Source organism: Alligator mississippiensis, chromosome 8, assembly GCF_030867095.1.
Source record: "Alligator mississippiensis isolate rAllMis1 chromosome 8, rAllMis1, whole genome shotgun sequence".
In the NCBI taxonomy this organism is placed as follows: domain Eukaryota; kingdom Metazoa; phylum Chordata; order Crocodylia; family Alligatoridae; genus Alligator; species Alligator mississippiensis.
In genome coordinates, this window is record NC_081831.1 from 27,079,707 (window position 1) to 27,150,194 (window position 70,488).

At 53.2% G+C, this 70,488-nt stretch overlaps 2 protein-coding genes and 1 long non-coding RNA gene across 3 annotated transcripts; all 3 read right to left on the bottom strand.

Annotated features, from left to right (window-relative positions):
- Positions 1–4,417: 4,417 nt before the first annotated feature.
- On the bottom strand, positions 4,418–21,632 carry LOC132252124 (uncharacterized). Its single transcript, XR_009463901.1, has 3 exons — positions 20,320–21,632; positions 8,211–19,366; positions 4,418–6,844 (listed from the first exon to the last, which is right to left on the bottom strand). It is a non-coding gene; the product is annotated as an uncharacterized LOC132252124 (long non-coding RNA).
- Positions 21,633–28,673: 7,041 nt separating this feature from the next.
- Positions 28,674–32,390, bottom strand: RBM3 (RNA binding motif protein 3). The gene is made up of 7 exons (XM_006265102.4): positions 32,284–32,390; positions 30,793–30,905; positions 30,405–30,511; positions 30,169–30,274; positions 30,000–30,078; positions 29,414–29,475; positions 28,674–29,302 (listed from the first exon to the last, which is right to left on the bottom strand). The coding sequence occupies exons 2-6, from the start codon at positions 30,893–30,895 to the stop codon at positions 29,415–29,417; spliced, it is 456 nt and encodes a 151-aa protein (XP_006265164.1). The 5' UTR covers positions 30,896–30,905; positions 32,284–32,390; the 3' UTR covers positions 28,674–29,302; position 29,414.
- Positions 32,391–39,048: 6,658 nt separating this feature from the next.
- LOC102575531 (olfactory receptor 1K1) lies at positions 39,049–46,627 on the bottom strand. Its single transcript, XM_019481700.1, has 2 exons — positions 45,716–46,627; positions 39,049–39,072 (listed from the first exon to the last, which is right to left on the bottom strand). Exons 1-2 carry the CDS (start codon positions 46,625–46,627, stop codon positions 39,049–39,051), a joined length of 936 nt encoding a protein of 311 aa, XP_019337245.1.
- Between the last annotated feature and the right edge of the window lie 23,861 nt (positions 46,628–70,488).

Sequence of the window (70,488 nt, forward strand, 5' to 3'; positions counted from 1 at the left end):
CATTTCAGAGGGATTGGAGATCAGGAAGAAGTGGATTCTTGATGTGGGCTTCTCTGATCATTGGATGCTGTAGATGGAGTTGGGTATAGGGAAGGATGTAAGAATAGGGAAAGGGGTGTGGAAGATGAATGCATCCTTGCTGGAGGATGAGAAAGAGTGCCAAGTCTTCTGAAGGGCATACAAGCAGTGGGAAACCTTACAACAGTATTTTCCAATGAGGTGGCAGTGGTGGGAGGAAATCAAGGGCAGAGTGTGAGAATGGTTTGATGCAGTGGAGAAGAGGAGGGTGTGGGAGAAGAAGAGGAAATTGGAGCAACTGCAAGGGGAGGTCCAAATTTTGACAGCACAACTGGGACAGGGAGAAGAGGTGAAAAGGGAATGGGAAAAGGAGAAGGAGGGGGTGGAAAATAGGTTTCAGGAGCGGATGAAAGAAAGGATGTTTTTGACAAAGGAAGAGTGGGTTGAAGAGGTGGAAGAATGGGGGGGGGTATTTTTCTTTGTGGGTCTGAAGGACAAAGTGGGAGATGAGATGGGTACGGATGGAATGGGGAGAATGAGTGGAGAACTCGGGGGAAGTACAGCGAGAGGTGACAAGATATTACTAGGGCTTATTTGAAAGGAAAGAGATGGAGCAGGAAAAACTGGAAGGGTTGGAAGCGAGAGTGAGGGAGGAAGATAGGAAGGGAATAATAAGAGAGTTAATGAAAAGGGAAATGTGGGAGGTACTGAAGACGATGCCGAAGAAAAAACCACACGGGATCGATGGGATACTGGTGAAATTTTATTTGAAGTCTAGTGAAAGGGGATTTGTTGGCACTCTTTAGGGAAATTATGGACCAGGGATGGGAAGGGGAAGGGGTTGCACAGGGAGTGGTGGTTTTAATTTATAAGGAAGTTGGATAAGATCATACTAAAGACTGGAGACCAATCACATTATTAAATATGGATTGTAAGTTATTTGCCAAGATATTAGCAGCATGGTTGGGAGGGGTGTTAGCACAGGTGGTAGGAGGGGAGCAAATGTGTGTGGTGGTGGGGAGGAGGGCAGCGCAGACTCACTGGGTAATCAGAGACACGCTAACGTACATCTGGGAGCGCAAGTGGAACACTATAACAGCGAAGTTAGATCTGCAGAAAGCTTATTGAGTGCACCTTTTTGCTTACGGTATTGGAGGAAATGGGTTTGCTGGGGAAATTTGTAGGGTGGGTAAGGGCAATGTATGGGAGAGCGATGAGCAGGGTTATGGTGCGAGGTTTCTTAGGGGAGGCTTTCGGGGTAGATTCGGGGGTGGGACAGGGGTGTCTGCTGTCACCAGGACTCTTCGTGTGTGCCACTGAGCCGCTGGCCCAGCAGATTAGGGGGATGGGGTGATTAGTGGAGAGATGGTGCTGGGAGGCAGTGAAGTGAAAAGTTTATTTTACATGGATGATGTGATGGGGTGGTGGGGAATGGATGTGATGGGGTGGTGGAGAGGATTATGGACCACGTGCAGGAATTTGGTGAGGTATTGGGAGCAAGGATTAATGTTGAGAAAAGTGTGGTTTTGGCAGTGGGGAATTGGGGGAATTTGGGGAACTTTGGGTTGCGGGTGGAGAGGGAGAGACTAAAGATATTGGGGGTGTTAATGGACAGCCAGGGAAAAGGCAACAGGGCGTGGGAGGAATTGGGAGGGTAGGGTAAAATGGGTAGTTGGGTTGGGAATGCAGGGTTTATCCTATAGGGGGAAAGTGAGGGCCATTAGGCAGTGCTTTTTACCGATGATCTTGTTCATGGGCATTGTGTATCCGCTGTCCTGGCTGCAGGCATGGCAGATGCAGCCGATCTCGTGCCTGGTTAGTGGTTTTGGGTTGTTTTTTGGGTGGGGGGAGGGAGGGGGGAAGATAGAGTGGTGAGGCGGGAGTTGTACAAGGAGGAAGGATTGGGGTAATGGGGCTTACCTAACATTGGGGCTTTTGTTTATGTGCATTTTTTTTAAATGGTAGTGAGAGAGGAGCAGGGAGCAATGGGAATAATTGGGAAATTTTGTAGATTTTGGGCAGGCAAGTTCTTGAGGAGACTTGGGTTGTACAGGAGTGGATGGAAAGGAGTGTGGGCATGGAGGATGTCAATACAGTATGCATGCTATGGGAATTTTGTCAAAGGACTGGGATTAGAGGGACTGGGCCTCGATGGATTGGGGGATGCAAAAAAGGTTTTTAAGGTCTTGAGGGAGAGAATGACAGATGTGGGGGAGCTAGAAAGGGAACTGGTTAGCAGGGTATGGAAAGGGGTGATAGGGAGGGAGTGGAGGGGGGAACACGAGGAGTTACTGTGGAGGGCAGTAAGGAAAATTTTGCCAGTGAGACAGGTGCAAAACTGATATGGTTTGGTAAGGTCACCTAAGTGTCCATGGGAGCTCTGTGACCAAGATGAATCAGTCTTCCATGTTTTACAGGAGTGCTTTTATGCCCAAAGGGTGTGGGGGAAGCTGAAATTGTTTTTGAAAAGGACAGGAAGAGGTACAGGGTGTCCTTTGAGAATGTGTTATATAGTTTAACTGAGGGAACATGGGAACTCAGGCTTTGATACCATGTATTAAAGTCGTACTATGGAAAATCCGTTGCCTGTTAATCAGCAAGGAGCTCTGCTTTTCAACAACAGAGTGTTTACTATTGGGGTTACATGAATTAAAATATTATAGGGAGAAAGAGGAGAAAAAGGGGAAGAGAAGGGATAAGGGGAAAGGAGGCTTCTGGAAAGGAGTGTATTGGAGACATTTGTTTCAACCTAGAGTGGGTATAGGATAATTGGGGCAGAGTATAAGTAAGTGAAAGGACAGTGTATGTGCTGTCCCTTTATGGCTTGTGAAGAAGACCTTGTGGTTTTTATTAGTGCCTATGTGTTTAAGGAACATCATTTTGCTGGTATAAAACTTTTAAAGTGACATTTGTTATGTTCATTTGTGGACATACGTATAATGGTATGCTAGAGTGATTAGGTTGTAATTTCAAGTTCCTTTTGATGTATACATGTTTCCCTGTCAGTATGATATGTTTTTGCTGATGTTTTAAATGTGAAATTTGTGAAGTTTCTTTGTTGAGATGTACATTTTGGGTACTTTAATTTAAAAAAGGCATGTTTCCATTTGAGGGCAGTTTAAAAATGAAAAAACCATTAAAAATCCGTTTGTCCATGTCAAAGGGGATGAACCATCTTCATATGGGGCAAAGAAGGGGAGACCTAGGTCCTGCCAGGCCACTTAGCATGAAGGAGCCTCTGGTTCTTGCCTGCCCTCAGTGCAGGACACCCAGCCTGGTCTGCTGCCCACGACCTCACCACGATCCGCTGGCTGGGGAATTGGCTCCATGGTAGGACCCAGAGGGTGGTGGTTGATGGAAGTCAATCGTCCTGGTGCCCCCTGTAACCAGTGGGGTCCCTCAAGGCTCTGTCCTAGGGCCTTTACCTTTTAATATCTTCCTCAATGATGTTGACACTGGTGTCAGAAGCGGGCTGGCCAAGTTCACCAAAGACTTTGAGGTAAAACATCCACACCTGAGGACAGGAGGGTGATCCAGGCAGATCTTGACAGGCTCAGCAAATGGGCGGATGAGAACGTGATGGTGTTTGACACCAAAAAATGCAAGGTTCTCCACCCTGGGAGGAAAAACCTGCAGCATGCTTATAGGCTCGGCAGTGCTACACTGGCTAGCGCTACAGATGAAAGGGGCTTGGGGGTCATGATTGACCACAACATGAACATGAGCTTTCAATGTGATGCTGCGGCTGGTAAAGCAAGCAAAACGCTGGCTTGCATCCATAGATGCTTCTCAAGCAAATCCTGGGATGTCATTCTCCCCTTGTACTCGGCCTTAGTGAGGCTGCAGCTGGAGTACTGCGTCCAGTTTTGGGCTCCACAATTCAAAAAGGATGTGGAGAAGCTTGAGAGAGTGCAGAGGAGAGCCACGCACATGATCAGAGGTCAGGAAAACAGACCTTATGATGAGACGCTGAGAGCCATGGGACTCTTCAGCCTGGAAAAGCGCAGGCTCAGGGGTGATCTGGTGGCTGCCTATAAGTTTATTAGGGGTGTTCACCAGGACCTAAGGGAACATCTGTTCACCAGAGTGCCCCAAGGGATGGCAAGATCGAATGGTCACAAACTCCTCCATGACCGTTTCAGGCTGCACATAAGGAAGCACTTCTTTACTGTCCGAGCCCCCAAGGTTTGAAATAGACTGCTGCTGGAGGTGGTTCAAGCTCCTACTTTGAACGCCTTCAAGAGACATTTGGATGTTTATCTTGCTGGGATCCTATGATCCCTGCTGACTTCTTGCGCCTGGGCAGGGGGCTGGACTCAATGATCCTCCAAGGTCCCTTCCAGGCCTAATGTCTATGAAATCTATGAACCACCACCTCCCCTCAGGTCTAGCACCCCCCACAGCCCCTCTCCACAAGCACCATCTCTAACTCTTTCCCTTTCACCTCTGTGCTGGGAGGGTTGCCAAGGGCTGAGGAAAATCTAGGGGAGAGCCCCGAGGTCTGGCTCTGAGCATGGCCATGCAAGGATGGCAGTAGTGTCAGCCTCCTGACTCCAGCTCCAGGGCCTGAGCCTGGAGCTACAGCAGCCTCACAGGCAGAGGTGTAACCCTGGTCACACAAGTCAGACCAGGGTCACAGGGAGAGAAGGGAAGGACAGAGAACAAAACGTATGGGCATCACATCCACTGGCCCCCAGATGGGATCTCAGGGGCTGGAACTCAGGTGCAGGATGCAGCTCTTTCCCAGAGGGACCATGTAGTCACCCAGAGCCGAGCTAGACCTGGCAGGAGATGGCCATTCCCTTGAGGTTGGTGCGGCTGGGGCTGACCAGGGATACTGGGAGGCCCCGTTCCTCAGCACTGGATCCCATTTCTCTCCTAAATCCCTTGGCTTGAAAGAAAATGCCTGAGACTTTAGAAGCAGCTGTTTTATTATGAAAGGGGGGAGGGTGGGGGATGGGGAGGGGACATTTGGGGCTTTTCCCACCAGATTTTACATGGAATTCACAACGTTTTGCTTTTTCGCTGTGGTTTCACTGTTGGTTTATGTCTCCAGAGCTGCACCTACCAGCTTGGACACAGTCCACAATAAAAGGGGATCACAGAGGAGGAGGGCAGAGGGCCAATCTATTTATACCATGGGCGGGCAAAATACAGTCCAGGGGCCATATCTGGCCTGCCAGTTGATCCTGTCTGGTCTGTCAGCTACTGTGGACAGCCTGATAAGGAAGGCCTGTGCCCTGTGCAGCTCTGCTCTGCTGCAGCCAGGACAGCAGCTCTAGGAAGTGGGTCCATGCTGGCTGTGGAGGGGCCTTGGTTCACGGCAGCTGCTCCCAACTTTCCTGGTGCAGCACACTGGCAGCCACTAATCTTGGAGGGCAGGTGGGCAGGCAGGATGTCTGCCCAGTGTGCTGTATCGTGCCCTACTCCATCCTGAGTGGGCCCTGCTGCCCACAGCTGCAGTGCCAGGACTACGCAGCACCAACAGGAAGAAAGGTGGGGGGAGGGGATGGGTGCGGGGGGCGGAGGAGTCTGCACACTGCCCAACCCAGCCCTGGCTGCAGTAGAGCGAAGTGGTGCAGGCCACAGCCCTCCTTCCTCAGGCTCCCAGAGACTGCCAAATAGGATCATTCATCATTTCCCTGCCCGGCCCCCCCAGCCCTCAGCAGGTCACCAAAACTCATGAAGTGGCCCTCCAGCTCAAATAATTGCCCACCCCTGGTTTACACTGTTGGAGGCCAGCAGCGTTGGATGGACCCAGTCCAGCTGGAACCCACAGAAGGGGCAGAGTCAGGACACACTTAGCTTGGGTACAGGAGAGGGAAGGGAGTGGATTTCAGCCACTGCACCAAGCACATGGGCCTCAGAGTGGGATGAAGGAGGCTAGGACCAGTATAAATCTTTGACACATGGCACAGCAGGGCTGTTTGTCCCAACAGGACTGGCCCTGGTCCAGAAGACTGGACCACTGGGTCCTTGGTGCTGTCTGGGAACAGGGTCCTTGAACCTCGAGGTGATGGGAGCCCAGCCAGGAGACAGCTGCTTGTACAGGATGCTAGGGCCCTGGGGTAGGGAAACGAAGGCCCTATATCAGGGATAGATCCTTGCTGCTCCCACCTGTTCCTCCTCACCTCCACAGAGGTGTCTGCTTTAGGAATGGAAAGCACAGTCACATCTCAGTGGGGTCACCCCCCAGGACACCCCAAAAGGCTTGGGTCCTTCCCTCCCATCATCTCATTCTCCTGCCCTTCTCCCCATTCAAACATGCCCTCACAGCTTGAGATCTGACCCAACCCCTTCTCCTGTCTGTGTCCTCTGTGCCTCCTCCTGGGAGCCAGAGCATGGGGAGAGCTCTCATTAAGGGGAGGCCAGGCTGGGGGGAACCCTCCACCCCAGATCAGACACTAGGGGCTCCTTAGGGAGGGGGAGATAGGGTCAGGGAAGTTACTGAGGACACTGCAGTCAGTTCCCTTTCACTCAGCTGTCACATCTCAGGGCCTCAAGAGCTGGGAAGGAAACCCAGGATTCTTGGCCCCTCAACTCCTCCCTTGTCCTAACCTGCTGGATGCTTCCCTGGAGCAGGAAAAGAACCCAGGAGTCCTGGCTCCCCTCACTCTGATCCTTGTGCTCATAGCCTGACATCGCTGAATGCACTTCATGTTTCCCACTCTTGTTTTCTTCAGACCCTGGCACACCCTGGTCTTGGTACAGCTCTTCCCTGTGCTGTGACTGCCCTGGGGTCTGGGTTCCTCTTCCAGGCTTCTCAGGAGGTTTTCTTCCTCTGCTTCAGAGTATTTATCCAGAGGGAGAACTCTTCTGCTTTGGCCTGCACAAAAACCAGGCCCAGCCTGTCAGTTCCTGCCCACCACTGCACTGAGCATGTGGGGTTTCTAGCCCCAGCTGTGGTACCCCCACACCAGACATGTTAATGGCTCTCTACTCATGAACAGAGTGTAACAGGAAGCACGAGTACAGGTGTGGGGCACTGAATCATCCAGCTGACAACTGTGGGTACTGGCAGCCATCTTTACTGAGGGCAGCCCAGTACCCCACAAGTCATGATGGCCATCTTGTGGGCAGGGATGGGGATGGAAGACAGCTGCAATTTTGGTGAGGGGATGCAGCCAGCATGAGGCAGCCATCTTTCAATATGAGGGGAAAATAAACCTGTGAAAACACAAGAGCTGCCCATGCTGCTGCTCTTCTGTCTGCCCCTAAGTACTTGCTGGCACTGGTGTCTCATGGGACTGCTGCAATCCCACTTTGTGCACCTCAGACCCCTGCAATAGCAGTTGTGCCCCTGCATTAACCATCATAGCTGGGCCCTCACACGAACCCACAATGGGCAAACCCATGCACAGGGCAGCAGGTCCCAGCCCTGGTGCTACCAAGGTTCCCTCACAGCCCCAGCACCATATTCCCCAGCTCTATCTGTCCCAAACAGCAAAAGGCAGAGGGTCCCAGCACAGGCCTTGCTGTGATACTGGAAGCTGTTTTAGCCCCTGCATGTGGTGCCCACAGTGAGAGACGCCTGCAGAGAAGGGGGTGGGACCAGGTGTCCCCCCACACATCATCTCCACACCAGGAAGGTCTTGATCTCCCTGCACTCCCAGAGCTAGCATCCATCTGGGCCAAGCACCCCACACTGTAGCCTCCATATTTGCTGTGGCATCGAGCTGTGCCCCAGAAATTCAGGGCTTGAAATCTGGTGGAGAATCATTGGTTTAGGGGATGGGAGGGAAGGCAAAGGAAGCGGCAAGGGGCCATAATATAAAAACAAGGCTTTTCTGAGTAAATGTATGTGCGGCCAACCATCCTTTCCCAGGAACAACCAAAATTCAGTAGTAAAACAAAAGCTCAGGGGTCACATTCAAATAGCCAGTCCCTGAGTTGGGAACACAGGCCCTCCCCTGTTGGCGTTGAGGATTTCACAGGAGGTCTTGCAGCCTTCACAACTTCATGGGAGTGGGGCTCAGTGGAGGCCTGGGTCTGACCAGAATAGGGGTCTGTGAGCACCTTGGCCCACAGAACCTAGTTAGATGCCTAGATAAGGAGCATTTCAAGGTCAGAGTGAACCCTCCCCCCTTCTCCAAAGACAGATTTACAAATAAGCTAGGATGGGCCGTGGGGTCCTACCCTATCCCCTGTCCCACAAAGCAAGCCACCAGCTCTCTCCCTCACCCCACACATACCTGCATCTCCCGGTCCCACTCCACCAAAAGAGGCCAGAGCTCCTCCGTGTCAACCTGTCAGGAAATGAGGGGCAGGGCAAGTTAAGGAGGCCTTGTTCCCCTGTTTGGCTGTCTGTCTGCCTGCCCACTCAGCTACCTCTCACCCCCAGTTTGTCCATCTGTCTCTGCATTCACCCCTCTATCTCCCAGCCCAGCTCAGCCTAGGCTCATCCCTCTGCTCCATCTCGCCATGCAGCCATTAGGCCACGATGCCCTTGCAAAGTGCCCCACAGACTAGCAAGCCCATAGCAGCAAGGCTCCCACTGCCCCCATCAAGGGAAGAAAGAAACAGAAAGGGAAGCCTCCCTCCTTGGGCCTCCTGTAATGTCCATGTTTAAATTAGAGAGGGGGTTGTTGTAATCCAGTAGGGAGTTAGAGTGCCACAAATTAGCCCTGCACCCTCCCTGAGCACCACTGATCCCTTTCCCAACCTGCTCCTTGGCTTTCTGTGGCTTGTACTAGTGCAACCTTTTGGTGAGCTTCCATTGATGGCATGGGTGATTGGTGCCTCCTGAGTCTGCAGGGACACCCGCAGAAGCTGCCGGCAGCATTGGTGGCAGGGACAGGGCTGGTGAGCACCCGCAGAAACCGCCAGAGGTGGCGGCAGTGGAGATGGGGCTAGTAAGCACCCACAGAAGCTGCTGGCGGTGTCGGCAGTGGGGGACAGGCGTGTTGGGGGGGGCACCCCCCTGTACTCCCCCTACCAGTTGCCTACAGTTGATGGCTCAGCCCCGTGTTTCTTTCAGCTTTATGCCTAGAGACAACAAACAAGCTCAGAAACCAGCCATGATGAATTAGTTGTTCAGTTGCTGTAGCAGCTGAGCACGTTCAGCTTTGAACAGCAGTACATTGATAGCTGATCTGCTTCCTGCTTCCTTACCTATCTGCAGCTGTGCTGCCTCATCCTTGTGCTCCTGCCTCTCCACCACCTGATCCCTGCTCATACCGCTGCTCCTCATAGCCCATGGGCTTGTCGCTCTGCTCTTCTACCTCCATCAACTCATAACTTTGCTTCTCCAATTCCACTTCATAAGAGTCCAGTTTGCCAGACACCCAAAGGAAAATTCCTGCCACAGCAATGCTGCTCTTCTTAGTGTAAAGGAAAGCCCACAAAACCTAGTCAGATGCAGGGAGGGACCTGATTCTGCCAAGACTCAAGTAGCATTTCAAAGGTCAGAGCAAAAACCCCCTTCCCCCCAAGTCAGACTCACAAATAGGCAGGGACAGGCCCTGGGGTTGTGTCCTATCCTGTGCCCCACAAAGGGAACCACCAGCTCCCTCCCCCACCTTGTATGTACCTGCATCTCCTGGTCCCCGCTCCACTAGAGCCCTTCAGTCTCAACCTGCTAGGAAACAAGAGACAGGGTGGGTTAAGGAGGCCCCATTCCCTTGTCCATCAGCCTTTTGACTGGTGGCTTTCGCACTTCTGGAGTCAACAGACCCCCTCTTTGGCAACTTGAAGACTTTATTGAAGCCATGGTCAAGATTTTTGGACACCCATGGCAGCTCTGTACCATGAAGTGAGCTCTAAGGACCCTCAAGCAGGGGCACCACCCAGGATCGAGTTATGCCCCGAGTGTAGACAGCCAGTCACCGACATTGAATGGAATGAGGCTGTCAACACTTCCACTTCCACTAGGGCCACATTAAAGACAAGTTAGCCACAGGTGGAGCTCCTGGCTACTTTGGACGGACTGGTTGATCTGAGTATCTGCACTGACATCCATCTGAGCAACCACAGGAGTGTTAGGCCAGATCTCAGTCCCTGGGGCCAGCCAGGGCCCTGGAAAAGACAACACTGCCCTGGGTTGGCAGCAATGCAAGTAGATATGACCAGGAAAAGACTCCCCCTACTCCCCTCCCCCCACCAAAAGGCTCATCTTTGCCCCCAGGGTCTCTGCCTATGTTGTGACCAGCATTGCCTGCCCAAGGAAAGCAATGCCCACCTCCTCTTTGGGGAAACTCAGTGGCTCAGCCTCATTAGTGGGGCATTGTCCAGGTGGCTGATCATTCAGCCAGCCCCTCTGATTTGAATAAAAGGCTCAAGCACCACCAAACCCTAAGGCTCACCCTTGGCCTACAGCACCTGTCTGGGGCGTTCCAGCCCACTTAGACACAGGGGCCTCCTGTAACTTCTGGGGAGAAACAGGACTACTGGGGTGAGAGACATCAATCAGAGAATTGGAGTAGGGGCAGGGACCCATGTGCCCCTGGGGCCTGGCAGCACTCTGAACCCCAAGGATTCCAAAGGGTGGTGTTACCCCCTGTACCAGGTGTCCTCGCCTCACCCCAGTTCAAGGCCCCAAGTGTTCTTAGACATCCTGACTTGGGAAGAACTGTCTTTGCAGCCTCGGAGTGAACCCAAGAGTCCCCACCTGCCCACTGCTGCAGGATGATCCTAAAGAGCTGGGCTACTTCCCAGGAGGCATCAACTTCTGAGCCTGAAAGCTCCAGGGGCCAAGCTGAGCACATTGTTAGAACCTGAGTGTCAAAAACCCAGACTGTCACTAAGAGCCATTCTGGGACTGGTGCCTCAGCCCCTAGCAGTGATTGAGGTCAGGCACTGTCAGGTTTCGGAGATGGTCTGGATCTGGCACTTCAAGCCATGGTAGCAGTCTGGGCCTGGCACCTCAGGCCTTTGCAGTGGTCTGAGCCTTGTGCCTCGGTCCTTAGCAACCACTGGGGCCTGATACCTCAGGCCTTGGTAAAGGTTGGAGCCCGGAGTACTTGGTCCTTAGCAGTATTTGGGGCCTGACACCTCAGGCCTTAGCAGTGGTCTGTGCCTGGCTCCTTGGTCCTTAGTGACAGTCTGGGACTGGTGCCTTAGCAATGGTCTGGCCTGGCACCTCAAACCTTGGCACTGGTCTGGGCCTCAAGCACTCTGCCCTTAACAATGGTCAGGGCATGGCATCTTGGGCCTTAGAGATAGTCTGAGCCTGGTGCCTCAGGCCTCAGCTAGAACCTGGGCCTGGCACTTCGGGCCTCAGCAACAGTGGGGGCTTAGCACCTTGGGCCTTTGCAACACACTGAACCTGGAGCTCTTGGTGCTCAGCAGTAGTCATGAACTGGTGCTGCAGGCCATAGCTATGGTCAGGCCTTAGCAACAGTCGTGGCCTGGTCCTTCAGTTCTTGGTAAAGGTCTGGACTTGGCATCTGAGACCTACCAACAGTCTTGGCCTGGTGCTCTTGGTCCTTTGCAGTGGTCTGTGCCTGGTGTCTCGGTCCTCAGCACAGTCTGGGCCTAACACTTCAGGCCTTACCAGCAGTCTGGGGCTGATGATTAGTGAGTCTGGGATTGGCACCTCAGGCCTTAGTGACAATCTGGGCCTGGTGCCTCAGGTCTTAACGATAGTTGGGGCTTGGACCCTTAGTCCTTGATAAAGGTTGGGCCTGGCGCCTTAGGCCTTAGTGATGTTTTTACCCTAGCACTTTGGCCCTTAGTGACAGCCTGGGTCTAGAACTCTCAGGTAGGGTGACAACCTTTTCAAAATGGAAAGGCAAGACACATGCCTGCCTGTTCCCCCTGCCCCTGCCATTAGCATGGCCAAAGCAGACCAGGGCAGGGGTGGGGGTGGATGCGGGCTGCCTGCTGCAGGCTTGGGCCTCCCTGCCCAGCTGTCTTTCCCTTGGGAGCCCCGCTCGGGCTGCACGGTCCCTGCCCGCCCAGCAGCAGTGGAGGGTACAACTGCATACCGCTGTCGTCGCTGCTGCTGCTGTGTGGGCAGGGGCTGTGCTGCTGATGCAGGGCTCCCAAGAGAAAGGCAGCAGGGCAGGGAGCTGTGAGCCCACAGCGGGTAGCCCAAATCCACCCCTGCCCCATGCACAAATTGGGGATTCATGGGGTGTGGGTGGCCCTGATTTGTGCATGGGGCAGGGGTGGATGTGCCCCCTCATGCCCCTCTCCTGCGCTCCCTGGACAAGTTGCTCGTGGCTCCATCCTGTGCCCTGCCTCAGCTCTGACCCTAGGTCCCATGCACCCCCATGCACCTCCCAGTCCCTGCCCTACTCCCTTCCTCACTGTGAGGGCCTTGATCCGTCCCCTCCCCCAGCACCCCTGCCCCCACCCGCTCCATGCTGCGCCCCCTTCCCATAGATTTATCTGCAGGGAGCTGCTCTCCACACTGCCTGGATGTATTCCCAGGCACATGCATGTGCATGGGTCTACACATGCACGTGGCACTGCCTGTGTCCCACTCCCAACAGCCCCAAGCAGCCCCTTGCAGGCTGGAATGAGGCCAGCCTGCAAGGGGAAACCCAGATCCCTGTACAAAACTGCAAATCTAGAACAGAGTCCCAGTCATGCAGCCCGGGATCAGGACTTGGGGTTCCTATTCTGGGACTGTCCTGCCCAATTAGGTATGGGTGGTCACCCTACTCTCAGGCCTTAGCAGTGGTCTCAGTCTACAGCCTCAGACCTTAGAAATTTCATAGATTTCATAGATTTCATAGACATTAGGGCTGGAAGGGACCTTGGAAGATCATTGAGTCCAGCCCCCTGGCCGAAGGCAGGAAGTCAGCTGGGGTCATAGGATCCCAGCAAGATAAGCATCCAATTTTTTCTTGAAGGTGTTCAATGTAGGTGCTTGAACCACCTCCGATGGCAGGCTATTCCAGACCTTGGGGGCTCGGACAGTAAAGAAATTCTTCCTTATGTCCAGCCCGAAACGGTCTTGCAGTAATTTATAACTGTTCGACCTCGTCATCCCTCGGGGCGCTCTGGTGAACAAACGTTCCCCCAGGTACTAGTGATCACCCTGATAAACTTATAGGTGGCCATCAGATCACCCCTGAGCCTGCGCTCTTCTAGGCTAAAGAGCCCCATAGCTCTCAGCCTGTTGTCATAAGGTCTGTTTTCATGACCTCTGATCATGTGCGTGGCTCTCCTCTGCACTCTCTCAAGCTTCTCCACATCCTTTTTGAATTGTGTGGCCCAAAACTGGATGCCGTATTCCAGCTGCGGCCTCACCAAGGCTGAGTACAATGGGAGAATGACGTCCCGGGATTTGCTTGAGAAGCATCTATGGATGTAAGCCAGCGTTTTGCTCGCTTTACTAGGTGCAGCATCGTACTGAAAGCTCATGTTCATCTTGTGGTCAATGATGATCCCCAAGTCCCTTTCATCCATAGTGCTAGCCAGCTTGGCACTGCTGAGCCTATAAGGATGCTGCAGGTTTTTCCTCCCAGGGTGGAGAACCTTGCATTTTTTGGTGTTAAACACCATCAGGTTCTCGTCCGCCCATTTGCTGAGCCTGTTAAGGTCAGCCTGGATTGCCCTCCTGTCCTCAGGTGTGGATGCTTTACCCCAGAGTTTGGTGTCATCGGCAAACTTGGCCAGTCTGCTTCTGACTCCAATGTCCACATCATTAATGAAGATGTTGAACAGTATGGGTCCAAGGACAGAGCCTTGGGGGACCCCACTGGTCATAGGGCAAATGGTGTGGGCCTGGAGCCTTCAGGCCTTTGCAAGGCCTGGCACCTCAAGCTTTAGTGACAGTGGTGTCCTGGCACCTTGGGCATCAGCAGCCATCCAGGCCTGGCACCTTGGGCCTTAGCCTCCAGGTCTGGAGCCTTCAGGCCTTTAGAAGGATTGGGGCCTGGCACCTCAGACTTTAACAATGGTTGTCGCCTGGCACCTTCAGCCTTAACGACAGTGGGGACCTGGCACCTTGGGCCTCAGTGATGGTCTCAGCCTGGTGCCTCAGGCCTAAGCAACAGCCAGGGCCTGGCCCTTTGGGGCTTAACAATGATCTGGGCCTGGTCACTCAGGCCTAAGCAACAATTGAGACTTTGGGCCATGGCAAGAGTTGGGGCCTGGAATCTGAAGCCTGGAGCCCTCTGCTTTTAGCAGTGGTTGAGGTCTGACACCTTGGGCCTTAGCAATAGTCTGGGCCTGGCACCTCAGAGCTTTGCTATGATTAGGACCTGGAATCCACAGCTCTTAGTAACTGTTGGGGCCTGGTATTTCTAGCCCTAGCAATAGTGGTGGGGTTTGTTGGGATGTGGGTGTAACAACTGCAGCTACCTCTGGGGTGGAGTTTGTGGAGCTAGGTATACATGGCCCCTTGCCCAGCCAGGTTCTGCTGAGGGTTTCCATGGTGAAGACAGGGCATAGGGGTCCTCTTGGGACTTGACTGACAGGGCGGTAGGATGGCAGGGAGAGGGGGGACGGACTCTGCCTTCTGGCCCCAACCCCAGCTTCACAGGAAGAGACTCCATGGGAAAAGTGTGGGGGGAGGTGCAAAGTGGGGCAGGGCACTTGACTGCTGGGGGTGAGAAACCATGGCAGAGTGGGTGGGGGGAGGTGGAAGCGATCAGGCCTCTAGTCAGGCTGATCTAACCCAGCCCCACTCTGTGCTTCCCTCCCCCAGGCCCAGCCCCTACTCTGGGGTATAGCATGGACACAGCCCACCAAGCTATCTTGGCCCAGATGCTGGCCTCAGTTTAGGGCACCAGGTCCTGTAGTTTGGAAGTGATGGGTATGGATGCCTCCCCGCACCATGGCAGAGACAACAGAGTAGGGTGCCTGGATTCCTGGGGTTTCTGGGTGGGGAGTGGGGTCCAATGGGTGAGAGCAGGCAGGGCTGAGAAACCTGGGTTATCTGGGAAAGGAGTGGGTCTGATGGATTAGAGTGGTGGGAGTTGGCTGGGAGTGACGGAGGGGGGTACCGGCGGCCGGAATGCCTGGGTTCTGTGGCTAGTGGTTTTAATTCATGACTGTCCCTTCAGGCTTGTGGTGGGGCCCCCGGGGGATCACATCACTACGGGGCAGCTGTACCAGCATGGTACCTGCATCAGTTACTGCCAGCCCATCCCTTTGCCTGGTGAATTGGGGGAGGGGAGACCTGGGGTGGCAGGTGGTATGATGGGCCCACTCAGTGCTGAGCCCTCCCCTATGCTTGCAGATGGCACTGAGATCCCCCACCTGGGCTTGGCCTTGGCCAGCAACAGCACCCAGCTGGTGGTGAGTGCAGAGGATTTGGACTTGCTAATAAGACAAAGATCACAAGACCCGAAGTGCAGATGCATAAACTTTGCCAACAGAACAAGTAGAGACAAATGTCTCGACAGAGAGGGAGAATTAGCACAAGAAGGGGGGCACATGAATACAGGGGTTGGGAGACCTACCCCTTGTAGAGACTTAGGGGAGCATGAATCCTGTATGACAGCTCTACCTGTTGCGGACAAGTTGCTCCAAGTTGAACTGGCTATTCATTAGACCAGCTGGTGGACTGTCTGGGGATAATAAACCTTTTTGAGCTTTCATGGATCTGAGCTGGGTTTTTTTTCAAGGCCTCTGAAATCTGGAAGATTTCTTGCTAGTATTGACCTTTCCAAATACATAACCCCCAGTGGCCTGTGTATTATAAGTAGCAGCAACTAGATACCACCTGAGAACATACTCTACATGCCTTAGAGCAACAGTTTTGCTTCTCATTCATGCCTGTTTTCATAGTGCTCGCAGCATCGTGTCAGAAGTGGTAAATGAGAAAAAAGCTGAGACTGAGATCCAACCTGAAGAAGCTGGAAACCAAGAGCCAGCAGAACAATGCAGCTTCTGATCTGCACAGCCATATATCTCTTTTTTGCCTGCACCATGTAGACACAGCTGCTGCGCTGTGGAGCGGGAATGAAAACAAGGGGTTGCTATCCTAGGTGGTAAATCTGCTTCTTCATGTAACATACACAATGCCAACTGTAGAGGGCTGATCTGGGGGGACTGGGTGCATGTTGTATGCAATAAAATATTATACTTGCATTGTTCAGTGTGCAAACGAGGGTTGGCAAGCCAATCAACTGACCAGTCACATATTGTCAATGACTGACAGTTGACTGCATTTTTGACCAGTCAAAGATTATAGCAATTTTACAAAACAAATATATTTATTTTTGTAGTTTTCTTGACAGAAATGTGACTTTCTATTTTTTTTTAGACATTTCTCAATAGAAAATTTTTACTTTTTCCGCATTATTTGGACCTATTGGAAATTTTTTACAATTTTGGACCAATATTTCTCATCAATGCAGAGGCAGAAAAGGATCTTGGTGTCATTATTGATGCCAAAATGAACATGGGCTGGCAGTGTGGGGATGCATTCAAGAAGGCCAACCACACCTTGTCATGCATCCACAGATGCATCTCGAGCAGGTCCAAAGAGGTCCTCCCCCTCTATGCGACACTGGTCAGGCCGCAGTTGGAGTACTGCATCTAGTTCTGGGTGCTGCACTTCAGGAGGGACGTGGACAACTTGGAGCGGGTCCAGAGGAGGGCCACTCGCATGGTCAGGGGGCAGCAGGGCAGGCCCTATGAGGAGAGGCTACGGGACCTGAACCTGTTCAGCCTCCACAAGAGAAAGCTGAGGGGGATCTAGTGGCCTGTTAGAAACTAGTCAGGTGGGACCAGCAGGCATTGGGGGAGTCCCTGCTCCCCTGAGAGCTACCAGGAGTGACTAGAAATAATGGTTACAAGCTGGCAGAGGGTAGATTCAGGCTAGACATCAGAAGGCGCTACTTCACTGTCAGGGCGGCTAGGATCTGGAACCAACTTCCAAGAGAAGTGGCGCTGGCTCCTACCCTGGGGGTCTTTAAGAGGAGGTTAGACGAACACCTTGCTGGGGTCGTTTGACCCCAGTACTTTTTTCCTGCCATGGCAGGAGGTCGGACTTGATGATCTGCTCAGGTCCCTTCCAACCCTACCAACTATGAAACTATTTGACCAGTCAATTGACCAAACTTTATTTGACCAGTCAAATACCCAACCCAAGTGCAAACACCTACATATGATTCATGAGGAACCTGGGGATTTCCAAGAGGAATCCAGAGCATCCAAAGCCTTCTACCCTGCTCAGAGCTTCCTGAAGTCTTTGTCTCAGACGAATCACTCTAGGATTTTTTTCTATGGTCAAAAAAATAAGTGGAGGCCAAGAGTGGCACTTTCCAAGAGGGACCAGGACTCTAACAAGGAGAGACCTGGGTCTAAACTGGTTGAAAATCCTTGCTTTAGATGATGGTGGCACCACAGAGTGAGTTTTTCTTTCTCCGTTTTACCCAGAGACACAATTTCCAGGAAAAAGATAAATGGGTAGGAGGCCTGCATGTCAGATCCATCCTGTGAAGAGATTTTATTCAGCCCCACACACACACACACACACACACACACACACACACACACAACCATCCATTTCCTTCTATACCACATGTACATTTTTGTCCAAAACCAGCTCTTCAAAATTGGCAAGTGTATGTCTTGAGTAAGGAAGCTGATTTTTCTGCCCAGAATAGAAGCATAGAGATACTGCAAAATGGCTCCTGCTGCTTTTCCTTCTCTCCCTTCCTATTCCCTCATCTTCAGCTCATTTCCCCCCCTCCTTTTCCTGTCCAGGCGAAAGCACCCAAATCAATTAGGAAAGGGCTAAAAACATTAGGCCCCTGCTACACGTTACATATATCACACAATTCACTGGTGAATCATGTGCTAAATTTAAACTGGCTGCATATGCCAAATAAGACCAGCCACATGTGCAAAAAAAACCCCCAGCCACACGTGTCATAAAAATGGCCATAAAAATGGCTATCCAGCTATAAAGTTAGTGCTTGAAAATGTATAGTGACTCTACAGCTGGTTTCTAGCCAACTTTAATTTGAATATATAGCAAGGCCCTTAGGTTTTGCTTGACCAGGAAATGGAGAGGGAATGAGCAGAAGACAAGCCTCTTTATACAGCTATAACACTGGAAAAAATCTCTCTTCATTCTGCCTTCCCAGAAACAAGGGACAGGTCCTATTCAGAGCCATGTGGTATGTGAGGAAATACAGTATTTCTTTTCACTGTGCTGTAGGCCTTGGGTTGGCAAGCTATGACCCTTGGAGCCATGAGATCCAGCCTGAGGAATCAGGGGTCTTTGCCTGTACCCTGCCCCAAGGATTAGGCCCAGACTGAAGCCAGAGGTGGGAGCAGAGGACAGGCACAAAGTGTGATGCCCAGAGCTGCACGCAGGCCTATGAGCATCAAGGGGCACCAGGCAGGTGGAAGGGAGAGAAGGGGATGAAGGAAGGAGGGCATCCTATAATGCTGCACAAGAGAGGGCATGCACTAAGCCTACATGTAGACAGCTCTGGGGCAAGGCAGCTGGGGAACAGCTGCTTATAATGCCACATGAATAGAGTTGGCCGATACCAAGGTGCAGCCAGCTCTGGGGTGGAGCAGCTGGGGAGCAGCTGCCTATAATGCTGTAGGAGAGGGCTCATCTGGTCCTGAGATGCAGCCAGCTCTGGGGTGAAGCAGCTGGGATGCAGCTGACTAGAATGCTGCAGAACTGTCTTGATGCAGGCAGCTCTGGGGTGGAACACATGGGGAATGGTTGCTTATAACACCACATGGGTTAGGTGTGCTGGTGCCAAGATACAGTCAGCTCTGGGGCGAGGCCACCGGAGAGCAGCTGCCTATAATACTGTTCTGCTGTGGACTGAGGTAGCTGGGATGCAGCTGCAGCTGACTAGAGTCAGCTGACTTGATGAAGCCAGCTCTGAGGTAACACAGCTGGGGAACTGCTGCTTATAATGCCATGTGGGTAGGATTTGTTGGTGCTGAGAAGCAGCCAGCTCTGGGGTGAGGCATCTGTGCCTATAACACTGTACAATGAGGGCTCCCCTGGTCCTGGGATGCAGTCAGTTCTTGGGTGGGGCAGCTGTGTATAATGTCACATGGGGAGGGCTCACTCACTCCTGGGATGCAGCCATCTCTAGGGTGAGGCAGATGGGATGGAGCTGGCTAGATAAAGAACTGACTTGATGCAGCCAGCTCTGGGGTGGGGTGGGGTGGCTGGGGAGTGGCTGCTTGTAATGCCACATGGGTAGGGTTTGCTGGTGCTGGGATGCAACCAGCTCTGGGGAAAGGCACAGTATAACAGCACAGGGAGCTAGCTGAACCAGGGGGCAAACAGAGACACAGGCAGGGTTTGACCCCAAGGGATTTATACATTTTGGAAAGGGCTGAACACTCGCCTGACAGACAGACATGAGGAGGATGGACGGATGGATGGACTACTGGGGCTCACAGGCCGCAGCCCTTGATCCATTCTCCCACTTCCTTCCCCTCGCAGTGGGTCTTCCACTCTTCCCTGTTGGGGGAAGGAAAGGAGGCAAAACAGCAGGGAATGAACAGACTGCAGCCAGCTCTGGGGTGGGGTGGCTGGGGAATAACTGAGCATAACACTGCACTATGCAGGTTCACTTGGTGCTGAAATGCAGCCAGCCCTGGGATGGAGCAGCTAGGGGGTGGCTGAGTATAACAACACTCACAGGGCACGTCTACATGAGATATTTACTGCGGAGTTGCCTAATTATCTCTGCAGTAAATGTCTCAGCACCTACATGTGCAGTGCTATTAAGACAGAGTAAACTAATTAACTCCGTCCTAGATTAGTATTTGTAAACACAAGTACTAACCTATGGTGGAGTTTTTACTCTACAGCACTGCATGTGTAGACACTGATGGGGCTGGTTGGGACATAAGGGTGCTTCAGTATGGGGGCTGCCTGCTGGCTAGCCCTGCACTGAAGCACCCTCGTGCCCCAGCCAGCTCCTCCACAGCAAGCTGAGCCAAGTTGGAGCAGCCCCAGGTTGGCAGGCTGACTCTCTGGGCCTCCTGCCAGCTGGGGCTGCTCCAACCTGGCTCAATGTGCTCCAGTCCCAGATACATGTTCAAATTGCGTGCCCGGGAGCAATAAACTCGGACATGATATGAGCCAGGGTTTATTTCTGTGCATCAATTGCACATGCTGATGTGGCCGCAGAGAGGGTGAATGCAGCCAATTCTGGGGTAGAGCAGCTTGGGGGCAAATGCATGTAACAGCACTCACAGAGAGGGTGAATGCAGCCAGCTCTGGGGTAGAAATAGCAAGGCTGAGTATAACACTCCACAGGGAAGGCTAGCACCTAGATGCAGCCAGGTCTAGGGAGGGGCAGCTGGGGGACAGACAATATAACACTGCTCAGGGAGACTTATCCTGATGCCCCTTTGGGGAGGAATGCCCCATCATTTCCCCCCAGACCCCGCAGCAAATCCCCTTACCATGACTCCATGCCCATAGGGTCCTGCACCACCCGCTTGGCGCACATGATGTCATGCTTGATGTCAGAGGTAAGCAAATCTAGGAGGGAGCAGGGAGTGTGAGGGCAGGGAATGATTATATCCAGGGAATCTCTGCTATATATGCATATATATGCATTATCTATGTACATCTCTGCATTATATATGCACATATCCATAGTATCTACATACATCTCTGTATTAGATATGCATATATCTGTATTAGAAATGCACGTCTGTATTATATCTGCATATACCTGTATTATAAAGGTACAGGCTGGCCGCATTACCAGTGCACATCTCACATTACATATGCACATATCTGCATAATCCATGCACATCTGTGTTGTATGCACACATATTTACATAATATATGCAGCCGTGTTATATATACATATATCTGCATATATATAACAAAACAAGGAGCAAGACTCCCCAATTAGAGCGAGGGAAGTTTAGGTTAGACATTAGGAAAAACACTCTCACAAGGAGGGTAGTAAAGCATTGGAACAGGCTACCCAGAGAGGTTGTACAATCTCCATTTTTGGAGGTTTTTAAGACCCTGCTACACAAAGCCTTAGCTGAGATGAGATAGTTGGGGCTGGTCCTGCTTTGAGCAGGGGTTTGGACTAGATGACCTCCTGAAGTCCCTTCCAAACCTCATTCGCTATGATTCTGTGATTCTATATCTGCATTATCTATGCACATCTCTGAGTTATGTGTATGTATATCTTCATTATCTATGCACATATCTGCTTTATTTCATAGATTTCATAGACATTAGGGCTGGAAGGGACCTTGGAAGATCATCGAGTCCAGCCCCCCGCCCAAAGGGCAGGACGTCAGCTGGGGTCATAGGATCCCAGCAAGATAAGCATCCAGTTTCATCTTGAAGGTGTTCAATGAAGGTGCTTGAACAACCTCCGGTGGCAGGCTGTTCCAGACATTGGGGGCTCGGACAGTAAAGAAATTCTTCCTTGTGTCCAGCCTGAAACGATCTTGTAGTAGTTTGTGACCATTCGTCCTCGTCATCCCTTGGGGCGCTCTGGTGAACAAACGTTCCCCCAGATACTGGTGGTCACCTCTGATAAACTTGTAGGTGGCCATCAGATCACCCCTGAGCCTGCGCTTTTCCAGGCTAAAGAGCCCCAGGGCTCTCAGCCTGTCATCGTAGGGTCTGCTTCCCTGACCTCTGATCATGCGCGTGGCTCTTCTCTGGACTCTCTCAAGCTTCTCCACATCCTTTTTGAATTGTGGAGCCCAAAACTGGATGCAGTACTCCAGCTGCGGCCTCACTAAGGCCGAGTACAGGGGGAGAATGACGTCCCGGGATTTGCTTGAGAAGCATCTATGGATGCAAGCCAGCGTTTTGGTCGCTTTACTAGCCGCAGCATCGCATTGCAGGCTCATGTTCATCTTGTGGTCAATGATGACCCCCAAGTCTCTTTCTTCCATAGTGCTAACCAACATAGCACTGCCGAGCCTATAAGGATGCTGCAGGTTTTTTTTCCCAAGGTGGAGAACCTTGCATTTATCGGCGTTGAACACCATCAGATTCTCATCCGCCCACTTGCTGAGCCTGTCCAGGTCAGCCTGGATCATCCGCCTGTCTTCTGGTGTGGATGCTTTGCCCCAAAGTTTGGTGTCATCGGCGAACTTGGCCAGTCCACTTCTGACTCGTGTCCACATCATTAATGAAGATGTTGAACAGTATGAGTCCACGGACAGAGCCCTGGGGGACCCCACTGGTCACAGAACACCACGATGAGTGACTTCCATCAATTACTACCCTCTGGGTCCGACCCCGGAGCCAATTTTCCAGCCAGTGGATCGTGGGGGACCCAAGGCGACAACTGGCCAGTTTCTCCAAGAGACGATCATGGGACACCAGATCGAAGGCTTTTTTGAAGTCAAGATATATGACATCAATCTCATCTCCCTTGTCCAGGTGATAGGTCACCTGGTCATAGAAGGAAATGAGATTGGTCAAGCAAGCAAGTATGCATATATCTGTGTCTATGTATATGTCTGTATTATATATACATATAGCTACATTATAAATGTACATCTCTACATTATATATGCATATATCTGCCTGACCTATGCATATCCTTCCCTTTTCTATGTCGCTGTGTTACATACACATATCTGCATTGTATGTACTACATTATAAATATATCTCTGGTTTATATAGGCATATATTTGCACTTCCTATGTGCATCTCTGCATTATATGTGCATATATTTGCATGACCTATGCACATCCCTGAGTTATATATGCATGTATCTGCCTTATCTATACACATCTCACATTGCATACACATATATCTGCCTTAGCTATGCACTTCTCCATGTTATATATGTATATATCTGCATTAGAATTGTACCTCTCCATGTATTTGTATTATCTATGCACACATCTGTTAGATAGGTATGCATCTAATTGGAAATGCCCGTCACTGTATTATACATGTATATATTTGTATCTTCTTTGCACGTCTGCACAAATGTATTACTACTGTGTACATCTCTGCATTATATATGCATAAATTGGCATAATTTATGTATATCTGTTCAACATACATATATCTGCATTATCAGTGCACATCTTGGTGTTATAGATGCATATATCTGCATAATCTATGCATTTCTCTGTTATATTAGACCAGATTGCTTATAACATTGCACATAAGCATATATATGCATGATAAAGGTACATTCATGCATTAAATATACATCCATGTCTTCAATATGCAAATATATGCCTTATCCATGCAGATATGTGAATATCTGCATGGATAAAGCAGACATCCCTGTAATCTGTGCCTACCTCTGCCTTCCACATGCACCCTTCTGCCATCTCTCCCTGCTCTCAGCAGCTGCACCCATGCCCTTTGGAGGCTGTCCCCTATCCAACCCCCACCCCCCAAAGCCCAGGTGCTGGAAAAGGTGCATTATGGGCAAGACCTGGAGGGGGTGCCTCAGGACTATGTCACCAGGGGGCCCCCACCCAGATCCTTGCAGGGTGGGGGGCCTGTGCCCCCCCCCAATCCCCCATACCCTGGCAGCGGAGATGGCAGAGGTCCTCAGAAGGGCTGCGCCCATTGTGGCACCACCAACCACTGTTGATCTGGAAGAGGCCATAGTTGCAGCTGCCATCGGCTCTGGGGTTCACAGCCCCTGTGTCCAGCCCACTGGCATGGAAAGCCAGGCACACCCCTGCCAGGTTAGGGGTCAGGGTCAGGTGCACAGAACATACAGGGCAGGTGAAGGGGCAGGCAGGGTTTGCATAGGAGGAGGGGGGCTTAAAGGGTTGGGGCAGGGTTTGGGGTGGGGGGGCAGTGGACCAGGTATTGGGCATTGGGAGCAGGGTTAGGTCAGTTGGGTGGCATTTAGGATCAGGAGGTGGGGTTTGGGTCTCATGGGTGGGGCTTGGATCACAGCTGGTAGGGCTGGGTGCATAAAGGCAAGATTTGGGACACAGGGGGCAGAGGTAGGGTTTATGTCTGTTGCCAGGGGTTGGGGATCAGGGGGTGGGGTTTGGGTCCAGTGGAAGGGGTTTGAAGCATGGAGAAGGGTTACAGCACAGGGGGCAGGGCTTGGGAGAAGCTGGTGGGGCTGGGTCTAGTGGGAAGCCTTTAGAGCACAGGGAGCGCTGAGGGCCTCACAGTTGCCGAGGCTGTATCCCTCATAGCCACTGAGACCACCATCCTGCAGCATGTGGGCCAGCTCACAGCGCACAAACAGCTTGGCCCTTGTGCCCGACACTCCTAGCACGGCCAGGCCCAACCCCAGCCACAGCCACAGCCCCATGTCCGAGACACACGTGTGACACAGGTGCAGTGCAGGCAGTGGTTCTGGGTCAGCATCATCCATGGTCATGGCAACAGAATCTAGAACCCAGCATTATGATACAAAGCCCACGGCAACCCAGGAGCCTGGGTTCTCTGGGGCTGGAGGTGAGAGCAAGAGGGGCTGAGAGCCCAGATCCCTGGGTTCAGGAGGGGAGTGGCAGTTGGGAGGCAGGTCTGGGGGATGGGAAAGCACATCAGTGCCCTGCCCTGTGGTGTCTCTCGCTTCTGACCCACAGCCCCCCACATCCACATGGGGGAAAAGGGGGAAGTTAGAGAACTGGGGAGCTGGGGGTCCAAATGCCTGGACTCTCTCCCTTGCTCAGCCTTTCAAGGATTGATTGCCTGCAATGCAGCAGTTACATGAGGGCAGGAGAGAGAGACAGAGAGAATGTCTCTGACATCTGGGTTGCATGTGCATTTGTGTGTGTGCACATTTCCCAGACTCTTGGATTATGTGTGTGTGTTCATCCTGGTCCCCTAGGCTCTCCCATGGTTGTATTAAATGTGGCAACTATTGAATGGCATAAGAGCAAGAGTGGGTGTATGTCCAACCCCTGGGTGCCTGGGTTGTGTGTCTGTGTGCATGTGCACCCATGTGCCTCAAGTGCCTGGGCTCTGTGTTGGGGTGTCCAGGGGGTCTCTGCCCTCAGCGGATGGTGAGCTGAGCCAGCTCGACTACAACCATGGGGCTATGGAGGGTACATGGGGCCCGTGCCCAGCCTAGGGGTGTCAGATGCCCAGGGGCAGCCAGAGCAGCTGCACTCCAAACCCACAGCCCAATAAAACACGGGCAACCTCTGACCTTGGGGGAATCCATGCAGTGCCATAATGGTGCTCCCATCGCTGGGGAAAGAACTCGGGCATCAAGGCTCCCCCTAAACCCACACTAGTTGCCTTATCCCAAGGTACAGCTTTGCCCTTGGATAGTCACACTGAAGCCTGGACTCGCTCCCACCACCAGTCCTAGGGTAGTGAGAGCCAGGGTTATCACCAGTGCAGTGCATGTGAGCTCTCCCATAGTGTCCTGGGGCTGGGGCAGGCATTGGTGTGAGCCTACTGCCTGGTGGGAGGTGCAGCATTTGGCCCCAAGCAGGAAGATGTGGGGAGGAAGGAGTGACAAGGCCCAGGGGCAGATGGGACACGAGGCCTTCTTACCCTATATTACTGGCATGAACATCACGTTGACATCACATATGCATCAGTGACAGCACACACATTAATGACATTGCAGGCCGTGAGGATATTTACGCATAGAATCAATGGCTTCACATGTATCAATGACTTTATGCATATAGCAACAGCATCCCACTTGTATTCATGACAGCACACATATACTGACGGAATCACAATAGTAATTACATTACAAACACATCCACAATACAGTATGTGTAGTTTAATGACATCAGATGTGTTAATGACAGCACACACATTCAAGACATCAGACATATCTTCATGAAAGCACTGTGCATTAAAAGCTACTGGATTGCAGTATTACATTATGCAAGCATAGATACAGTCATCATTAATGCATGTATGGCATCACATATGTATCAGTGATATCATATATTGATAGGGGGCTGAAGGGAAAGGAATGGACAAGGCCAGACCTCAGCTGGGCCTTGCAGCCCCCCCAAACTCCCTAGGCAAGGAGAGGAGACGGACTACTCCAAACCTGTCCCCCAAGACACTAGCCCTTGGGCCTGGACCCCAGCACCAGGCTAGTGGGGAACAGGGAGGGCTAGAAGTACAAGGAACTTAAGACATGTTGGTTCCTAGGCAGCTACACTACCACCCACAGCATTATGTGGGCCAATATGTGTGCACATGTGAATCCATGTCCCAGGGTCACAAGTGAGGGGGGAGTGAGGATCAGCCAGAACTGGAGCTGGATGCAGGAGGGGGAAGGGGCTTCAATGGTAAGTCACCAATAAGGAGCCCAGCTGCCCAAGCCCCTCATGAGGGAAGAGGGCATGAAAAAAAGAGGCTCCTCCAAGCCATTTTGGAGAGGAGCCAGGATTTGGAGGGTCTAGAACAGCATCCCCAAAATGCCCCCTGCCACCCTGTGTACAGCATGCTGGTAAAGTCCCTAAGAGGCCAACCCCCTCCCCCACCCCATGAACAGCCCCCACCTGGCTCCCAATGGGTAGTAATGCCCCCCCCCCCCTTCAACTGCTGGCAGCTCAGGGTTGGAGAACAGCTAAGTGTAACACCAGAGCTGATACAGGCCAGAGCTAGATGCATCCCTTTTTCCCCTCAAGCTCTCATGCCCCCAGCAGGCCTGATGAAGTCAGAGAGATAGGGACAGTGAGGTCAGATGAAGCAGAGAAGGCACATGGGACAATGGAGATATTAGATGAAGCTGCAGTGACACCATACAACATGCTGTCACTTCAAGGACCTGCAATGCCTTCACCCCCAGCACCCGAACACTGGTGACATCACGCCCATGCTGCAATCAGGTACCCCCTGGCTTCAGGGGTGGTGAGGGTGGAGGGGGTTCAGTACTGCCCCACTTCCATCCAGACCTTTATCAAGCAAGGGGGAAAAAAGGACAAGGGCTGGGCAGGGGCACAGACACCTGGCTTCCTCGCCTCCTTACTGGGCCCCTGGGAAAAATGGAATCCAAACGCATCCTCTCCCCATGCCACTGACTCCTAACTCCAGACTCCTAACTCCAGCCCTGGTCCTCACAGGCCTCCACCTCCCAACACGTATTATGCTGATGCCTGCCTTGAGGGAGGGGCCAGACTCCAGCTCCCCTTTACCAGCCACGTGGTTTGCCAACACGTGGTATTGTCCCCACGCTACGTTCCACTGGTGCATTCTGCGCATGTGCGCCGGTGGCACCTGGCCACTCCCCCCTCTAGCAGGGGCCAGGGGCCTGCCCTCCCTCACTGGGCATGCGCAATGGGTGGAGCCCTTAGTCCTGCCCCTCTGCATTTGGCTCCTCAAAAATGTGGCGGCAGCCCTTGTGCACTACATCTGACTCCATTGCCTGCGGCTGGTGGTCTCCAGCTGGAACAGCTGGACAGGACACCTGGGTTCCCTCAGCCCTGAGGGAAGAGGCTGGAAGCGGGGCTCACTGCCAGCTCAGGGACAGTGGGGGGTTTGAACAAGGGGCTATGAGCACAGCTTCCTGCATTCCCAGATGGGGGAAAGGAGAGAAAAGACCTGGGACATGTTCAGGGTAACCCCTACCAGGAAGGGTAGGGAGCCCAACTAAGGCTAAATATCAGCTGGCTTTACCCCCCCCCCCCCAAGCTTTTAGACATTCCACCAGCACTAGAGTTCAAGGCTACACCAAGAAAACACTGGGTGTACAGGGAGTGAGTAGAGCAGAAAGGGGGGGGGTGGGGGTGGAGGGAAGAATAGGGCCTGGAAGTGTGAGCCCCCTGCTTCAGAGGATATATAGGGCAGCCCCAGGGGGTAAACAACCTCAGCTCTGCCCCTCCTCGCCAGGGAAGCCAGTGCCACCATAGGAAAGGGGTCCCCAGTTTCAGCTCTAGAGGCCTGGCCCTAGGGCTAGAGCCCAGAGAGCAGGACACCCGTCCCACAGCCCAAACCCACCCCCTTGTGTCCCCACTCAACACACAGCCAGAACCATCCAAACACTTTTATTGTCCCTGCCCGGCTGAGCCCCTACCTGACTGCAGCCCAGGTCCAGGTCCTGCATCGCCCATGGAATGGGTGGCTGGGTTACTGCAGCCTGTAGAGCTGCTCCTCCCCAGAGCCAACTGCATCAGGCCTTACCTTGGCAAGGCTGCAAGAAAGGTCCTTCCAGGCCAGCAGCTCTCATCTTCCCCCTGCCAAAGCAAAGCCAGGTTAGCAGCCACAGCTGGCCCCAGCCCCCCCCCCCCCCAAGGCTCCATGCACCCACACAAGCAGGACAGCTGAGCAGCTGGCTCTGGAGAGCAGCCATACATAGCCCCAGGCCAAGGGGCAAATCTGGAGACACAAGTTACATTCAGATTGGCTGGCAAGGATTATCATCAGGCAGCCCCCAGAGATCCAGCAACACCCTGGGCTGGGGTTTCCAGCCTTGTACAGCTCTAGCATGGGGCCCATACTGGGATCTCTCCCCCCCATGTTGGCCTGCATAGCAGCAGGAAGCAGTGGAAAGACATCCAGTACTGCAATGCCGAGAGCAAATGGTACCCATGCCAGCCCCACAGGGCTCAAGGCCTCTATAGCAAGCAGCCCCTGCCCCCTGCCTTGTCCTGCTCTCTGGGGCTGACACCAGAGCAGCAAGGGGTACAGGGATGCCTTGGGACAAGGTCTCGTACCATAGTCAACAAGGCCCGGTCATCTTGAGGGGCACAACTCTAGGCTTAGGGTCCCAAATCCTCCGGCAGGGGCTTCCCCAGCGATCCCAGGGGTACTGGGAGGCATCTGGATCACCCACGTGGCAGGCAGCGGCCTGCGGCCCAGCTCTGGCCCCCCAGAGCCAGGGATGCAATGAAACGGCAATGGTGAGAGCAGAGAGTTCGTTTCAGACTGTCTTTTAATGAGGCTTCGTGAAGCCAAAAAAAACCAAAACAAAACAAAAAAAAAACAAACAAAAAAAAAACCAAAAAGAAAAAGAAGAGGAAAAAAAAATAGTAAGATCTCACTGGAGTACAGGCAGCTCCAAGTACAGGATTCAGGCAGTAGAAAAACAAAACAAAAACAAAACAACCCAAAACAAAAAACCCTCACCCCCACAAAAAGATGGGGGTAGGGTTAAGGGGAAAGACCACAGAGCTGTGCCCCATGGCTAGAGACTTCCCAGGGGAACAGGATGGGCACCCGAGCCAGAGGCATGGTGGTGGTGGGGTGGGATGGGATGATACAGACTGATAGTCAGGGCAAACCCCCAGTGAACCAACAACAACAACAACAAAAAAACAAACAAAAAACCAACCAAAACAAAACAAGTTAAAGAGGACGCAAAAATAAAAAAGGCAGCATTTCAACCAACTCGGAGACGGGCAGGCAGCTGCAGGCGGTGCGGCTGGGGCTCGTCTCAGGGCCGAGGCTGTCAGGGGGCAAATGGGAAGGGGGGACTGGACTCAGCGCAGCTCCACAAAACACGGCCAGTGGCAGAACGATGTCGGCTCAGGAAGGATGGGGGAGCTGAGGATGAGAAGCAGGGACAACAGTGAAGGCATCCCCCCCAAGTTGCCCGTGCTCTCCCCAGCCTGTGGGAAGGGAAATCAAGGCCCCTTCTCCCCTTCCCCCCCTTACCTCAGTTGTCATAGTTGTCCCTGTAGGAGCCTGAGTAGCGGTCATTGTAGCCGCCCTGGTTCCTGTAAGCCAAACAAAGGGATCAGATACTGGCTCAGGACACACAGTGTTCCAATTAACTGTTCCTGGGGCTCTGCCCCAGAGCTGGCTGCACCTTGGTGCCATAGAAGCCTTCCCCAGGTAGTGCTTTAGTAGGTTGCTCCCCAGAGTTGGCCGCCTCCAAGTGCCAGGCAAGCTCTCCCCATGCAGCATTCTACCGGGTTGTTCCCAAGAGCTGGTCGCATCTCAGCCACAGGCAAGTGTTTTCCCTACTGCGTTCTATTAAGCTGTTCCTCATGCCGCACCCCAGAGCAAGCCGCACGTGGACACCAGGCGAGGCCTCCTCAGTATTCTATTCAGCTGTTCCCCAGAACTGGCTGCATTACATGGGCAGGGTTTGTGTGTGGCAGTAGTGTTATATTCAGCTGTTACAGCCCAGAGCTGACTGCATTGCAGCCACATATAAACTGTGCCCCCATGATGTTATTTAGTTGTTTCCTCATGCTCAGCCCCAAATCAGGCTGCACCTTCATGCCAAGTAAATCACCTGCCACCATAGTCTCGGGATCCACCATAGCCTCCACTGCGGTTGTCGTAACGACCACCGTAGCCTCGGTCACCACCACCTACAAGAGAGAAAGGAGCAGCTTTGAGAGCCAGGCCTCTTCCTGGTTTGTGACCATGGGGATGCTAGGAGCAGGGTGTGGTGCACTCACCTCTGGAGTAGCCTCGACCTCGCCCTCGGCCTCCGAACATGCCCCCCCGGGTGCCCCGAGACGACTTCCCTGCATGGTCCACTCTGATCTGGCGTCCATCTACAGACTGCAGAGAAACAGCAAGAACTCAGGGGCTGTTACATTCTGGTTTTCCCTGGCTATCCCACTCTAGATCTGGCTGCACTTCATCCACCCTGTGGGTACTTAAGGCAAGAGGGTACCCCCCATGGACTTACCTCTCCATTCATGGCCCTCATGGCAGCCGACGCATGCTCAGGGTTGGCAAAGGTGATGAAGCCAAAGCCCCTGGATCTCTGGGTCTCTTTGTCCTTAATCACAACCACTGGCAAGAGGATAGAGCAGGTTAGTGGCCTTTGGGGGTGTGTGGGTAACACTGGCAGTCTGTCAACCCAGTGGAAGCTACCAGATGCTTGGGCCTTACCCCCCTCCCCAGCTGGGACTGGCAAGAGATGCATGCCACCTTGCTTCTGTAGTGGTGTAGAAACTGATGCTGTGGGTGCTAGCTCTTTGACGCAGGGGCTACAGCTCAGCTTCATGTCTGTACATCATCCAGCACAAGTGGGGGATTTTGGGGGGGGGGGAGGGGGGAGTGGTGGATCTTACCCTCAGAAATGGGGCCGAAGGAACTGAAGTGCTGCTCCAATCCCTGCTCATCTGTGTCAAAATTCAGGCCCCCAACAAAGAGTTTTCCTTCTTCAGAAGACATGATGGCCAGGCTGAAGAGAACATGCATGTAGGTAAAGACTGCTGTGCTGGGCTTTTACCCAGACCCCTTAATAAAAAGCCCACTCCCATCCCAAGCACTTGCTGCCCAGCCCCAGCATTGAGATCAGATGCCCAAGCATCTAACCCCGCTGCTGCCTACTCCTGCAAGGACCGCCACCCCCCTTTACTTAGCTACTGCCTCCAGACAGCTCAGCTACTCTGTTACTGCTTCAGAAGTCCCCCACCTCCCTTCTAGGAAGGTGATAGGAGCTCCACCATAGGAAAAATACACTCACCCTTGTCCTCAGGCTTTTTCCTGCCTAGATCTAACCACCTCCATGAGCCTAAACTAATAGAGAGCAGCTCCCAAAGCAGGCAAGGGGCCTTACACAGGGGCTAAGAGCAGGAACATCCTGCTCTCAAGGCATTCAGCACCCTTCCCTTAGGGAACTTTCTACCCAGAACCTTCAACAAAGCCCCAGGCTCTCCCACCAGAGCCCAGACAGCTTTCCAGGGCAGCCCCACCTGCTCAAAGCCACATACTATTAGCCCCTTCCAAGTGAGATGACTCCTCACCAAAGGCCAGATCCAGACCCTTACTACTGCACCCCCCCTCCCCACCAGACCAATTCCCACCCCCAGCAAGACTGACCCACTATCTCTTCCCTACCCCTGACAGGAGCCAGACTTCCCCTATACCACCCCTAGGAGAAGTTTCTCCTACAGCCCTCAATCCCCCAACCAGAGTGACTCCATTACCCCTTTTTTCTCTCACAGGAACCAACTCCCCCCATACCACCATTCTGGTGGAACCCCAACCCCCACCCAAAGGGACAGATCCACCCTACTCCTCCCCACCCAAAAAAAAAAAAACCCAACTACTGCCAGCCCAGAGCAACCCACTATTCAGGAACAAGACCCCCCCCTTACTACCCACCCCAGAGAAGCCCTCCCTGTGCCACCCCCCTGCAGCCCACGCAGCGCTCCCCGCCCCGAACAGGCGCCATCTTGCCTCCCCACTACCCGAGAAGGAAGAGGACGCAGGCACCCGCCAGGGAAGATGGCGGCACCCACGTGGTCGGTGCACGGGGAATCAGCAGCCGTCACCACCCCCGGTTGGAATTCTCCGGACGCCGACGTTCCGAGTGTCCCTCTCCGAGCATGCGCAAAGAGCCGCCGCCAGCTCCAAGGCGCCTCGGACACGCACGCGCGCTACCCACCCCCCTATTCCAAAACACCTCACCACCCGCCTGCGCATGCGTGCCAAGGCCCAGGCTCCCCCACACTCCCCAGGAAACCTCCAGCTCAGCCGCTATGACCCGGCCCAAAGAAAGCGCCAACATTGGCGCCGGCTTCCAGTGGAGAAAAGACCGCAGCTATCCTGCTCACCTCAGCCGTCTGCTTCCGACGGCGAAGACAGAGAATGCGGCCGAAGCGCTGCCCGCCCAGCGCTGATATACGACTCCGCCCCCCGGTGGCGGGCCACGTGACTGAACGCCGCACCCCAATTAGTCAGCTCTGGGGCGCATGCGCAAAACTATCCCCCCTCCCCCCCTCGCTTCTTCCGTCCTCCCCACGCGGTCCGCAACTGCCGTCATCCGGGACATTGAGTAGTCTCGATCCCGCGCGCAGCGCCTCGCCCCGCCCCGCCCCGCCCCGCGGAGCGTGACGTCCGGGACCTTGCCCCTGTCCCTCGGCCAACATCCGGGGCTTTGCCCCCATCCTCCCCACCCGTTAACAGACCTGTTATCCCCCCCGACCAACGTCCGCCCGGGCTCCGAGGTGGGGGCAGGGGGCTGAGAGCCCGAAGCCAGTGTCCGCCACCACCTCACGCTGGCTCCAGCAGGGCTAGCCCTCCCTCCAGTCTGGCCATAGTCACCAGCGCCCCGCGCAGCCAGACCCGGGGCAGGTCGGGGCGGAGCCGAGTTTGATGCTTGGCGGGGCCTGGCCTGGGCTCGGGGTGTCCGGACGCCCGGGCTGTCCGTGTGTGAGCAGGACCTCGCAGCGGCAGGGCGGGGTTTCCTGGGGCCAGGTTGCAGCCAGCTGTATAACAGGATCTCAGACAGTATCTGAGCCAAGCCCGTTTAATCTCGGGGGGTATCCGACCTGCAACCAGCTCTGGGGATGAGCAGTAGATGATGGCTGAGTTTTTAACAGTGCGTGGGGAGGGCTGAGATGCAGCCAGCTCTGGGGCGGAACAGGCTTCATTGACTTGGAGCCAGGATGCTGCCAGCTCTGCTGGGAAAGGGCTGGGGACTAGCTGAGTACGACAGTGCTGAGGGGGCTGAGATGTGGGCAGCTCGGGGGGGGGGCAGCTGGACAACAGACAAGTATAACACCCCATGGGTTCAGCTGAGATGCAAACAGCTCTGGGCTGGAGCAGGTAGAAATGGCCACGTATAATGGTGGGGGAAGGGGAGGCCTTGGCTGGTCCTGAGATATGGCCAGGTCTGGGGAGGGGCCTGGGGGAACAGTGGAGTGTAACACCATGTAGGGAGGGCTTGGCCTGCCCTCGGATGTGACTGGCTTTAGGAAGAAGCTCTGGAGAACCACTGAGTATCTCAGTGCCTGGAGAGGACTGAGATGCAGCCAGCTTTGGGGTTGAGCCAGTGGGAAACGGCAAAGTATAACACCCCATAAAAGTACAATGGAGATGCAGCCAGCCCTGGGATGGAGCAGGGACAAATGGCCAAGTATACCACCATGTAGTGAGAGAGAGAGAGGGCCTGGCTTGTACTGAGATGCAGTGAATTCTGGGGTGGAGCAGAGAAGAATAGCTGAGCTTAATGCTCCACAGGGAGGGCTCAGATGTAGCTAGTTCTGGGGTGGGAGTGAGGAAACTGATTAATAGAATGGGTCTGAATAGACACAGGTGGGAGGGGGGAAATCCAAGGGTGGGCTTATTTTACTCAGGCAGTCCCCTGCTGTTCCACCTGAGCTGGCTGCATCTCAGCATCTCTGTGGGGTGTTATTAGCTACCATCCCCACCTATCCCACCCCAGAGCTGGCTGCTTTCAACCTGGGGCACATTCAGCTGTTCCCCACTGCCCCACTCCAGAGCTGGGCACATCTTGGCCCTCCCTAGGCAACGCTATACTCAGCTGTTCTGCACCCTGAGAGCTGGGGGCATCTTTGCTTTACACCTGGACTGTTACGTTCAACTGTTCCCAGCTGCCACACCCCAGAGCTGGTCACATTTTAGCACCAGGTGACCCTTATTACACTTGGCCACCCTATCCCAGCTGTACCTCAGTTCCAGGGGCTAGGGGGGTCGAGGCCCAGGGCGAGCATGGGCCCAGGGGGGCCAGGCAGGGGGCGGAGGGAGCCATACCAGTCTGGGGGTGCTGGCAGAGGGGGGCAGGGACAGGGAGGGTAGGGGGCAGGGGGCAGGGCTGGGGAGTGGGGGCAGGGCTGGGGTGGGGGCCCTCCGGTTCCAAGTCGGGCCCGATCCTGTCGGCGCTGCTTGGCTCGGCGGTTCTGGAACCAGACCTAGAAAACAGGAGGGGAGTCAGAGACTGTGCCCTTCACTCCCAATCCACAGCCTCGCCACCCAGCCCCAAGCCAGCTGCATTTCCTGTTTCCCCTGTGTGCTGTTATACTCGTTTTCAGCTGCTGCACCCCAGAGCTAGTTTCATCTTGCTATTCTGCTGTTCTACCCAGTTCTCTCCAGCCTGCCTCACCCCAGAACTGGCTGCATTTCACCCTCCTCCTGCAGTGTTGTGTGTGGCCCTTTCTCAGTGGCTCCACCCTGGAACTGGCTACATCTCAGCCTTGTCCTTGCAGTGTTATACTCAGCCTTGCTTTTCCCCACCCCAGAGCTGGCTGCATCTCCCCTTCCTAGTGTTATACTCCCAGGCATCTCCCTGCCCTCATGTTCTTCTCTATATTGTTACACTCAGCCAGTCCCCAGCTGCCCCACTCCAGAACAAGCTGCATCTCACCCTCCCTATATGCTATCCCCAGGGCTGGCTACATTCATCCTGCCTGTAAGTGCTGTTCTACTCAGCTGTTTCCATCTGCCCCACTGCAGCCTTCCCAGTGTTATACTTGGCCATCCTTGCCTGCTTCACCCTAGAGCTGGCTGTATTTGCCCTCCTTGTGTGTGCTGTTATACTTGGCTGTTTTCAACCTCCACCACCCCTGAACTGGCTGCATTTCTCCTTCCCCTCCTGCTATACTCCACACTGTTACATTCAACTATTCCACAACTGCCCTCACCCCAGAGCTGCCAGCATCTTCCCCCATCCTGCCCCTTTCTACTATTATTCTGTTGTAATCTGTACTGTTCTACTCAGCTGTTTCCTGCCTGCTCCACCCCAGAGCTGGCTGCTTTATACCCTCACTGTGAGTGCTGTTCTACTCAGCCATCCCCCAGCCACCCTACCCCAGAGCTGGCTGCATCTCAGCCCTCCCATGCAGGCTTGCTTTTTCTACCCCAGAGCTGACTGCATCTCCCACTCCTGGTGTTCTACTGTTATATTCTGTTCTGTTTTATCTAACCATTTTCTGTCTGCCCCACCCCAGAGCTGGCTGCATCTCAGCCCTCCCATGCAGGCTTGCTTTTTCTACCCCAGAGCTGACTGCATCTCCCACTCCTGGTGTTCTACTGTTATATTCTGTTCTGTTTTATCTAACCATTTTCTGTCTGCCCCACCCCAGAGCTGGCTGCATCTCAGCCCTCCCTTGTAGTGTTATACTTGACTGTTCCCTCCCAGAACTGGCTTCAGTCCCTCACCCCACACGGCCGCACCTGGACACGGGCCTCTGGCAGGTGTGTGCGCTGGGCTAGCTCCTCTCGCTGCCCCACATCTGGGTAGCGGCTGCGGGCGAAGGCGGCTTCCAGCATGGCCACCTGTGGCCCTGAGAAGCTGGTGCGGTGCCGGCGCCTCCCAGGGGGGCCAGGACGGGGGGGCGGTGTGGGGTGGGGGGGCGGTGGTGGGGGTCCTGTCGGGAGACCAGGAGTCAGGCTGGCTGTGCCCCTCACTCCCAACCCATAGCCCGCCCCCCCCCCATGGTGCCCCTTGTTCCAGACCCGCAGCCGCCACAGCCCACCACAGTGCCCGTCACTCCCAACCCTCATCCCCCACCATGGTGCTCCACAATCCTGACTCAGACTCCCTGCATCACCCTGTGGTGTCCCTCCTGACCTGCAACTCCACCATCGGGTCACTGTGCCTCTCACTCCCAAACTGCAACCTTCCCATCTCTCCATTAGTGCCCCTTGGTCCCAAACCACAGCCCCTACCATGGTGCCCCTTACTCAACACACAACCCCCCATAACCCACTATAGTACCCCTCACTCCCAAGTTGCAGCCCTCCCCGCATCCCCGCGGTTGCCCCTAACTTCTGAGCACAGCAGCCCCCCAATGGTGCCCCTCACTCCCTCCCTGCAGCCCTCCCCACACCCCCACGGTGCCCCTCACTCCTGACCCGCAGCCCCCACCCTGGCAAGGTTGAGCTGGGATAACAGCTCTAACAGCGCTGCAGCAGGGAGCTGTCTCCATCCTTGGCCTCCAGGGAGAAGAAACCCTGCCCTGGGGACCGGGGACCTGTGACGCCTGGGTTCTCTCCAGCTCTGGGAGGGGAATGGTGGGGGAGAGCAGGGGTGTGGCTGGAAGCCTGGACACCTGGGTTCTTTGCCTCCAGCAGCGGCGCCTGGGCCCCTCCTGTCCTACCCCCAAGTCATTCTGCTCCCAGATCCCAGGGATTAGTTGGGGGGAACCTGAGCGGGCCCCTCCCCTGCATGGGAACCCGAGAGCCTGGGAGCGGCGCCCTGGGAGGCTGATTAGTCTGGGCCCAGCCTGGGACCAAGCTCTGGCTCATTCAGCAGAGCATGACCCCTTGACCCACAAAGGACCCAGCCGTCCAGTCCCACCTTCCGCTTTAACCAACCATCACCCCCTCCCTGAGAAACCTGGGAATGAACCCAGGCATCTGGGCAGCCACCTCCAATCCCTGCATCCCAGAGCTGGCAGAGAACCCAGGACACTGAGGTTCTCTCCCAGCTGTGAGAACAGGGTGCCACTAAGGAGTCTCCCCCTCCACCCACCAACCAAACAGGAGCCCCCAGTCCCCTCCCAGGAGCCCCTGGTCCTCTCCCAGAGCTGGGATAGCAGGCATCTGTGCTCCCTGATGTCACCCCACATCAAGGCCAGGTGTCTGGCTTCCCAGCCCTGCTGCTCTCACTCCCTAGCCCCCACTGCCTTCCCAGAGCTGGAGAGAACCCGAGCGTCCAGGCCCCTGACACATGAGGCGGGGATCCTCCATGGATTCTGCACCCCCGTCAGGTGTCACGAAGTGCCCAAGGGGTAAGAGTGTGTATGTGTGAGTCCTGGATGCCTGGGCTGTGTGTGTCGTGGCATCTAGGGACCTGTGCCTGGGGTGGGAGGGGGCCATAGTTTGGGAGTGAGGCACGGGGCGGGGGGGCTTGCCTAAACAGTGATTGGATCCCAGGGGCCACCCACAGAGATCCCTGCCTTGCCCCCCCACTGAACCCAAGCATCTCAGAAAATCCAGCCATCCATGTTCCCAGCCCCTTTCTGCTCACACCAGCTCCTCCTCCCCCGCCCCAGGGCACCATGAGTGAGCTCCCAGCATGCATTGTGGTCTCCCCAACCCCACCTCACCCCCAGGCTCCTCCCACCTGCACCATATGAGCACTCCCAACAACCCTGCCCCCCCCAGCACCAGGGCACCACATGAGGCCCCAGGATGTACTGAGCTCCTGCCAGCTGCCTCCCACCCCCCAGGCACTGTGGGAGAGCTCTTGACCTACACTCAACTTCTTCCAATCCCTTCCCTCAGCCCCAGAGCTCCCAGCATGCACTGGGCTCCTGCCATACCCTCTTCCACAGTCCCAGGGCAGCATGGGAGAGCTCCTGACATTCACTGGGCTCACACCAATCCCTCCACCCTGAGCCCGGGCCCTAGTGTGAGGGGACTCTGGTGGGGACAGGAGCACCCTGGGGGAGAGGGGCAAGTGGGTAACTGTCTGTAGGTGGGTCCCAGCCCCTGCCCCACTTCCACCGTCCCCTTCCCCCCCATGCCTGAATGAACATGGGGGGGAGGGAGAAGGGAGAGAACCCAGGCATCTGGGATCTCAACTTGCTCTCACCCCCCAGCACCCTAAGAGCTGGAGAGAACCCAGGCATGCAGGCTTCCCATGCCCTGGGGCTGGGGCTAGGAGCGGGAGATGAATCCAGGCTCATGGATGTGAATAGCCAAAGCTGGAGCTGGGCTCTGGTGGGGCAGGGGGAGCCCAGATGCATGGGTTCTCTCCCCAGCTATGGGCCACCATCAAAGTGCTGTACAGACCCCCCCAGAAGGGACTGGGGAGCACTGGGTACTATCCAGAACCCTCAGGCTGAGATTGTGGGGCTGCAGGCACTGTGCAGACCTCCCAGGCTGGGACTGGGGGAGGGCACCAGGTACTGTACACACTGCCCCTGCTCCCCCCCCCCCAGGGTCAGAGGGTGTCAGGTGCTGTACAGACCCCCCAGATTGGGATGGGGGTGGGGCTCCCACAACCATGTGGTTGGAATTGAAATGAGAACCTTTCCCCAATTGATTTGCCTTTAAAACTGACCTTTTACCTTCTTGGACCCGAACTGCAAAGGGATTTCTGCTCGATTTGAATGAAAACTAGAGCTCTACCATATTTCATGGTGTATAAGTTGAGGTTTGAAGCCAAATTATTCACTCACATTTCTACCTTGGCTTATATACTGTGCTGGTATGCTGGCACCTAGGGGCCAGGCACCTGCCTCCCCCCCAGAACTGCCTAACACCCCAGAGCCAGGGTGGGCAACCAAACCCTGCACCCAGGGACATTTACCTACGATACTTATTGGACAGAAAGTGAGTGGGTGGGTGCAGAGCGTCAGCATTGAGTGCGCGGGTGTAGTGTGGCAGCAGTCAGCGGCGCTTGCTGGCGCTTGTAACTCCCCACGCTAAGCTTTGCTGCTGCCTTCCTGGCAAGCACTGCTTGCTGCTGCTCCTCTGTTCCCACCTGCCTGCTTTCTGCTGTCACCCTGCTCCTGCCCGCTCACTTCTTGCCCAGTAAGTGCTGCTCACTGCTGCTACTGTGTGCGCGCCTACTTGCCACTGATGCTCTACACCCACCCGCTCACTTCCTGTTTGGCTGCCTACCTGACTTATACACTGGATCTATGAAAAATCTTACTTTTTTAATAAACAATTTGGAGTCGACTTATACACTATGTAGACTTGTACATGTAAAGTATGGTAGATTCCCCCACTCTATTCCACATGGACCAGGCCTCACCTGAAGCCCTGTATCTGGCTTGGGGCCCTGACCTTGAAGAGTCCAGGGCTGGGCAGCTGTAAGAATCAGGGGCCTGGGAGATGAGATGGGTGAGGTCAGGCTGGAAGAGCTCTGGGGATAGAGGTTGTAGAAGAGATGACAGAGGGGAGAGGGGGTGGATCGAATCAGCTTTCCAGTTCCTGAAGGGCCATGACAGAGATGACAAAGACAGATTTTTCTCTGTGGCCACAAGGGCCAGGACTGGGAGCCACAGCCCACAGCTGCAATAGTGGAAACAGACAGGAGATGGGGAGGAACTGGGGATGGATACTGATACTTTTGCTCCTTCACCTTTGATTCCCCCACCAGCCAAAGTTTAAACCCAACTGCCTGGCAGTAGCAGGGGCATTTCTATTCAGGGAGCCCTAGTGGAGTCAACTGACTTTCTAGCTCATTACAATCTCCCTGATTCCTGCTAATAACTTCACCCCACAGGTGTTAACAACTCTCTCTCCTTTTTTAAGTGCCGTTCAAGGCTCCATTAATCAACCTATTCTTTCTTCTGCAATTCTGTTGTCTGTTGGCTGCTCCTGATAATGTAGCTCCTATCTCAGAGTACCTCCAGGCTCTATTTTGCCTCTAGTTAGAAACATGAACTCAGGCATGGGAATATGAACTCAGGTGTGGAAATATCAGTTCAGGTGAACATGAACCCAGGTGTGGACATATAAATTCAGGCTTGGAAATATCAATTTGGGTGAACATGAACTAAGGTGTGGAAATATCAGCTCCGTGGGGGTGGATACATAGAGAGATGGATAGATAGAGTATGGGATGAGGAGAAGGATAGAGAGAGTGTGGGGTGGATACATGGACAAATGGATAGGGTGTGGGGTAGATACATGGATTGTTAGTATGGGGTGGATAGATGGAGAGAGGGATGGATGCAGTGGAGTGTGGACTGCATAGACAAATAGCTAGAGTGTGGGGTGGATGGATGGATACATGGTGTGCGGGATGGCTAGATGCACAGACAGGCCTATTCAGTTTAGAAAAGACCGGGGGGAGGGCAAGGGCATGAGCAGGGGTTACAAAATACTAAATGGCAAAGAGAAAGTCACCAGGGATTTATAGCTGTCTTTCACCAGCCAAGAACCAGGAATCAACACATGAAACAGGCAGGCAGTCAGTTTAAAACTAACAGAAGGAAGTTCTTTCCTCCACAGTGTGTCATTAAAGGGTGGGACTCATTGCCACCAGGTGTGGTGGAAGCTGAGAATTTAGTCACCAAGGAATTGGACACATTTTTGGAGGAAAGGAGCATCAGGAGCTATTGAGCAGGGGAGTGAAGGGCATGGCTTCTGAATCAGAACTTCCTAGACCTTCAATGCTGGAGGCTGCAAGTAAGAGAGGAACAGTGGGAGAAACCCTGGTGAGACCCAGTTCACTCCCCTTCAGCCTCTGTTCTCTACTGCCATGTGACACAGGAGATTGGGCACAATTAACCTAGGCTCTGACCCAGGACATGGCAGCTCTTATATTCTTATTAAATGGGGAAGCTGATTTGCTGTTGCTTTCATTCCCACTCCACAGTACAGCAGCAGTGGCATGACTTTTCTGGCAGCTGAGTGTCCATTGACTTCATGGCTCACTGCTCTTCACTCTGCAGGTATTAAAGATCATCTCTCCTTTTTTAATGGTTTTGGTGTTGCATTAATTAAGCTTACCTTTCTTTGGGCAATGTTGGTGTCTGTTAGCTGCTCCTGGCTTTTCTCTTTTTCATTCTGCTTTTCAAAAACTGGGGGTGTATTATATCCTGGGGCATATTGTGGGTGAGAAATATGTGTGGGAGGGCTGTCAGAATGGGGTGGGGATAGCATGAGCTCAAGACATCTAGGTTTTGTGCTCTTTCCTATCTAGCCTGGGGGCACAGGGCGTCTCTTGGGGAGGAACGGAGGGCTCATGGGAAGCAGGAGGTGCAACCAAGACCTAGGCAGGTGGGGCTTGGGATGTGGACAGGGTCTAGATCATCATATCACCCATCTTCCAGAGCCTTTTGCCATCCTGGATTCTAGATCCGAGCCATGTTCTAGATCCTGGCACGCTCCCATGTTCTAGACCCCCCCACTTTAGAGCCTGCTGCCTTCACAAGGGTCCATAATGAAGCCACAACTTGAGGGGATAACACAACACAAGCCAACACAAGGCAACAGGAACTGGGAAGCCAGAAGCAGGGGGTAAAGCAGCAGGCACCAGGGACCAGGGGGCAGATACCAGGAATAAGGAACCTGGAGCCTGGAATCAGAAGCCAGGGCCTAGGAGCTAGAGCCTGGAGCCTAAATCTATAGCCTGGAATCTAGAGTCTAGAGCCCAAAGCCTAGACTCTGGAGTCTGGAGTTGGGATCTTTGAATGCAGAGTTCAGAGCCTCGAGCCTGAAAGTGGAATCCAGAATCTGGGGTCAGGAGCCTGGAATCTAGAGTCTGGAACTCTGAAACTGAAGCCTGGAGCCCAGAATCTGGAGCCTGTACCATGCAATCCAGAGCTCAGAGCCTAGAGTCTGAAACCTGGAACCCAGAATGCAGAGCCTAGACCCTGGAATCTGGAACCCACTGTTCAGAATCTAGAGCCTGGTTCCTGGAATCTGGTGTCTGAAACCTGAAATCTCAAAATCTGAAGCCAGAATCCAGAGTCCAGAGCTAAGAGTCTGGAGTCTGAAACCTAGAACCCAGAATCTGGAAGCCAGATACCAGAATCTGGAGCCCTGGGCCTGTAATCCAGAGCCTGTAATCCAAAACCTGGAGCCTGAAACTTTGAATCCAGGATCTGGAGCCCAGAGCATGGAGCCATGATTCCAGAGCCCAGAGCCTGCATTCTGAACCTGGAACCCAGAATCTCAAGCCTAGAGCCTGGAGTTTGAAATCTGGAACCAAGAGCCCAGGATGTAGAGCCTGGAGCTTGGAATCCAGAGCCTGGAGTGCAGAGCCTGAAGCCTGGAGCCTGGAATCTGGAGTCCAGAGCCTAGAATCTGGAATCTAGATCCCAGAGCCTGGAGCCCAGAATCCAGATCTTAGTGCTTAAAACCTGGAGCCCAGAGTCCAGATGCCAGACCCTGGCATCCAGATCCTGGAATCCTGAGCCAGCCAAAGAGATGTCTGTCCTGTTTGAGCAATGAAATTCCTCCTGCTACTATGCAGACTGCTGCCAGGCCCTTACTAGCCCCTGGCACCAGCTGGAGGTTACCCAGCAGGTAATCAACCCATTAATTATCTGCTAGTTAATTGCACCCTGTGTACTTACCTCAGGGAAAGCTGTGTGAAGACTTGATCTCTGCTGCCCTGTGTCAACTGGTGACTTAGTATTGGCTAGACCAGTGGTCCAGTAGCCTTGGACTGGCTGGACAACCGTGCTTGACAAGCTGTCAACCCAGCCTCTCCTTCATCTTTGTTAGTTTAATGAGGAGCAACCCTCCAGGCTGCTTCTGTCCCCTCAAGGGTCCCCTCACACCAGGGCCTAGGCTCAGGGTAGAGGTGTTCATGTCAGGTCTCCGCTTCCAGTTAAGTCCTCCTCCCCATCCTGGAAGGGGAGAAATAGGCTCAGTTAGCCTGGCAATGTGCAAATGACCAGGGAGATGCAAGGTCCTTGAAGATGACACCTTTAAGATGCCAGGTCAGGTGATAGGGTTGCCAACTCTGACTGAAGCTATTCTGGGAAATTTTTTTTCCAACATGACGTAATGTCATTAATTGTACTGTTCAACCTGTTCACAATATCAATCTCCTGGATTGCTTTCAATAGTCAACGGGAGATCATTGCCGATTCATAGTTTCATAGTTTCATAGTTGGTAGGGTCGGAAGGGACCTGAGCAGATCATCAAGTCCGACCCCCTGCCGTGGCAGGAAAAAAGTACTGGGGTCAAACGACACCAGCAAGGTGTTCATCCAGCCTCCTTTTAAAGACCCCCAGGGTAGGAGCCAGCACCATTTCTCTTGGAAGTTGGTTCCAGATCCTAGCCGTCCTGACTGTGAAGTAGCGCCTCCTGATGTCTAGTCTTAATCTACCCTCTGCCAGCTTGTGACCATTATTCTAGTCACTTCTGGTAGTGCTCGGGGGAACAGGGGCTTTCCCACTGCCTGCTGGTCCCCTCTGACTAGTTTGTAACAGGCCACTAGATCCCTCCTCAGCCTTCTCTTGCTGAGGCTGAACAGGTTCAGGTCCCTTAGCCTCTCCTCGTAGGGCCTGTCCTGCTGCCCCCTGATCATGCGAGTGGCCCTCCTCTGGACCCTCTCCATGTTATCCACATCCCTCCTGAAGTGCGACGCCCAGAACTGGACGCAGTACTCCAACTGCGGCCTGACCAGTGTCGCATAGAGGGGGAGGATCACCTCCTTGGACCTGCTCAAGATGCATCTGTGGATGCATGACAAGGTGTGATTGGCCTTCCTGACCGCGTCCCCACCCTGTCGGCCCATGTTCATTTTGGCATCAATGACTCCAAGATCCTTTTCTACCTCTGCACTGATGAGAAGAGAGTTCCCCGGCCTGTAAGTATGCTGCTGGTTCCTCCACCCCAGGTGCAGCACCTTGCACTTGTCAGTGTTGAAACCCATCCTGTTCTCATCCGTCCACCCCTGTAACCTGTCCAGGTCCAATTGCAGCCTATTCCTCCCTTCTATCATGCCCACATCCCCCCACATCTTAGTGTCATCAGCAAATTTGAACAGGGTGCTTTTTACCCCCTCGTCCAAGTCACTGATGAAGACATTGAACAGCGCGGGTCCGAGGACAGAGCCCTGGGGGACCCCACTGCCCACATCCCTCCAGGTCAAAAATGACCCGTCCACCACCACTCTCTGGGTGCGGCCCTCCAGCCAGTTAGCGACCCATTTGACTGTGTAGGTGTCGATGCCACAGTCCCCTAGTTTTTTTATGAGAATGGGGTGAGAGACAGTGTCGAAGGCCTTCCTGAAGTCCAGAAAGACTACGTCCAATGCTACCTCTGCGTCTAAGGATTTTGTGACCTGGTCATAGAAGGCCACCAGGCTGGTCTGACAACTCATGTTGGTTGCCCCTAAGCATAATCTCCCCTGCTGGCCCCTCGTGGACATGCGCCAGGATAAGTCTCTCAAAAAGCTTACCCAGGATTGAGGTAAGACTAACTGGCCTATAGTTCCCTGAGTCCTCCTTCCTCCCTTTTTTGAAAATGGGAACCACATTGGCCCTTTTCCAGTCCTCTGGCACCACACCAGAGCACCACGAGTGCTCGTAAAGCCATGCCAGGGGTCCCACAATGACCTCTGCTAATTCCCTCAGCACTCTGGGGTGGAGATCGTCAGGACAAGCTGATTTAGATACATCCAGTCCCTCCAGAAGTTCCCTGACTAGATCCTCACTGACCCTAGGCCTGGGTGCGCCTCCCCTGGGGCCTGAGGGGGTCCCAGCAGACGGGCTGATCCGGTCCCTGTTGAGGAAAATAGAGGCAAAGAAATCCTTAAATAGGTTAGCCTTGTTGTCTGGTTTGACAACCAGATTTCCTAGTGTGTCTTGCAGAGGTCCCACGTTACCCGGTACCTTCTTTTTGCCCCCTATGTATTTAAAAAAGGACTTGTTGTCCGTCATCCGGGTAGCTAGTCCCAGTTCCATCTCTACCTTTGCCTTCCTGACTGCCCCCCTGCAGCCCCAAGCAACCGAGGTATAGTCCTCCCTGGTGATGGCTCCTCCCTTCCATTGGGTGTACGCCTCCCTTTTAGGTAGGAGATGTTCCCGTATGCTTTTGGTGAGCCATGGGGGCTTTTGCGCCCTCTTGCCCCCTTTGATCCTTGTTGGGATTACCTCCCTTTGGGCTTGGAGGATCGTCTCCTTAAGGGGTTAGATTCCGGCAGACTCCTGGCCAATCCTGGAGGGTTGGCAGCCCTATTATGTGACCCATCTTCATAGGAACTCCTCTGACCCCAGGGACCTTCTGTAAGATAGACACACCTGTTTCAGTCTCTTGACAAGTGGCAAACCAGGAAGTCATTCTTTTCTCCCTTCTCATGGGAAGTTTGTCCCTCGGTCCTGATCCCCCAAGTCATTGAGACAACAACATGGGTACCACAGGGTGGGACTGGGGGAGGGAGATAGGATCAGGGTGGTAGTCAGGAGGAAAAGGGGCCCAGATTCCTGCACCCAACCCTGTGGGACAGAGTCAGGGTCTGGGTTAGGATTAGGATAAATTTAAGGTTAGAGTCAAGGTTTCCACCTTCTTCAACTGATGTGACAAGTGACTCAAATCTCTCTTGTTAGAGTCATCATTTCATTTCTTTAAGCTTAATATTCCTCATGGGCAGCTATTTAGGTGCTATACCCAACTGTACAGCGCTGGGCCCCTTCCTCACCATTCCCACCCCCCAGAATCCTCTACTTCAAGGATGTAGCCTGGCAAAGACCTCTTCCCCTGGGTTGAGCGAGGCCTGTTGGATAGGTCAAGGGTGACTAGGCCAAGACTAAGGGGGTGCAAAGCCCTCCCCAGTCCAGCCAGCCCTGGAGTCAACATGCCTCCACCTTTTGTCCCACCACCCTCCGCAGAGCTCCCTGAACATCGTTGTTGCGGAGGCTGTAGATGAAGGGGTTGAGCATGGGAGTGACAATAGTGTACATCACTGTGGCTACACGGCCCTTGGCAGCCGAGTAGCGGGCTGTGGGCTGGAAGTAGACCCCAATGATGGTGCCATAGAAGAGAGTGACCACAGCCAGGTGAGCCCTGCAGGTGGACAGTGCCTTGTGCCAGCCTTCAGCTGTGGCCCGCTGAAGCACAGTGGTTAAGATGAGGAGGTAGGAAGCCAGGACGAAGACAAAGGGACTGAGGACCACCAAGGCACCCTCAGTGAAGATGAGCATCTCGATGAGGTGGGTGGAGGAGCAGGACAGTGCCAGGACAGGCTGGTGGTCACAGAAGAAGTGGGGGATCTCCCGTGAGGCACAGAAGGAGAGACGGGACATGAGCACAATGTGGAGCAAGGAGTGGAGGTGGGACACGATCCATGACCCAGCTACCAGCCCCATACACAGTCCACGTTTCATCACTGCTTTGTATCTTAAGGCGTCCTGGATGGCCACATAGCGGTCATAAGCCATGCCAGCCAGCAGGAAACTGTCTGTGACCCCGAAGGCAAAGAAGAAGTACATCTGGGCCAAGCAGCCAGCGTAGGAGATGGCCTTGTTGTCAGCCACCAGGTTGGCCAACATCTTGGGCACTGTCACCGAGGTGAAGGCGGCATCCACCAGTGACAGGTGGCTGAGGAAGAAGTACATGGGTGCCTCACGCAGCCAGGGATCCCAGTGGATGAGGACGGCAATGAGCAGATTGCCCATCACTGCCACCACATACATGACCAGGAAGAGGGAGAAGAGGAGCTTCCTCTGCCCTGGATGGGTTGACAGCCCCAGGAGGATGAAGTCTGGGTGGATGCTGTGGTTCTCTGAACTCATGGGGCCCTGATGGAGCCTGGAGGGGAGCATAATGGAGGAAAGGTGGTGTGAGATACCATAGAAAGGACGCATTCAAGGCTAAAAAGGCCTTGAAGGATCTCCACTGCAAGGCAGGGTGGGATGGCTACTCTCTGCAGCCCACTAGTGGCTGCTGCATGTCTAGTATATGTCCCTGAGAGCCTGCATAGTGAAGAAAAGGTCAGAGGTGATAACATAGAGAGGACCTTTCCAGGGCTAGCAAGGACTTGGGGTGCCTTCACTGCAAGATGTGTTGGGATGGGTGCTCTTTGAAGCCTCCTAACTGCACAAGCTGGGTGGGATACAATTAGTTGGTGGGCGCCTATGGGCCAGATGAAATTGCCTGGCAGGCTGGATCTGGCCTGCAGGCTGTATTTTGCCTGCCCCTGACCTAGTCTCAAATGTGTAGCATTCATCTTTAGGCCCCTGAAAGCCTGGTGGGGTTGAGAAAAGGAGAATGTGAAATGGGGATTGATACCATAGAGACTACCCATCTAGGGCTAGCAAGATGCTGGAGGACCTCTACTACAAGGCTTCCTAGGATAGGTGCTCTCTGGAGCCCTCTAGTGGCTATCATATGCCTAGCATACATCTGTAGGCCTCTGAAAGCCTCAGAGTGGGAGTGGAGGAAAGAAGGGCATGAAATAGGGAGTGATACCATATAGACAACCTGTCCAGGACTAGCAAAGCCCTGTGGGGTATCAACTGCAAGGCATGCTGGGATAGGTGCTCTCTGCAGCCCCCTAGTGGCTGCCACATGTCTAGGATATGTCTTTATGTCCCTGAGAGCCTGTGGGGTAGAAAAACAGGAGGATATGTGATGGGGAGTGATATGGAAACAGGGTCCAGCCTGGGATAGCAAGGCCCTAGGAGGCCTCCACTTCAAGGCATACTGTGATAAGTAATCTCAGAGGCTCCCTAGAGTATGTCTATAGGTCCCATATTTCTGACTTAGGTCCTGATGACCCCAGGAAAGGTTCCCATGCTTCCTTGTATCTGCACTGTGCCCAGTTGCATCATGCTCAGAAGAGAGGCCTGATGGCCCCACGGGATGGACTATGGGGCCACTGGGTTTATAATGTTGTGTACAGAAGTATCATGATGCCTGCCTCTGTTTCCCTGCCCAGGTTGAGCACTGGGGGAAGAAGGGAGGTGTAAGATCCAAAAGGGGCTGCCATAGGGGTCTCAGCTACAGGGAAATGGGCTGTCCAGAAATCTGTGGATCCAGCATCTTTCCCCATACATGTCCCCCAAGCATTCACCCATTCTCCAAACATCCATCCATTCATTCCCATACACTCCTTCCATCCATTCATCCCCATACACATGCCCCAACCCTTCCCCCATTCTCTAATCCATCTGTCCATTGATTCCCATACACTCCCCATGTCCATCCGTGTACTTATTCCCCATTACTCCCTCCCTCCATCCATTCCCCCATCCCTTCCTCCATCTCTCCAGACATCCCTCCCCATACATGTTCCCCATTCATTTCTGATTCTCAAATCCATCCATGCATTCATTCCCACACACTCCCCCATCCATCCATTCCCCCACCCTTCCATCCATTTATCCCATGATTCCCCTAGTCATGCATCCATCCCCTACTCATGCATCTGTCACTATATTCTCCTTCTGCCTGTCTGTCTATCTATCTAATCTGCCTGCCTTCCTGCCCACCCTTCTGTCCATCCTTCCATCCCTTCCCATATACCTAGGGTGACCATATGGAGTAATATGAAATCAAGGACACTGCCTCCCGCCACTCAAGTGAGCTGCACTGCTGCAGGCAGAGATGGGGTGAGGCAGCATGGTACAGCTTTGGTATTGCTGTTCAGGCCCATTAATGACCCATTGTTCTTTACTTCATAGGTATTAACAATCATCTCCCCTTTTTAATAGTCATTCCACTAATCAAGCTAACCTATTTTAGGATAATTTTGCTGTCTACTAAGGCTTCCTATTTCACAGCTTGTGCTGCTACACTTTCCTGTCCCATGCCCTGCACCCAGGATGCTCATTTTAATTTTCACTGGCTGGCCGGGACTGACTTCCAAAATTTGGGACTGTCCTGGCCACACCAGAAAGTATAGTCACCCTATATATATCTTCTATTTCTCTGTCTCTCCATCCATCCAGCCATTCATCTATAGTTCCTTTCCCATATACTCTATCTATCTATCTATCTATCTATCTATCTATCTATCTATCTATCTATCTATCTATCTATCTAAAACCACTTTGCTTCAAAGATACACTGACTTATATATACTATGTGCTATGCACTGTACTACATGCTGTACTCTGTACCATAGGCCATTTGAGCTATAGACTGTTTGAATATTTGAACCATTATATAGGTAGGTAGGTAGGAGGTAGGTGGGTAGATGGCTGGCAGGCTGCATGGGGTTTGGATAGATAGATAGATAGATAGATAGATAGATAGATAGATAGATAGATTTGGTGTAGCTATAGCTATAAATTACTGATACAGCCCATATACACTGTATATACACTGCATGCTAGTGCCAGCCAACTTTTTTGGCAGGCATGGTCACAAGTGAAGCCTCACCTCTTCCCTGCTCTGACTTGGCTCCAGATACATATCTGGTGAGGGTGGCATCCCAGAGGCATCTGAATGGTGGCAGGGGGATGGGAGGGCTGAGACTCTGGTCCATATGCCAGGTGTGTTGGTGAGTGAGGGTCAGGTGGCAGTGTGGCCAGTCAAGGGTTAACCCTGTTCTCAGCCAGCCAGTAGTTTAAGTCCCCCAGCCTCTATTTTCAAGCCCCCTGTGCTGAGCACCTGGGGATACAGGTAACACAGGATATGTGTGCCGCAGGTCAGCTTCTGTGACTGTACTATGTATGTAGTGTCCTATATACATCCCCTATGTAGTTGTATGTTGTATGGAGACCATGTATAGTTTGCTACACTGTAGATAGTCTGCATAATACAGCACATATGATACACCATCTGAACTATACTATGTCCATCCCTCCACCCATCCCCATACAGTTATTCCATCCATCCATCCATCCATCCATCCATCCATCCATCCATCCATCCATCCATTCCCATAACCCTTCTACTGATCCATCCATCCATCCATCCATCCATCCACACACAAACACACATTCACACATCCAAAACCCAGGCATCCAACTCAATCCCCACCCCACAACCTCCCTCCTCTACACAACCCAGGTGTCTGACAGAGACACACACAACCCAGGTGTCTGGGAACTGCCTCCCTCCCTTCCCCCGACTCCTCACACAGAACCCAGATGCCCAGGAAACACACATACAGAATCACAGCATCCACCTGTGCCCCCTGCCCCTGCATGGAACCCAGATGTCCAGGTCACGTGTGTGCACACACAGACCCACAAACAGATAAATACCCAGGTGTCTGACCCCTTCCTCCTCACCCCCCACTCTCAAAGAACTCAGGCATCCAAGACCCCCATGTGGAAACCAGGAGTCCAGGCCATACATGCTCACACAGAGAACCCAGGCATCGGAGACACACACAGACCCCAGACATTCCCCCTTCCAAACCAAACACAAAGAAAATGCAGGCATTTGACACCACTCACCAGGCATTTGCATTCTCAGAGACCACCAACCCTCCCCACTCCAGTTCCCCTCAGACAGCCGAAGTGGGCAGGCCTCCCCCCAGGTTCTAGGGAAATACTGCACTTCCAGTTGATGGTTCCTGTTGATCTCTAGTTCCCTTACTGGGAAGCACTGGGCAGCCTCACTTGCCTCAAAGTCCCCTGTCAGTACCTCACCTCACCAAGTCCTTGCCATAGCTGCGGGGGGGGGGGGGGGGGGGGGGGGGGGCACTTGGGGTATCACCTCCTTGGACTTACCCCCTACCCCCTCCTAGTGTGCCCAGCTCCAGGTGCTGTCCTATAGGGGGGGTAGTAGGAGGGCTCCCTATATGCCCCGGGGGCGGGGGGGAAGGTAAGGCTGCGGTATCAGCTGAGCTTGGGGCCGGAGATAAGAGCTGTTGGGGGCTTACCTGTTCCAACAAGACCCCAGCAGATGTCTTCACCCATGTGGGGGTGTGTGAGGGGTGGTGGGAGACCTCTGAGTCCTCGTGCAAGGGATGATAGAAACGGCTGTCACCTGCGGGTCACCATGCAAAGGACAGTATGAAACCATGAATTCCTGCGCGGAGGACAGCATGAAACTGTGCAGCCCTGTGATGGACAATGGAAATCTGTGGCTCATGAGTCACCATGAAAAGGGTGGTGCAAAACTGGGAGTCCCTGTGTGAGGGACAGTGAAAAACCTTGAGCCTCCACATGTCAGGACAATGGGGAAGCTTGTCACTCATGAATCATTGTGCAAAAGATGGTGCAGAACCAAGGCTCTCCATACAATAGATAACAGGTAGGTTTGTCAGTTGTAAGTCACCATGCAAAGGATGGTGAAAAACTGTGGGTCTCCTTGAGACAACTGATGGGAAAGTCTTGTACCTGTGAGTCACTGTGTGAGGGATGGTGTGAAACTGTAAGTCTCTGTGCAATGGCCAAAGGGAAATCCCATGAGTCTGTGTGAAGGATGGCAGAACCCTGTGAGAGCCAGTGAACCATTGTGAGATGCAGAATAGAAAAATCTGGGTCATTGGACAAGGGATGGTGCAAAACTGTGGGCCACTGTGTCCCCTGTGAGTCACCATGCAAAGGATGGTACGAAATCATGAATCCCTATGTTAGAAAGAGTGCAAAACTGCAGGGTACTGTGCAAGCGACAATGGAAACCTCATTCACTCAGTCCCTGTGTGAGGGGTGGTGCAAAACTGCGGCTTGCTGTGCAAAGCTCTCAGTCACCACAAACAGATAAAGGTGATGGATGGCTCCCAGCACCTATGACACACACTGCCACTGAAGGGTGGAAGACTCAGGATCCCTGCACAAGAGAAGGTAGGAATCTCAGGCTTCCATGAAACAAGCAGTGGGGACTTCAGTGGCTCCATGAAAGGGATGGAAACTCACCATGTACGGGAGGACAGCCTATGCTGTTCCTGTGCGAGGCAGGGAGGGGTGCAGGACTCGCTTGCCGTGTGAGGGAGTGTGGAAACGTGCAAGGGACAGTGCGTGAGAGGGAGTCCTCATGCAAGAAAGGCCTGGGAATCCCCTGTTGCTGCCAAGCTGGTGGGGGAGACCACATGCAGACCCTGGCACGGGGACTCTGTGTGACAGAGCAGGGTGCTGGCATGCCAGCATGGCTGGGAAGTGTCTCTGGCAGCCATGGGGCTGGGTATGTAACCCTGCATCAGCCTGAGGGAGCTGATCCCTGAGTGCCTCATTAGTAGCAGACTCTGGCTAATTGCCCAGATGCCCCTGGGAGAGTGGGGAACAGCTCTCTCAGGCCTTGGTGGAGACTGAGTGTATGGTTCCTTCCTGCCTCCTGCAGGGGCTCAGCAGGGGAGGGAGAGCTGGAGGGGCAGGGGATTCACCCAGCATAGTCGAGGTGGAGGTGGTGGAAGAGGCCCAGGGACTGGGCTAGCTTGTTGTCTACCACCTATGGCCCCCTCCTCCCTCGGTCCATCATCCATCCATCTGCTCATGTGTTTGTCTGCCTGCTTACCTCTCCCCATACACATGCTCTTTCTTTCCACTTGTCTGTCTGGCTGTCTATCTGCCTTTCTGTCCCCACAGCCTTCTCTGTTTCCATACACACACTCTAACTATCCATCTGTCTGTCTCTCTATCCATCCAAACATTCATCCATCCATGTGTAGCAAGAAACCATTTTTTGCCTGCCCCCACCTCCAATGTGAAGCCTCTCCGTATGGCAAAAAGCCCCTTTTGAAGTATTTGCCCTCTTTTGGGGATGCTTTCTCTTTTCTACCTTTTCTTCCTCCCTTTTCTTCTTTTATTATATTATTATTAGTTTTATAGAATATAAGGTGTACTTGTAATAAAATATAGTTTGTAGATGCTTTTATGGGTATAAAATAGTATTCTGCATCAGTATGTGTCCGCCCCGCCCCCCCCCCCCCCCAATTGTATTTGGTCTATTTGTTGTATGTGCCATGGCATTTCACCCTTTTATGTTTTATATTTTATGCTTTTTAACTTTGTAACAAATGTACTTTAAGTTTAAAAGTAAGTTGTACCATGTAACAATGTTAACAAGGGCAGGAATCAAACCAGGGCTTCTCTGTATGGAGTGGGTCCCTGAATGAATCTTGACTGATTGCGTAATACAGTAGCTAGACAGGATAACAAGTTAATGAGTGGCAATTAACACCCACTGGGAAACCACAGACTAAAGAGAGGAAAGGATCAATACAGAGCCAGGAACTCCCTGAAACTTCACTGTTAAAGGTACAGAAGCCCCGGTTTGAACTAAACAATGCCGAAGACTTGACCCTTGGGACTGAATACCACCCCCCCGGATCAACTGCCCCCAGAGCCCTATTTATCACAGCAGTGAATTAAGCAAACTTCATCAATGGACTCCCAAGACTGCACGTACCTACGGACATGACCCCTGGGGCTGACAGATGCCATCCAGCAACCACCAAGTGGGACATCCCATGAGATCAATGACCTCTGGATTGGGTAAGCCCAAAAATTGGGTAGTCATCAAAGTCTGCCAGAGAGGAATAAAAGGCAGCGAAGAATGACTCCCAATGGCACCCTCTTTGACCTGACCAGCACCCTGTCTGCCGAGCCAGAAGGACCAGCCAGCGACCCCCTTCTGAAGCAACATTGCACTGAAAGAAACTTCGACTGGCCATCGACAGCGGACTCCAGCGCTTGGGGGTAGGTATATCTTGACACCGGTGCGTAGTGTTGATAACTAGCTACTGTGAGTGTGTGCATGAATGTGTGTGTGTTTGAGGGGATCAGCCCCAAGGTTTATGATCTGACTTTTGCATCCATCTAATAAACTAGAATTTTATGATGATCCTGTTGTCTTGTACGATCGGCTTGCCAGTCTATGGCCGGGAGCCTGGAGCGTCAGGTGGGTATTTCGGTGAGTGGAGTGGAATTAGGCACAGATGTAAAATAGATTGTTTACTTACACCGCCAACGTGCGCAGCGCAGGAAGGAAGCTGACTTTGGTTACGGTTACAAATGTAGCGAGGGCTCTTGAGACGAGACGAGATGTTCCGTAAATGACTTATCGAGCGCGCAGGGAGGGGGGTACATCAGGGAGGTCGGTGACGGGGAGTCATTGGTGGGTGATCAGTCTGCCAAGTTTACTCCAGGATGTGTGCAGAGTTCTCCGACTTGGGCAGAAGCTGCTTGTACTTTTAAATAGTTAACAGACCAATTGCTAGTTGCCAAGTGGGAATAATTTGTAACTGAACAGTGGGTGGCGTGCATTTTGGCGCGCATGGTTAGCCAATTACAAGGGCTTGTGAAATTTAAACAAATGTAGTCGTTAGGCTTGGCGGGGTTTTCCCACTGCGCTGGAATTTTCCACTGTGCCATAGGCATTTACTTAATGGGCTCTGACACCTGTGAGTTGGTCATTTGTAGCCAACACGTGTCCACCTATGCATCCATCCATCCCTATCTATCCCTCGGTCTGTCTGTCCCCACAGACCTCTCTATCTCTGTCCTCATACACACACTCTGTCTGTCCGTTCATCTGTCCATCCATCTGTCTGTCTGTTCATCCATCTATCCATCCATCCATCCCTCCCTCCATCCATCCATCTGAATCTATGACTCCAGATGGAAACTAGTCCTTCCCACCATCATGGCCACCACTGAGCACGCTCAGTCTTCATCATGATATACCGTATTTCCTTGCATAGCACACACACCTTGTCCCCTCAAATAAGACCCACTCATGGTTTGGGAGCTGGCAGATTACATGGGGCAGAAGCAAACTAAGGTGCCCAGAGACTCACCCAACCCCTGGGACCTAACTGGCTGGTCCTCATTGCCTGACCTCTCAGCCATTGCAATACCCCTGGCAACCACTGCAGCACCGGCACCCATTACAGAGCCTCTGGCAGCCATTACAGCAACCCCAGCAACCATTACACAACCACTGGTAACCATTACAGTGCTGCTGGCAACCATTACAGTGCCCCCTGGCAGTCATTATAGCACCTTGGCAGCCATTACAGTGCTCCTGGCAGCCGTTACATTGCCTCCAAAATGAAGGCTTATGTTTTAGGCAGAGAAGCAGGTTTCTCTTCAGTGCAATAGGAGTATGAAGAAGCTGTGCTCCAATGGCTGCCAAGATGGCTTCCCCCTTCTTCCTGGGGTCACTAAGTGGGTGGAGTCCAGTGTTAACCCCCTCCCCACTGCTGGGGAGGCCGTAGCTCTTGGCTGAGCTGGCTGAGGGAAAGTGAGAGGCCAAAGGACACTTGTAGTATCCTGATGAGCCTTGTGGGATGGAAAGATCTCTTGATTACTTACTGTAAGTTATCATATATAACAAGCTATTTATGGTAAAGGAGGAGAAGTTTAGATACTGCTTTTCCCAGAGGCTGGGCCTTCACTTTGGTGCTGTCCTGCCTCACAAGGAAGTCCTTGCTGCCTTCTCCAGGCTATCTCCTGGAGTCTAAGGATGATCCATGAACCACAGTCAGCTCAGACTCTGAGAACATCTTTCCTTTCTACATTTTGCCTTGCAAAAACAAAGGGGTAGGTCTTATTTGGGGGGCGGGGCTGGTTTCATAGTTCGTAGGGTCGGAAGGGACCTGAGCAGATCATCAAGTCCGATCCCCTGCCATGGCAGGAAAGAGCACTGGGGTCAAATGACCCCAGCAAGGTGTTCATCTAGCCTCCTCTTAAAGACCCCCAGGGTAGGAGCCAGCACCACTTCTCTTGGAAGTTGGTTCCAGCTCCTAGCCGCCCTGACAGTGAAGTAGCGCTTCCTGATATCTAGCTTGAATCTACCCTCTGCCAGCTTGTGACCGTTATTTCTAGTCACTCCTGGTAGTGCTCGGGGGAACAGGGACTCCCCCAAAGCCTACTGGTCCCCCCTGACTAGTTTGTAACAGGCCACTAGATCTCCCCTCAGCCTTCTCTTGTGGAGGCTGAACAGGTTCAGTTCCCTTAGCCTCTCCTCGTAGGGCCTGCCCAGCTGTCCCCTGATCATGCGGGTGGCCCTCCTCTGGACCCTCTCAATGTTGTCCACATCCCTCCTGAAGTGCAACGCCCAGAACTGGATGCAGTACTTCAACTGCGGCCTGACCAGTGCTGCGTAGAGGGGGAGGATCACCTCTTTGGACTTGTTTGAGATGCATCTGTGGATGCATGACAAGGTACGGTTGGCCTTCCTGACCATGTCCCCACACTGTTGGCCCATGTTCATTTTGGCATCAATAATGATTCCAAGATCCTTTTCTGCCTCTGCACTGATGAGACGGGAGTTCCCCAGCCTGTAGGTCTGCTGCTGGTTCTTCCTCCCCAGGTGCAGCACCTTGCGCTTGTCAGTGTTAAAACCCATCCTGTTCTCATCCGCCCACCCCTGTAACCTGTCCAGGTCCAATTGCAGCCTATTCCTCCCTTCTAGCATGCCCACTTCTCCCCACATCTTAGTGTCATCTGCAAATTTGAACAGGGTGCTTATTACCCCCTCGTCCAAGTCGCTGATAAAGATGTTGAACAGTGTGTGCCCAAGGACCGAGCCCTGGGGGACCCCACTGCCCACATCCCTCCAGGTCGAAAATGACCATCCACCACCACTCTCTGGGTGCGGCCCTCCAGCCAGTTAGCGACCCATTTGACTGTGTAGGTGTCGATGCCACAGTCCCCTAGTTTTTTTATGAGAATGGGGTGAGAGACAGTGTCAAAGGCCTTCCTGAAGTCCAGAAAGACTACGTCCCCTGCTACCCCTGCGACTAAGGATTTTGTGACCTGGTCATAGAAGACCACCAGGTTGGTCTGACAGAACCTGCCTCTAATGAACCCGTGTTGGTTGCCCCTAAGCATAATCTCCCCTGCTGGCCCCTCGTGGACATGCGCCAGGATAAGTCTCTCAAAAAGCTTACCCAGGATCGAGGTAAGACTAACTAGTCTATAGTTCCCTGGGTCCTCCTTCCTCCCTTTTTTGAATATGGGAACCACATTGGCCCTTTTCCAGTCTTCTGGCACCACACCAGAGCACCATGAGTGCTCATAAAGCCATGCCAGGGGTCCCGCAATGACCTCTGCTAATTCCCTCAGCACTCTGGGGTGAAGGTCATCAGGACCTGCTGATTTAAATACATCCAGTCCCTCCAGAAGTTCCCTGACTAGATCCTCACTGACCTTAGACCTGGGTGCGCCTCCCCTGGGGCCTGAGGGGGTTCCGGCAGATGGGCTGATCTGGTCCCTGTTGAGGAAAATAGAGGCAAAGAAATCCTTAAATAGATTAGCTTTGTCGTCTGGTGCAACAACCAGATTTCGTAGTGTGTCTTGCAGAGGTCCCATGTTACCCGGGTACCTTCTTTTGCCCCCTATGTATTTAAAAAAGGACTTCTTGTTGTCCTTAATCTGGGTAGCTAGTCCCAGTTCCATCTCTACCTTTGCCTTCCTGACCGCCCCCCTGCAGCCCCAAGCAACTGAGGTATAGTCTTCCCTGGTGATGGATCCTTCCTTTCATCAGGTGTATGCCTCCCTTTTAGCTAGGAGATGTTCCCATATGCTTTTGGTGAGCCATGGGGGCTTTTGCGCCCTCTTGCCCCCTTTTATCCTAGTTGGGATTACCTCCCTTTGGGCATGGAGGATCGTCTCCTTAAGGAACGACCACTCCTCTTGGACACCCGGCTCCCCTCCCCTCTGGGATCTCAGTACTTCCCCAACTATTCTTCTTACCTCATTGAAATCTGCCCTCCTCAAGTCTAGGGCTGCTGCCTTTTGCCACCTTGCGCTGGATGGTGAATTCCAGCAGGGGATGATTGCTGTTGCCCAGGTGGTCAAGCACCCACAGCCCCCACACAAGGTCGTCGCTTGTGGCCAGCACCAGATCCAATCCTACAAGGCATCTCTCTTGGTGGGGCTATGCGCCTCCTGGGTTAGATGGAGGTCCTGTATCTTGGCTAGGAACCTACATGAGTGGTCAGACCTGCCTGACTGCTCTTCCCAGCAGATGTCTGGAAAGTTCAGGTCACCTATGATGACCACATCTTTTGACCTAACTACCTCCATGAGCCGACTTAAGAATTCCCAATCTAGCTCTTCCCCTTGGTTGGGTGGCCTATAGAAGACCCCCACTGTTAAGTCCCTTTCCCTTGACTTCCTTGTATTCTAACCCAGAGCACTTCAGTGTGCCTCTCATCTGACCTTGTGCTACTAGATGAGGATGCGTATTCCTCCTTGATGTAGAGCGCCACTCCCCCACCTTTCCTCCCTGTCCTGTCCCTCCTATACAGCCTATAGCCCTTGATATTCACTGCCCAGTCGTGTGTTGGGTCTCACCATGTGTCCATGAGCCCCACTATGTCTGGCTTGGTGTCAGCTAGCAGGAGGGCAAGTTCCTCCTGCTTGTTCCCCATACTACGAGCATTTGTGTAGAGGCATTTGAGGCCTCCTGAAGATGTGTGCACTGGCCCCCTAATCTCAGTACTCCCAGGCCCCTGTTGCTTACCTGGGTATTTGTTCTGCTCGTCGTCGGTCTAGCCTGGGCTGTTCTTGTGGGTGTCTCTTGGTTTTTTGGTTCAAGGCTTCTTCCGCCCTCATCTTCCCCATCCCCCGATGAGCCTAGCTTAAAGCCCGCCGGAGGAGATCCGCCAGCCTAGAAGAGAATGCATGCTTACCTTTGGGGGAAAGGTGAAGCCCATCCCACCCGAGCATGTCTCTTGTCATGATGTGCGGGTCGCAAGGAAATATGGTATGCAAGGAAATATGGTAAAAAGTGTGTGTGTGTATATGTGTGTGTGTGTGTGTGTGTGAGTGTGTTATGGGTGTGTATGCTGCATCATGTGTGGTGTCTATATGTGCGGTGTGCACAAAGTGCATGCATGTATGGGTGTGGTGTGTACGCACGAGGTGTGTGGTACATATGGTTTGCAGGTATGCATATGTGCTGCATGCTGCATGGTGCATGTGTATGTGATGTGTATGTGTGTCTATATGTGCATGTGTAGTGTTTGTGTGGTGAGATGTGTGTGCATGTTTGTGGTGTGGTGTGGTGTGCGTGTGTGGTGTGGGGTCGGGGGGATGGTATGCATGTGTGACGTCCAGTGTTTGTATGTGTGTGTGGGTGTGTGTGTGTGCACGCGTGTCTGTGGAGTGCAAGGAAACACATGTAGGGCTCCTTGTCTAACAATAAACTTTACTGAGCATCTAAACACCCTGCCTGACTTCCCCCAATCCCAGCCCAGGGTGGTCTGTACTTTTCCTGCCATGCCCAATCTCAGCCTAGGGGATCTGTACAGCACCCAATGCCCCCTGATCTCAGCCTGGGGGGTCTGTACGGCACCTGGTACCCCTTGAGCTCATCCTTGGGAGGTGGTCTGTACAGGGCCCGGTGCCCCCTGATCTCACCACCCTGATTTAGGGCTGTTATACAGGGTACCAGCAGCACTTCTTATACCCCTAAAGGATGACTGACAGCTGCCTTTCATGAGGGTCCTCTCTCCTCCCTACCTCCAGTCCCACATTCCTCCCCAAGCCTTGTAGTGCCCCCCCTGGGCCCAATGCCCCTGTCCCATGGGCAATACTGGTTTCAGGACAGGATTGCTATGGGCTGTGGCTATGGTGCTCCCAATTCCAACTGGTTTGCCTAGGGTGGGGACAATGGGTTGGGGCCAGAGTGGTGCAGAAGCCTCACAGAACTCCCCCACAAGACAGGAAAAGCATCACCATGGGCACCAGAGGAGAGTGGCTGCCGCTGATTTACCCACCCATCCCTCCACCTACATTTTAGATCCATCCAACCACCCATCCCCATTCCATCCATCCATCTATCCCTATCCCATACAACCTGCTTTATCCATCCATCCTCGCATACCCTTGTTCTCCATCCATCCATCCATCCATCCATCCATCCATCCATCCATCCATCCCTGTGTACAGCTTCTACTGATGTACTCCTCCATGCCATCTCCTCATCCAACCCATACACCCTCCATCCATCCATCCATCCATCCATCCATCCATCCATCCATCCATCCATCCATCCTCTTTGTCTCTCTCTCTCTCTCTATCCCACACAACCCCGTATTCATCCATTCACCTACACATCCACCCCATCCCATACAATCCTGTCCATCCATCCATCCATCCATCCATCCCTATCCCATTCAACTTATCCATTCATCCATCCATTAATCCATCCCCACATCACTTCTCCAGCCATCCATCCATCATCCATCCTTCCATCCATTCATCTTCCCATTGCTCCATCCCCTCTCCCTCCCTCCATCCATCCACGCCTATCCCATATAAGCCCCATACAACCCTCTGCCATGCAAGCCATCCATTCATCCATCCATCCATTAATCCATTCACACACCCCTTCTCTCTCTCCCTTTCCCCATTTTTAATGGAATGGCTGAAGGCAGCTCCCAGCAGTTCACTGCTGAGGTTTCAGCCCCTCTGGACCAGAGCTTTGGCATTTGGCTTCATGCCTCTCCCTCCACTGGAGTGGAAGAGTGTGCTGTTGCTGTAGGGATGCTTATAGGCTGCAAACATGTCCTCTATGCTGCCTGGGTGAGGTCAGTCCCCATCATCTTCCTCAGCTCCCCTGCTTTAGTGCATGAGGTTATGGTAACAGGTGTGTCTGTCAGGGGTGTTTTTTGCCTTTCATCTATCCTGGACACACCAGCCATTTGTGTGGTAGCCTGAAATGTGCCTCCATTTCTCTTGGATGATGACCTCGCTAACCACCTACACCCTTGTGGCATGGTTACAGGGCCAGTCCCTAGACTGCTACTTGGCAACAAGGTCTCTGAGCACTGGCATGTCCTATCCTTTAAAAGGTAGCTGTTTATGATTCTCAACAGGGAGGGTCAAGGTTTGCCCCAGTCCATGTCCTTACTATTTGATGGGCAGTGTTATAAGGTCTATCTCACTATTGGGGACATCTCATGTTTTCGCTGTGGTAGTGTAGCAGAAAGCCCCCTTTGTACATTTCCATTCTGGACATTGATATAACAGAAGCCCCTTCTTGCCTGCACCCCCTCCCACCCATTTTGTGCATTTTTTTTTCCTTCTAAATATTGGCAGAGACCTAGCACACTCATTGCATGGGTGTGGCAAGGCTCAGAGCAGCCAGAAAGCTGAAATGGCTTTCTGTAGGAGAAACCTAGAAACTACATCTACATATCAATTAAGCTCAGTGTCACTAAAAAACCCAAAAGAACTAAAATATCCACTTCAAAGTCTGTAAATATATCCTAGTGCTAACCTAACTCATTTGCTGTCCCCAGTAGCCTTTGATCCTCACTACCTCACATTGTATTTTTATATACACAGTGCATTTTTATATTTCACCTGTCTCATCTTTACCGTGGTATTTTGTATTTTATATTTTATGCTTTTAAACCCTTACGGAATGTACTCCCTGTATAATGAAGTTACACCCTGGACCATTGTTAAAAACTGTGTTGAAATTGTAATTGTGAAGTGATACAATTTTCTACATTGGGCTGGTCCCCCTTGAGTGAATGCAAGTATGCATGGTGATCAGTAGGAATTAAATGACAATAGCCTAGCCAAATGAACTTAACATTACAAAACTCTACTCTATAAGCCATTTTAGGCTAATCAAGCCAAGGAACTGATTCCTGGGACAGAGTACCCACCCTATTGACTACTCTTGCAACCCTTAACAATACCATTGCTCTAATTAATCAAAATCACAAACTGACTCCCAAAACTACACCATTGGGTGAAACCCCCAGTGACTGTGACTAACAGCTGTCATGCACTACTCAATACCCATGTGGGACAGCGATCTCTGGATTGGGCAGTCAAAATGATGTTGGGGGATCACACAAGTCTACCAGAAAGAGATAAAAGGCAGTGAAGCATGCCCCTCAGTGGCACCCTCTCATCCAGCACCTGACCTACTGAGACAGAAGGACAAGTAGGTGGCCCCCTTCTGGAGAAGACATCGCCTTGAAGGCAGCTGACCATCGACAGCAGACTCCAGGGCCTCCAATAGGTAGATATATTGACACCATTGTTCTGACGAGCACTACAGCAGCTACTATGCACTATACTACACAGGTTTAAATGACATGGGTTTGAATGACTGTGTGTGTGTGTGTACTAAGGTGACCAGTACCACTCAAAACTCAAAGTTTGCATTTATGATTTCATCAGGAACTTCCCATCCTGTCCAATAAACTAGAATTTATGATGATCTCGAGAACTGGTCCTTTGTAGCCAACAGTAGCAGGTCCCACCTGGCTACCCAGTGCCTGAAGAAGAAGCCAGCCACAGCAGAGCCTCCTGTGGCTATGCCTGATGGTGGCTCATCCACCTCTAGTGCAGCATCTCCATTGGGTGGTGGGGAAGGGCCTTCCTCCCAGTCACTCCTCGCTTCGTTGGAGTCAGCTAGCTCTGTGGCGATGGACCCGCACCCTGCCTCCCCTTTCCTTTCCCCTGAGGGGAGGATTTGGCCTCTTTGGCTGAGAAGGGTAAGCCTCCACCAAAAGGGGTCTTCTAAAAAGGCCTTATCCCCTCAAGACCTCCCCACCACTTTGAGGGGAGCTGAGGTTACTGAGCAGAGCTCCCCTTCTCTGCCTGCTTCCTTGGCATCCCTGCCAGACCCTGTAGTGCTCAGGGGTGACTTGGGGGTAGGGGAGGTGGTAGGGGAGTCCAGCAGCCCTCCCTCCACCTCTCAGATCCTTGAACCTGACAAGGTCAACATGTAGGTTGGATCTTTTGGGAGCAAGAGGCTCTAGGAGCAAGAGTGCCCGGCCCAGGAGAGTGCCCCACCCAAGAGATCAGGGACTGATGTCCCCCCACAGGACCTCTCAGGTGACACTGCTCCTACAGGGCCTGATGCCAAGAGTCCTGGTGAGGGGTCAAGTGCTCCCCCAGGGGCTCAACAGCACCCAGTACCTGATGCGTACAGCTCCTCCTTCTCAGAGTCGTACTTTGATTCTGCCTCTCAGGACGAGTTGACAGAAACCCTCCCTCAGGAGGCAGTGTCCCCTGATTCAGCTAAGGTGCCCCTCTCAATAGGGAGCATCCCCACCCCAGAGGCGGAACCTGTTCCTGCTTCTGAGGAACCTCCCTGTGCTGGTTACTGTGTTGAATGCCTCACTGAGTTTCTAAACCAAACCAAGCACCACTGGAGGGGTGCTTATATGTAAATGGTTCCCACAGCATATATGTAAATGGTTCCCAGAACCTGAGACATTTGTGGTGTTCACTAAGCTCACATCAGCGGTGCTGCACTCTAATCTAGGGATGCAGCATTATAGTTATCACCTTAGCAAGCTTGCGGGTGATCTTGAGCGCTTGTTGTACAAGAAGCACCAGCTGGGGAGTTGTAGGCCTGGGTTTTCCATGTCCTGTATGTTTGTCCTCTCCGCTGTTTCTATCTCTGTGTTTTTTGGGGGTTTTTTTGGCTTTGCCTGTCCCCGCTTCTACATCCTTCACACATGGCTACCACAACCTTTGGTTCTCTTGATATGAATGGCTGCAGGGACCCTGTGAAGTGGATGGAATGCTTTGATTTTCTGTGCCAAAAAAGGCTGGACGTTGCCTTTCTGCAGGAAACACACCAACACAGCTAATCAAGCTGGCTGGCATGCCGCCTGGAAGGGCCACAGTTTCTTAAGTCATGGTACTTCCCTTAGCACAGGGGTTGCAATCCATCTATTACTACAGCTGACACGTAGTGCTGTGCGAAACGGCACCATTCCATTTCGCCTTGAGTTTCAATGGTTCGAGGAAACAGTGTTTTGTATTGAATTTCATTTCAAGTCGAAACAGCTGTTATGTTCCATTCTGTTGAAATAGAAAGGCTGTTTTGACGCCATTTTGAGTTTTGCTGTGGATGAGAAGTCAGACCAGCTGGGCTGACTTCCCATCCCCAGCACTATATCACACTGGGGTGGCAGGCAGCCCAGTTGGGCTGCATCTCAGGGCCCCGTCAGAACATGCCGGGGGTGAGAGGCAGCCCAGCTGGGCTGCTTTCTAGGGCCCGGAGCTTGATTGTACTGGGGGCAGGAGGCAGCCCAGGCTGCAGCTGCTGTGGCTCGTTGCTGTAAGCTTGGTCTCAGGAGCTTCTGGGGAGAAGATGGCTAGGCCCTTTCCTGCCTCTGTCTACTATTAGTTGATGGCTTGGTCTCAGAGCTTTTGGAGTAAGTTGGCTGCATCCCTTCCTGCCTTGAGTGGCTGCTTCTGCTGTTGCTGCTCCCACCCCCCAAGGGGGGGGTCCTCTGCTGCACAATGCTACCCCCCTCGGGAGGGGCCCACACCCCAGCACCGCACCCCAGCTTCTGCACCTGTTCCGGTCTGCTGCCCAGCCCGCTGCCAAGCCGGGGTTGGGGGGCAGCCTGGGGAGGGAGCCTGCACTGCCTGTAGGCCCCTCCCCACCATCATTGCCGGAGCCTAAAGGAACCTTGCCTGCCCCAGCTGCCTTGGCAAGCCACTCTCACCTTCACCTCCACTTTCACCAGAAGCACACCCTGAGTGGCTGAACTGGACAGCTCCTACCATCACTGCTGCTGCTGCTGCCATTGTTGCTGCTGCTGCCCCCTCTCAGGAGAGAGGGAGATTCCCTGCTGCACCACCTGACACCACACCTGCACTGGATCACTTCCTAACTGACTGACTGCTCCTACCCTCCCCCACAGCTACCTCACTGCATCTGATCCTGATTCGTCATCCTGCCAACTGCTCTGCTGCTGAGTGACTGGCTAGAGGCCTTAGGGGCTTCTGGACAGATCTTCCACAAACAAAGCCCCTCCACTGCTCCAGCCTCAGCAGCCTTTCCTGTGTGTTTTTTGCCCTTGTGCGGTAAGTCCTGTGGTCCACTCCCCCTGACCTGGTGTTTGTTGTGTAGATGCATAAACCAGCTCGAGTTTCCCCAGCCCTTCTGTGTGTGTATGGTTTTTTTCCCCTTCCCCCCACATTCTCAAAGCATAGGCCTCCCGGCTTTTCTCCAGTGGGGCTGTGGCTCAGTGAGCTTCATCCCCCTTCCTTCCTATCCCCCTTCTGCCCCACAACCCCAGCCTGCCCCTACTAGATTCACCAGCCCCGTGAGATATTTTGCTTTTCTTTATTGTCTTCCCTGCCCTCATGTGAAACAATGGCAGGGCAGGAAACTTCTGGGGGGACAGATGCCCCCACAGACCTTCCTGCAGCCCCCACTTTGGGGGTGGACCCCAGCCAAGCCCCCAAGGGGATGCATGCCCCTGCAGCCTCCACCCCAGAGGCAGAATCCAACCAACCTCCTCCAGGGGTGGCGAAGCCTACAACCTCCACTGCAGGGGCAGGTGGCACTCTGGTAGGGAGCCAACAGGGCCAGGGGATCTCCCCTGGCCAGGCTCCCACTGAAGGGGTTCCCAAGCCCCTCTCCCATTATCGGGGACCAAGGGCAAGGGCAGTGGCTCCTCTTCAGCCTCTTCCACAGCTGGGGGTGGGAAGGACAAGGGCCCTGCCCCCAAGCCTAGACCACTAGTGCCTGAGGGGACCAGGTGACTTTTATTAGTAAATGTTTAGGATTGTGAATCCAAAAAAAGATGACAAAGCTAGTAGGGAAATACATAGCGCCCGTGCAAGGGACTAACAATAGAAGGACAGGGGTGAGGAGGGGAGCGCAACTAGGTTACAGGAGATACAATGTTAGCTAACTAAGCCCCGGGGGCGGGGGAAAGGGGGAAGGGGAGGGAGGGGGTTCGCAACGCTGAAAGAAAAAGAAGATAAATGCATACAAAGCCGTTATGATGGTCCGCAATGGTGGAAGAAGTGGTTCGAAGAAAAAGTGTCTCAGTTCATATAGAGTCTCATCACAGGGGTCCTCTTCAGGTGGAGCAGGGTTGTCTGTAGTTGAAGAATCCTCTCGAAGTGAAGGTCCATCTGGTGCAGGGGGGGGGGGGTTCAGGCGGTCCCCTCTGGTTCCGGTCCGGTGGCGGTTCGTCTGGTGGGGTCAGTGTACTGGTGGTGGCCCGTGATGTGTTCCACGTAGATGTCATGGGACCAACGGATGGTGTCGGACACCATGAGGCAGCGCATCAGCTTGGGGTAGTGGCGGGAGACGCGGCAGGCACGCAGGACGCTCTCGTTGCTGGAGTCCCATGCTCTGAGAGTTCCCACGATGAGTGCGTCAACCGTCACGTCATAGCCATAGCCCCTCAGGACGTCGGCCAGAGGGGCGTACTTTTCCCACTTGCGAGCCCGGGCGTTGGTGAAGGCTTGGCGCCGGTTCTCGAAGGGGGTGGTAACCAGCCAGCACACCCACTCAGGCTGTCCCTATCCCTAGCCCTGGCCCCACCAATGTGGCCCCCCCGGGTGGGGGGAACCTCAACTATGCACAGGCAGCTGCGGGGAGATCCAAAGCTGGGGGGTCTGGACCCTCCACCACCGGCCCTTCCAGCTCGGGCAGTGCGGTCTGCTTTTTGGCACTCGCCCGCAGACATGGGGTGATGTGCCAACTGCCCAAGTGGGAGAATCTGCACTTTGACACCTGGGTGCTGGCCCTGGCTCAGGTAGTTGGGGCCCCAAGATCGTGATGGCCTCCAACTTTCATGGCAAGGGGGTCCCTTTCCTTGCCTTGGAGGCCACTGCACAAAAGGCAGTGGAGAGGGGACTCATGGTGGAGGGTGAATATCTCCCCCCTGAGCCTCTAGAAGAGCTGGGGACCATCCCTCCCTATATCCCAATTGGGCCCTGCTCCCCCAGCTCAACTTTCCCCAGGGTTTGATCTCCCTGGTGGTGGCCCTTTCACTGGGGTGTCGAGACCCTGGCCTCTGCCACGTGCGCTCTTTCCGTCCCCAGGTCATGATCCAGCTGGCAGCGGAAGCGCGACTGGAGGCTGAGGGGTGCCTGGCAATTCTTTATCACAGAAAAAAAGTCCGTAGATACCCCGAACCCCCGTATAACCTGCACCCATCCATTTTTTTTGTAAAATCGCGTATACGCTGCAGGATATATGCGCAAAAATACGGTAGTCCTGAGGTACTTGCCAGGTCAGCTTTTGAAACTGTTGGGGCCAGCACGGGGCAGGTTTGTATACTGCTGGGGCCAACACATGTGTTGGCCCTAGCCTCTTTCTCCCCCTGGGTGCAGATCTGGGAGGAACCTGGCAGAGTTATTTTGCTCCAAGTGGCACAATTTGGCACAATTTGCCCCACCCCAAAATGCATGTCTGGGAACATGCACTGAGGCAAAAAGCCCCAGTTCAAATTTGTGCCCCTTCTATTTGAGCTACTGCAAGTGCATGTACTTGCATGTGTGGACGTGCCCCCTGAGTGCATAGAGATGATATGAGAAGGCTTGGGGAAATCTTCCTTGGGAGATTTTTTTAGGCTGTAATGGGAGGCGAGGAAAGTGAGTTTGGGAGTATGGAACAAACCCCTCTATGGAACAGGATGCTCACTGATTTCCTATAGAAGAATGAGCAATTCACTAACAGTTAAAAACCCATCACCTGTCATTGGCTCTTCCCCTCCCCCACCTTTGCACTCCCTGTCTCACTCTTCCCCTTGATTTTCCTATAGAAGCAAGAGCAATTCACTTACAGCTAAAAAAAATCACCCTCATTGGGTCTTATCCCCCGCTTCCCCCATCCTTCCCCCGAGCCCCGTCTGTCTCACCCTCCCCTTCATCTCTGAAGTGTACTGGCACTGTCCTTGTCTGACTAGAGGAGGAGTGCCCCTCATTTGCAGGCATAGTTCCTGTTAATGAGGTTATTGCAATGTGGGGCTGATCATGGATAGACTTCTCTATCGAACCCCCCGGGGGGAGGGGGGAGTGGGGAGGGAAGCTGTTCACAAATGGGGCCTAGAGTCAGTCATTTAAGGAGCTCCTGTTTAAACTTTCTCTCTGGCCACCAGGTCTGCTCAGCATGCTGACAGAACTTACCGGCCAGGTCTAGGAATCTTATTGTGCTGGCCATGATGTCCCAGTGAGCTGCTGCCTCGCGCTCCTCAATCTTTTGAAATGCCTTGCGCATTTTGTCACCCAAATCATTTGTGGCCTGTACTCATGATTGAGAGGCCAACAACAAAGTCTCCATCATTCCTTGTCTTGACCATTGCTGCCTACAGCAACGCTCACACATTCACTCAGCTCCAGTCTGTGCTGGTTTCCCAGCTTCAGTTTGGACCCGGCTCTGGAGCGAGATGCAAGGGTGGAAGCTGGTCCCACCCCCATTGAGCCCAAGACCCTGAGGACCCCCAGCACACACCCAGTGGACCCCAACCCAGACTTGCAGCACTGCCAGGAGGCAGGTGGGGCCCATGGTGGGTGGGTACTAGGCAACTGAGAGGAGCTGAGGAGGGTCACACCCCCCTCCCAGCTCCTACTTGGCCCAGCCCGCAAGAACTCTTGCCCAGCTCTCCCCCCCCATACTGAGGGACTAGGGGAGGGGGGGTACTTACCTGCCCCCTTCACCCACAGGATGGGGACAGAGATCCCCAGTCACTGAGAGCAGTGCAATGCCAGTAGCAGGCTCTACTGCACATGTAAAGAATTTCAAAAGGTCCATGAAGCCACAGTTTGGACCCAACTCCAGAGCAAGATGCATGGGCAGAAACCCATCGCACCTCTGTTGAGCCCAGGACCCTGAGGACCCCAATGCACACTCAGTGAACCCCCACCCAGATCCCCAGCACTGCTCGCAGGTAGGTGGGGCCTGCAGTGGGTGGGTGCTAGGAAGATGAGATGAGCCAAGGAGGGTCATCCCCCCCCCGGTCCTTACTTGGCTCAGTGTGAGGAAAGAGAAGAGCCCCAGGGAAGTAAATTGGTCCCACCTGAATTGCAAAGAACTCCGCAGGGCTCATTCTTCACCTGGTGTTTTAGGAGGGGAGGGGGAGGAGTCAGTCGGAACTCCAGGATAAAAGGAGACCCAGGGTAGGCACAAAAGGAACACCAGAAACTGGAAGTGACTGACTCAGGCAGAGAGATGGCAGGGATAGCCAAAGGCACTGATAAAGCAACGGAGATCAGGTTTAAGAGAAGCAACTCTGTGGAGGGAGCTGCCAGGGGAGAGAACCCTGAAGAAAACGCCCGGAGAGATACTAAAACTGCTGTGGGGCAGTTAGAAGGTACCAGAAAGACCCTAATAGCAGGGCTGAAGAAAAAGGGTACCATAAAGTTGGGAATATAAAGGCAGAGATGTGCCAGTTTGTTTTCGTTCTCCTTTTCATTAGAGTGAGAGGGAAGTCATCCCAGATAGATAATGTGTTTGCAACTATCAGGACAATAGGCCAGTAAAAGAACTGGCTAGGATTAATGTCAGGTCTGTGCAAAGCTCCAAGCCGGGTGAAGTACAACTGGGCCCACTGGGGCTATTGATTGGCCAGACCTAGAGACTCACAGAGAATTGTACTGCTTGAAGGCAGATTGTTGAGACTACTGAATTAACACCTGGTGGAATGGATGAGGGTGTAGGGGTTGGTGGAGCCCTCAATACACTAAGACAGATTTCAAGAGTGAAAGCGTCAAAACCCTCGTGCTCCAGCCTTCTATTTTCTCCTGTAACAGCAAGTCGTGGCAGGTAAGATCGTGGCTGTGTGGGAGAGTCCAGCAAGACATCCCGGTGGACTTCGGCTCACTAGCCAACGTGCTAAAACTGTTTTCCCCCTGTGCTAAAAAGATAGAATGATAGAGACAAGCCTCTACCCTAGATAGGGACAGGATTTGGGGGTGAAAGCCCGCCATTGGACACTCAGCCGCCAGGGAGCCATGTGAGAAAAGCGTGCAAACAGGCACACTTCTGGGCACAGTGCATGAGTTAGTGTGGAAGTTCATGCAGGAGGGAAAGTAGGAGGGCATGAGGCTCTAGGCAGCAAGCCTGAAGAGAAGGGTCTGTACAGTAGTAGCCCAAACTACTACATGGACCATAGTGAGAGGGATGTGCCGTACTCCAAAGATTCCCCCTAAAGCTTGCCCCCCACAACTCTGGTACCACCGAGGCCTCCACCCAGATGGAGCCTATGGTTCCAGCCTCTACCCAGGCCTGGGTGGAACCCACAGTCCTAGTCTCCACCCAGATGGAGCCCCTGCCCTCTGGCTGTGGAGGCTGCCTAGCACAGATGCAGGCAGCGGGGTTTAGGAGCACTGACACTTCCCCTTGTGAGGGGTGCTCAACAGTGGAGACCCTGGAGTGACAGATTAGGGAGCTCCAAGCAGTGGTGCAGGGGCTGTGCACCATTAGGGAGGCATAACAGGAACTGGACACCTACTACTAGGCTCTCTACTGGGAGAGCATAATGAAAAGCCACCATGAAGTCTATCCAGGGGTAGACTGGACAAAGGTAGTCTTTGGCCCAAGAAGACAATTCACCAGGGTGACCACTCCCTTGGAGCTACACAAGTGATTCAAGCCCCTTACACCATCAGAGCTAGCCGAGCCGCTGGCTCCAGGATGTGAGGATGGAGAGCCACCAGCAACTGCACCCAGGAGAAGGTGCAGAGTAATCATGGTAGGTGACTCCCTCTTGAGGGGGACAGAGGGAACAATCTGTCACTCTGACCCCTTAGCCTGTGAGGTCTGCTGCCTCCCAGGGGTTTGTGTCTGGGATGTGACTGAGAGGATCCCAAAATTTATCCAGCCCTCTGACCACCACCCCATGCTATTCATCCACATGGGCACAAATGACATGGCTTGGAACAATCCCAGCTGTGTCATGAGTGACTACAGAGCTCTGGGGGCTGGGCTCAAGGTTCTGGGGGCACAGGAATTTTTTTCCTCTATCCTCCCAGTCACGGGTCATGGGTGTCGGAGGGAAAGGTGCATTGAAGAG

What these genes read in the sequence shown, in the direction of transcription:
- RBM3 (XM_006265102.4), bottom strand. Translation starts at nt 30,895, where the DNA reads ATGTCTTCTGAAGAAGGAAAACTCTTTGTTGGGGGCCTGAATTTTGAC. An exon ending in TGAGGGCCATGAATGGAGAG is followed by an intron (nt 30,275 to 30,404) that starts GTAAGTCCATGG and finishes GTTTCTCTGCAG; the next exon opens with TCTGTAGATGGACGCCAGAT. An exon ending in AGGTCGAGGCTACTCCAGAG is followed by an intron (nt 30,079 to 30,168) that starts GTGAGTGCACCA and finishes TCTCTCTTGTAG; the next exon opens with GTGGTGGTGACCGAGGCTAC.
- LOC102575531 (XM_019481700.1), bottom strand. Translation starts at nt 46,627, where the DNA reads ATGAGTTCAGAGAACCACAGCATCCACCCAGACTTCATCCTCCTGGGG. An exon ending in TTCAGGGAGCTCTGCGGAGG is followed by an intron (nt 39,073 to 45,715) that starts GTGGTGGGACAA and finishes TAAAAAAGTAAG; the next exon opens with ATTTTTCATAGATCCAGTGT.